Source organism: Cucurbita pepo, chromosome LG05, assembly GCF_002806865.2.
Source record: "Cucurbita pepo subsp. pepo cultivar mu-cu-16 chromosome LG05, ASM280686v2, whole genome shotgun sequence".
NCBI lineage: Eukaryota > Viridiplantae > Streptophyta > Magnoliopsida > Cucurbitales > Cucurbitaceae > Cucurbita > Cucurbita pepo.
In genome coordinates, this window is record NC_036642.1 from 6,855,999 (window position 1) to 6,923,545 (window position 67,547).

At 34.0% G+C, this 67,547-nt stretch overlaps 10 protein-coding genes across 26 annotated transcripts in view; 6 read left to right on the forward strand and 4 right to left on the reverse strand.

Moving 5' to 3' along the window:
- LOC111795384 overlaps positions 1 to 6,795 on the forward strand; it is a 21,814-nt gene extending 15,019 nt beyond the window's left edge. Inside the window, exons 17-22 of one of the 8 annotated variants that reach the window (XM_023677775.1) lie at positions 484 to 554; positions 720 to 839; positions 3,631 to 3,731; positions 4,443 to 4,488; positions 5,681 to 5,727; positions 6,338 to 6,794. In XM_023677775.1, the coding sequence (XP_023533543.1) occupies positions 484 to 554; positions 720 to 839; positions 3,631 to 3,731; positions 4,443 to 4,488; positions 5,681 to 5,727; positions 6,338 to 6,431 (479 nt within the window). In that variant the 3' untranslated portion in view covers positions 6,432 to 6,794. Of the gene's footprint in view, positions 1 to 483; positions 555 to 719; positions 840 to 3,630; positions 3,732 to 4,442; positions 4,489 to 5,680; positions 5,728 to 5,967; positions 6,107 to 6,337 lie in introns of those variants that run through there. The other 7 variants (XM_023677774.1, XM_023677779.1, XM_023677773.1 and 4 more) reach the window with 7 other exon arrangements.
- A 1,176-nt stretch (positions 6,796 to 7,971) lies between these two features.
- On the forward strand, positions 7,972 to 12,048 carry LOC111795386 (eukaryotic translation initiation factor 6-2-like). 3 transcript variants are annotated; one of them, XM_023677783.1, is made up of 9 exons: positions 7,986 to 8,098; positions 8,547 to 8,688; positions 9,632 to 9,713; positions 9,851 to 9,947; positions 10,088 to 10,173; positions 10,307 to 10,351; positions 11,052 to 11,182; positions 11,375 to 11,485; positions 11,593 to 12,048. In XM_023677783.1, exons 3-9 carry the CDS (start codon positions 9,704 to 9,706, stop codon positions 11,848 to 11,850), a joined length of 738 nt encoding a protein of 245 aa, XP_023533551.1. In that variant the 5' UTR covers positions 7,986 to 8,098; positions 8,547 to 8,688; positions 9,632 to 9,703; the 3' UTR covers positions 11,851 to 12,048. The 3 variants fall into 3 exon arrangements, with proteins under 3 accessions (XP_023533549.1, XP_023533551.1, XP_023533550.1); XM_023677781.1 differs by lacking the exon at positions 8,547 to 8,688 and having other exon boundaries at positions 7,972 to 8,098; XM_023677782.1 differs by lacking the exons at positions 7,986 to 8,098; positions 8,547 to 8,688 and adding an exon at positions 9,122 to 9,186.
- A 1,625-nt stretch (positions 12,049 to 13,673) lies between these two features.
- LOC111795387 (T-complex protein 1 subunit gamma-like) lies at positions 13,674 to 18,366 on the reverse strand. The gene is made up of 13 exons (XM_023677784.1): positions 18,203 to 18,366; positions 17,919 to 17,980; positions 17,766 to 17,838; positions 17,484 to 17,551; positions 17,235 to 17,304; positions 16,903 to 16,971; positions 16,748 to 16,819; positions 16,440 to 16,513; positions 15,353 to 16,033; positions 15,141 to 15,266; positions 14,709 to 14,813; positions 14,536 to 14,610; positions 13,674 to 14,135 (listed from the first exon to the last, which is right to left on the reverse strand). The coding sequence occupies exons 1-13, from the start codon at positions 18,225 to 18,227 to the stop codon at positions 13,950 to 13,952; spliced, it is 1,686 nt and encodes a 561-aa protein (XP_023533552.1). The 5' UTR covers positions 18,228 to 18,366; the 3' UTR covers positions 13,674 to 13,949.
- A 1,004-nt stretch (positions 18,367 to 19,370) lies between these two features.
- LOC111795388 (RNA polymerase I-specific transcription initiation factor RRN3-like) lies at positions 19,371 to 25,595 on the reverse strand. Its single transcript, XM_023677786.1, has 17 exons — positions 25,372 to 25,595; positions 25,086 to 25,268; positions 24,862 to 24,945; positions 24,698 to 24,769; positions 24,557 to 24,628; positions 24,225 to 24,461; positions 23,143 to 23,253; positions 22,932 to 23,045; positions 22,436 to 22,558; positions 22,260 to 22,328; positions 22,024 to 22,130; positions 21,779 to 21,862; positions 21,574 to 21,661; positions 20,828 to 20,947; positions 20,181 to 20,365; positions 19,697 to 20,005; positions 19,371 to 19,660 (listed from the first exon to the last, which is right to left on the reverse strand). Exons 2-17 carry the CDS (start codon positions 25,197 to 25,199, stop codon positions 19,657 to 19,659), a joined length of 1,893 nt encoding a protein of 630 aa, XP_023533554.1. The 5' UTR covers positions 25,200 to 25,268; positions 25,372 to 25,595; the 3' UTR covers positions 19,371 to 19,656.
- A 525-nt stretch (positions 25,596 to 26,120) lies between these two features.
- On the forward strand, positions 26,121 to 30,156 carry LOC111794699 (psbP domain-containing protein 2, chloroplastic). Of its 4 annotated transcripts, none has more exons than XM_023676809.1 (6): positions 26,121 to 26,269; positions 27,074 to 27,097; positions 27,241 to 27,466; positions 28,389 to 28,611; positions 28,703 to 28,858; positions 29,762 to 30,156. In XM_023676809.1, the coding sequence occupies exons 1-6, from the start codon at positions 26,200 to 26,202 to the stop codon at positions 30,020 to 30,022; spliced, it is 960 nt and encodes a 319-aa protein (XP_023532577.1). In that variant the 5' UTR covers positions 26,121 to 26,199; the 3' UTR covers positions 30,023 to 30,156. The 4 variants fall into 4 exon arrangements, with proteins under 4 accessions (XP_023532577.1, XP_023532578.1, XP_023532579.1 ...); XM_023676810.1 differs by having other exon boundaries at positions 26,121 to 26,244; positions 27,076 to 27,097; XM_023676811.1 differs by lacking the exon at positions 27,074 to 27,097 and having other exon boundaries at positions 26,121 to 26,244; positions 27,327 to 27,466.
- An 881-nt stretch (positions 30,157 to 31,037) lies between these two features.
- Positions 31,038 to 38,328, forward strand: LOC111795902 (NAD-dependent protein deacylase SRT2). Of its 3 annotated transcripts, none has more exons than XM_023678534.1 (12): positions 31,038 to 31,384; positions 31,850 to 31,892; positions 31,984 to 32,218; positions 32,337 to 32,402; positions 33,128 to 33,173; positions 35,128 to 35,288; positions 35,379 to 35,508; positions 35,635 to 35,799; positions 36,718 to 36,845; positions 37,434 to 37,533; positions 37,619 to 37,683; positions 38,085 to 38,328. In XM_023678534.1, exons 1-11 carry the CDS (start codon positions 31,349 to 31,351, stop codon positions 37,670 to 37,672), a joined length of 1,164 nt encoding a protein of 387 aa, XP_023534302.1. In that variant the 5' UTR covers positions 31,038 to 31,348; the 3' UTR covers positions 37,673 to 37,683; positions 38,085 to 38,328. The 3 variants fall into 3 exon arrangements, with proteins under 3 accessions (XP_023534302.1, XP_023534303.1, XP_023534301.1); XM_023678535.1 differs by lacking the exon at positions 38,085 to 38,328 and adding an exon at positions 31,523 to 31,601 and having other exon boundaries at positions 37,619 to 37,921; XM_023678533.1 differs by lacking the exon at positions 38,085 to 38,328 and having other exon boundaries at positions 37,619 to 37,921.
- Positions 38,329 to 51,232: 12,904 nt separating this feature from the next.
- Positions 51,233 to 54,862, forward strand: LOC111795546 (probable serine/threonine-protein kinase PIX7). Of its 2 annotated transcripts, XM_023678036.1 has the most exons (11): positions 51,233 to 51,522; positions 51,637 to 51,725; positions 51,816 to 52,065; positions 52,178 to 52,819; positions 52,909 to 53,157; positions 53,245 to 53,408; positions 53,492 to 53,568; positions 53,666 to 53,813; positions 53,943 to 54,092; positions 54,199 to 54,444; positions 54,533 to 54,862. In XM_023678036.1, exons 1-10 carry the CDS (start codon positions 51,360 to 51,362, stop codon positions 54,436 to 54,438), a joined length of 2,172 nt encoding a protein of 723 aa, XP_023533804.1. In that variant the 5' UTR covers positions 51,233 to 51,359; the 3' UTR covers positions 54,439 to 54,444; positions 54,533 to 54,862. The 2 variants fall into 2 exon arrangements, with proteins under 2 accessions (XP_023533804.1, XP_023533803.1); XM_023678035.1 differs by having other exon boundaries at positions 54,199 to 54,860.
- Positions 54,863 to 57,704: 2,842 nt separating this feature from the next.
- Positions 57,705 to 60,963, reverse strand: LOC111796195. Of its 2 annotated transcripts, none has more exons than XM_023678936.1 (4): positions 60,759 to 60,963; positions 59,409 to 60,477; positions 59,128 to 59,213; positions 57,705 to 58,538 (listed from the first exon to the last, which is right to left on the reverse strand). In XM_023678936.1, the coding sequence occupies exon 2, from the start codon at positions 60,416 to 60,418 to the stop codon at positions 60,083 to 60,085; it is 336 nt and encodes a 111-aa protein (XP_023534704.1). In that variant the 5' UTR covers positions 60,419 to 60,477; positions 60,759 to 60,963; the 3' UTR covers positions 57,705 to 58,538; positions 59,128 to 59,213; positions 59,409 to 60,082. The 2 variants fall into 2 exon arrangements, with proteins under 2 accessions (XP_023534704.1, XP_023534706.1); XM_023678938.1 differs by lacking the exon at positions 57,705 to 58,538 and adding an exon at positions 58,662 to 58,878 and having other exon boundaries at positions 59,128 to 59,229.
- Positions 58,055 to 58,495, forward strand: LOC111795084. The gene has a single exon (XM_023677324.1). It carries the CDS (start codon positions 58,055 to 58,057, stop codon positions 58,493 to 58,495), a length of 441 nt encoding a protein of 146 aa, XP_023533092.1.
- A 1,448-nt stretch (positions 60,964 to 62,411) lies between the features above and the next one.
- On the reverse strand, positions 62,412 to 66,483 carry LOC111796257 (glutathione S-transferase zeta class-like). The gene is made up of 10 exons (XM_023679019.1): positions 66,373 to 66,483; positions 66,176 to 66,266; positions 65,921 to 65,977; positions 65,654 to 65,739; positions 65,494 to 65,565; positions 65,161 to 65,214; positions 64,905 to 64,980; positions 64,238 to 64,299; positions 63,639 to 63,698; positions 62,412 to 62,747 (listed from the first exon to the last, which is right to left on the reverse strand). The coding sequence occupies exons 1-10, from the start codon at positions 66,373 to 66,375 to the stop codon at positions 62,640 to 62,642; spliced, it is 669 nt and encodes a 222-aa protein (XP_023534787.1). The 5' UTR covers positions 66,376 to 66,483; the 3' UTR covers positions 62,412 to 62,639.
- Between the last annotated feature and the right edge of the window lie 1,064 nt (positions 66,484 to 67,547).

A 67,547-nucleotide genomic window follows, 5' to 3' on the forward strand; every position in this document is an offset into this window, starting at 1 on the left:
GATTATGAGAAGTTATAACTAGTTCTCTGTATGTTGAAGCATTGAGATAAAGATTATTTACCATAATCCATAGGTGATTTAACATGGTACCATAGCTGGAGGCCTAGTGTTAAGTTTTCTGTCATTTCCTCCCCCATTAATATTGATTTTCAGGCCTTCTTTCAATTTTCAAGATCACAAGTGAGGGGAGTGTTAAAGTGATGATAAGATTAAATACAAGAGGAAGTGTTAAAATATTGATGATAAGATTAAGATTAAACTTACCATAACCCATTAACTTAAGCTTTTGGATTGATTGGTGACTCAACAATATGATTTTTTTTCTATCATTAATATTTGTCTTTTTTGGGCAACCATTAAATTTGCCTTTTTTGTTGAACATAAAGATTGTTGAGAACCTCTTGTGATTCTCGTAAGAAGTCATAAGTTTGCTTTAGGCACCATTTACAGCAAGATAACTGACAACTCCTTTTGTCTCAACAGATCCCGAAATGCAGAACCACATAGAGAAGACTCTTTCTAGTGGTCATGCTTCATATAAAGTATCCATGGGGGTATGACTTAAATGATCAAAAAATTTTGGACATTTTTATTTACCCTACTTATCTAATTTCTGTTTGTAGATACATGTCTGCTTGCACGCTCATGCATTTGGCCCCAAATTAATAATAGAATCTTAGGTGCCCTGATTGTTTTCTTTATGTTTACTCCAATGACAGGCCGGATATCCAGATACATGGGAAGTGGCTACACTATCCATCAAAAGGGAAGGATACAGTATAAAATGTAGCAGGCCTGGTGGTGATGTCATCACTGAAAAGTTTTCTCCAAATACAACTGTACGATCTCCTTAGTTTCCTCTTCATTTTCATAGACCATAAAGAAAAGCTAAGCTATCTTCAGTTGTCTAAAACGTTTCTGATGAAGTAATTCTGGATCCTTGTCAATGATAAAGGCATCTTATAAGATTACAGTAAGATTTTTTTAATTATTATTTTAATAAAGGAAACATCAAAAGATATAGATTCCCAAAACAAGAAACAAGAACAGCCTAAGGGGGTAGAGGGCATCCCGCCTAAAAACTGCATAATGAGAGTTTTCCAATCATTGATAATCAACAAGAGGCTCTAATTACAAAAGAATTTAGTAGATTATTGGTGGAATAGTAGTGTGCCTGTCATATGAGATTAGCGGATTATAATTCCCCCAAAAATTTTCATTTGCATTTGGATGGAACTGTTCGATGAAAGTGTTTTCGTCTGGTAACGTGCATGTGCTATCAAATTATTTTACTTGTCTGAAAGAACTTTTAAGTTCATGACATCTGAACTTAATTTTTTCATTTTGAGGCTGGCCAACATTAACTTTTTTCTAGATTACACTTTGTTCAAATATGTTTGTGCATTACCACAAACATGTGCCATATGCGAGTGAACATATTTGATGAAAACACAATGAGTTTAGAAATGAGCTAACTTCACTGTCTAGTTGCATCTTGTTTTTCTCTTTCTTTTCTCTCATTCTGAGTTTTTAGTTTTCCATCCGAGGTATAAAACATTTCAAGTAAACATACGGAAGCCCGACACAAAATATGACTACAAAACACCTTTTGTTGGCCACAATTATTGCGGGGTAATAAGTACGAAAAGAGTTAGTGACATCACTCCTGGAGGCGAGAAAGGCTGTACTATCCCATAGATCAAGCCAATCTTTTTTCTCCCGAGAAAACTCTCCTTAACGAAACAAATATGAAAAGAGCTGTAACCCCATTTAACTACAAAAGTCCCTTGTTGAAGGGTGATTGGCGAACGCTGTTCAAACTTAGAAACTCTTCTAGGCCTATGGTGCTCAAAGATTCTTTCACAAGATCCGAACAGCTTAGGAACAATGAATCACTATCCTTTCCACTAGCTTGACACAGAGTACCAACTAAGGGAGAGAGAATAATGACTAGTCATTATTAGTTTTGAGACCTACACTTCTTATATTGAGACAACTGCGGAGAATTTTCTTCATGAAGATTTTGATTATCGGGGGTATTTGTCCTTCAAAATAACAGCTAGAACAAAGGGGGAAAGATAGCTGAACAAACTGCTGTGAGCTATCTGCAATGAGGAAATGCAGGAAGAAGGCTCTTGAAGAATCAAGAGAATACTCTCTTACATCATGGAGAATAAAACTTGCTCACTTTCTGCAAGAAACCCAGCCTATCCATCTTGACATTATTAAAGTTCCATAGAAAAAGATTACTGTGCGCTAAAGTGACCTATTGACGTGTATTCTCAATCTAGAGGTTAAAAGATATTAGTGGTGCATTCCCAACTCCTTTTAACAAAAAGGGATGTTTTAGCTTCATTATGAAAAGATGTTGATGAAGTGGGTTGGAGTTTTCTTGATGTTAGAAGTACAGGAAAGGGTGAGGGCCTTTGCTTGTGCCTCCAGAGCAAATTATTCCAAAATTATTAATAAAAAACCTAGGAAATCATTTCTGCAAAAGAATTGAGAAACGGAGGCCCTTCTCCTTTTCTTACTAATTTTGGTTGTTGACAGCACTTCTATCTAGAGGTCTAACTTCAGTTGTTGAAGCTTTCTACTAGCACTGCAGATATCTCTACAGAACAATACATTGATGATACCTTTCTATTCTCTTTGTTGAATATTGGAGAAAGTGGGAAATTGGATCAAATTTATTACAATTTCTTGATGAGGCCTCTAGTGTAAATACTAAGCCTTGCAAAGCACTTTTACTGGTTTCAATTCAGAAAATGTTTAAGTTCAAACCCTAGCCTTCTTTTTCTTGCAAGGCAGTCTTTGCTGCTTTTTTCTTAGCATACCTCTCAATTTTCTCCCAAGGTATCCCACTCCTTGAGAAAATATCAGTGAAAGAATCTCTCGCAAGCTTGCTAATGGATAAGTCCTTGGGCATTACAGGAGGCTGCCTCACTTTCATTCAATAATGTGTTTCTAGCTTCCCTACTTTCTATATTACTCCTTTCATGATGCTTTCCAATATTGCAAATGGAATGGAGGCCTTTTAATTTTTTTGGAGGGCTCTAATCTAGAGGGTGGCTTCCATATAAAAAATTTGGTGGTCAAGCTATCTCCATCATATTGGCTCAGTTATGTTAATCCTAAGGAGGGGAATGCGTCTATTTTGGTTTAATGAATTTTTTTTTTTTTATCTTTTTCGTTGAGAAAATAGCCTTTTTTCTGGGCTTAAAATCTTAATTTTTATCGTACGGATTTGGGAGTTGCACCTCTGAATACAATTCCCTTGATGCCCTTGGAGGACCACCTTCAATCTTGTATATATTTAAGTAAATATGATCTAGTGCATTGTTAATCAGGAGGGTCTCTCTCTCTCTCTCTCTCTCATTTTATTTATTGTAAAAAGTTGACTACTTGTACCTTCCAAATTTCGAAGATAGTTTTTGTTTCATGTCATAGAAGAAGAAAAAGCCCAAGAACCCATAGTATATTCTCCCGACTAAAAGTTTACACACCTGTGTATACTTTCCATACATACAATTACTTTTTGTAGACAATTATTTTTCTGATCTCAAAAGATATACTTCTTCACATTGATTATTCTTTCCATACAAATTTTTATGTCTATTCTCATCCTTGTAGATTTCAATTCCATTTGGAGATCCCTCTGAGTTTGTAATAACTGGTTCAAACAAAGTTGAGCATCACTTGCGTGCTGACAACAGTTCTGCAGATATTAGCTGGTAAGTAGGGAATTGGAATTTATATTATCATAGATTAATTTCTTCCTCTGTTTCCATATTCACACCCCTCCCCCATGGAAGGAACAAAAGAAAAGAAAAGAAAAGAAACAAACTTTGCATTAATATTTAAGAAGCAAATTTTAAGTTGCTGAGTTTCTTTAGAAGTGAAGCCATGCATTATGCTCTTTTCATGATCATTACACTTATATGTGGTATAAATACACAAATTCTAAGGACCTTAGATTTGTGATGATAGCAGATGCAAAGTCCTAGGCTGCTATAATTCATTCTAGTTGGAGTGTTTTTTGGGAGCTGCTAGGGGTTGATAAGAACTTCTGCTACTTTTTACCGAATCAGGGAAAAAAGAAATCTGTTTCATTGAAAAAAGAAATACTTAACACATGTAGGCTCACATGGGATTCATGATATTACAAAATCTCGAACTCATGACCGGCTACAGTTCCAAGACATGTTTAACTGTGCCTAGTGACCCGAAGTTTTTTGGGTAAAGAAAATTTGTACCTCGATTTGACATTAATTAATTAGCAACTCACTTACAATTCATAGATGTAATTAGGGAATTTATTATCTTGGCTACATAAAATCAAGTTCTGATTCTGATGATAGATTGTAATTCGTTTCTATAATGTAATATTTTCAACTGCATTGTCTTCAGTGATTTATTATTTTGTTCTGTTTTCTTTTTTGCAGTTTAAGAGATACCATTGTGCTAACCTTGAGACTATTCGTTATTAGGGTACGGCCACTTTTTTTATCTTTTATTTTTACTTACCAATTCTATGCAACTTATATTTTTTGTATTTTCCTTTTGTAGGAGAATCTTTTATTAAAGGAAATCCATTTATCATTATATTTGGAAGTATTAAGAACTGCAAAAGTGTATAAAAGACTTGGTCTTAGAAATATATTTTATTAAACAAATAAAACTATCGGCCTTTAGCAGTGAATTCTTTATAAGCCAAACGTTCTTATAGGAAGTTGATTGAACCTCAAGAAAGATCAATTGCTTTCTCTGTCCTCTGCCCTGAATCAACTTCTCCAAGTGCAACTAAGCTTAGAAACTTGATCTAGCCAAAGGGAGCTATTTACGCCTTTTATTTTAGTTTAGAGAGCCTAGATTGCCCTTTTCTTGTATGATTGATGTTTAACCTTCTTTTTTGACTCACATTCCTTTCTTACATGAGGTTTAGAGTTTAGAAACAGCCAAGACCTTTATCTTAGCTTCTCTCCATTCCACTCTTTTCTAAGGAGGTATCCAATCAACTGACGTCACTGTGTCCATTACTGGGAATGCCAGTTTACCTCCAATATGTTTGACTGATTTAGTCGATGTAAGATCTCACATTGGTTGAGAGGGGAATGAAACATTCTTTATAAGGGTGTGAAACCTCTAGCAGACGCATTCTAAAAACCTCGAGGGGAAGCCCAAACGAGAAAGTCCAAAGAGGACAATATATGCTAGCGGTGAGTTTGGGCTGTTACAAATAGTATCAGAGCCAACCACCGGGAGGTGTGCCAACGAGGACTTTGAGCTCCGAAGAAGGGTGGACACCGGGCGGTGTGTCAGCGAGGACGTTGAGCCTCGGAAGGGGGTGGATTGTGAGATCCCACATCGGTTAGAGAGGGGAACAAAACATTCTTTATAAGGGTGTGGAAACCTCTCCCTAGCAGACGCGTTTTAAAAATCTTGAGGGAAAGTCCAAAGAGGACAGCATCTATACTAGCGATGACTTTGAGCTGTTACAGTCAGGCTTTCATAATGGCCGAAGGGCAATCTCAACTAAGCTTGAGAGTGAGGTACCAACAATGCAAAATGTTGCTTAGAAAGCTGTATATGTTTTGAAGCTAAAAGTTTAGGATGCTTTCTTATGAGCAAACATTATCCTTTTGTTTTTTCGAATCTGATGAAGGTCTACTGTGCTTTGCAGGCAGGTGAGAGAAGAAAAGGGAAAAGGCGAGTTTTGTTCTTTCACAAGTAAGAGAAAATTTGTAATTGCAAAGTTTTCCATGTATTTTTACTCCCTTTTTGTGTCATTTATGTTGAATTAGCTTGTTATTTTTTTCATTTTCTTTTCCCACCAGCCTTTATGTAGATAATGTATGTGGGTAACGAGCATGTATGGTGTGGAAGTGTTAAAAGGCCACTTTTAATTATTAGGTTCACTTTTGTTGAGCTTCAGTTATTAATGCGCTGAATAATGTTACGTTTCTGCAGAATTCTAGTTCATACCTCAATTTAGAAGTGTTAAAAGAAAGGAAGTAGATTCCAATTGACTCAAATGAATCAGTTGAAATGTATTTGTTATAGGTAACATCAGCTGCATTCTAATTAACTTAGCTCATATTCCATTTGAGATGCATAAATTTGATTGTTTTTTACACAAATTTACATCGGACAGTTGTTTGCTAATAAATTTCAATTAGAGAGACACTAATAATGGGAAAAAGAAGGAAAAGTTAGTGAGAGAATATGTATATAAACGTTAGTTGATTTGTAGGGAGAGAATTATGTATCCAACTTTTGACACGTGGGTTGAGGTCCAATAGAGACACTCGTCTTGTAATGTTTGCTCTCATTGTAACAGACATGTGCCGCCACATGTAGCTCACTTAGGTCGCAGGGTTCGTGGTGTAGAGGTGAGACCATGCCTCTCCTACGACATTTTGAGACATTTCTAATCTGATTGGTGTAGACATGATTTTGGCAAGCAGACATATGGTGTCGTGGAATATCCCTTTGGTGTCTGACTTATACCAAATTTGGCGAGTTTTCATATTTCATATGGCTGTGCTTGATTCTAAAATCGCATTTTTAAATTTTCTTTAGAACCTGACTTTTCAGGTTAAGGCTCGAGACCTTATCCTGCCCTTCAACAAGTCTTTTTGTGACACTCAAGTCTACTCAATGTCCATATCTTACTTGTGTTTCGTCTTCTCTTCAATGCTTACTCTGTGTGGTGTGTTGGATGATGCATCGTCCTCTGTGTCACATTATAGTACTCGTCTAGACCCTCGTATGGCCGGATGGACGCTACTTGATGGTCGCTTTACTTATTGTAGTTTGAGAGTCACAATCTACTCTATATTATGATTGTGTCATAAGTGGCGAATGTGCATAGATAAGCCTCTCTCCTATTCTAGGTTAAATAGACATCTAATTACAATTTTTACTTCAATTAAATTTTTATTTATCTACAAAATAAAATGTAAAAAACCCTCAAATTTATTGCGTTTAATAATATCAAATTTTATAATAATTTGAACTAAAAATAACTTTAAATTGGATTAATAAACAAATTGAATAGTTTGTCAACATATTTTAATAATAATAATAATAATAATAATAATCATAATAATCATTGTTACAACGCATTTTTCTTTAAAATTTTAACAATTTTATTTGATGGGAATGTTTCATAATTCATTAGAAAATTATAATAATGTTTTTATAACATATTTCAAATGAAAACTTGTACCAATTATAACATAAAGAGAAATGTGACATGTTTTATGTAACATTATCAATATATTTTAAAAGCTATAGTATAATTATTTTGTAATATTTCACTTTAAATCTTTGTAATAAAATTGTAATAAAATTTCGTCTATATCAAGATCATCACAACATGTATTATTTAATCATCTTTTAAAACCTACATTTAATTTTATTGAAATGATTTAACTGCATAGTTTTTATATATATTCTTAAGCAAAAATAAGAAATTTGAACTTAAATGGAAGAAAAAAAAAATCCATATAAACAAATAATGGATAGGTATTATTAATAATAATTAGATTCTTCTATTTCATTAATATGATAATAAATATAGCATCTTAGTTACTAAAAATTATTATTATTAGTCAAAGTTATTATAATGATAATTATTATTATGATAATGTAAATATTATTTTAAAAATGATTGGTCCATAGTTTTATTTATTGTAAGCTTAAATTTTTTTAAATTAATAACAATTCAAATTTAAAATAAGGACTAATTTAGCGAAAGCAAATTTATAATTAAAGTAATAAATTAAGATAATGTTAGAAATTGGTTGGAAGTATATTATATTATATTTATATTTAAATGTTTTATAAATAAATAATGAAAATAAAATGATAATAAAAGTTTTGCTTGGTCCCAAAGAAATAGAAAACGCAGCCTTTGGAGTCAACCGGCCAACCCTAAGCACTCTTTCTGCCGCCACACTCACTAATTTTCACTATAAAACCGCTCTCTCTTTCTCTCTCTCTCTCTCTCTCTCTCTCCCTCCCCCTTCGGTTATTGTCAATCTCTCTTCGCTTTTCCGTCGCCGCCGTTGCCGTCGCAGCCGAGCCGCCACGCCAGGTCAGTCTTTCTTCTTCTTCTTCTTTCGTTAAGGCGTTGTATTTTAATGGATTCATCGCTCTTTCGTTTTGTTTTTGTTCCTGTTTTTTTGTAAGTATGGTTGTTGGAACTGGTTACATTGATGTTGTTCGAGGGGATTGAACTGAACTGAACTGTTGTTTGTTAGCCATTCCTTCAGAAATTTGATTTAATACAAAACTGGTTTTTAAGGGAATGTTCATGTTTTAAATGTGAGGGAAGAGAGGCGGATTTGGGGCAGAAATTGAAATGCATTTGAGTAACCGCTTCTTCTAGGGTTTAATGTTTAATGTTTAATGTTTATTATGCATGTTTAAACTATGATTAGAATAAATGACCACAAAAATGAAGAAAAACGTGATTAAATCAAACTAATTTTACTTTTATATAATAACTTTAATTATAGAAGTTTATCATATCTTTCTTGGAGGAGGCACAAGTAGAGAGAGAGGGAGATCAATTGACCACGAGTGCAACGAGAGGAAAATTGAAAAGATAAACGAGAGAATTGGAAATTATACTGTGTGCTAACTCAAGACTCTGAGAGATAGGGTGTGTCGGTTTTGGCAAAGGTAAACTATAAGGACTAACCGAACAATTTTGGTTCTGTTTGTTTGATTTGAGATGAATTCAGGTTGGCAACCGAACAATTTTGGTTTGCTTTGATTTAAGATAAATTCATGTGGACAACCGAATGATTGTGGTTCAGTTCGATTTCTTGGGTTCGACTAGGTTTTTTTAATCCTTTACCGAAGTTCTTCACAAAGTTCTTCAACAGAATAATTGTGGTTCAATTCGGTTTTTATGCCACCAAGTTTGTAGAGAACTTGTTTTCCCACAAACGTTTTTGTAGGAAGATTTGCCGATGTTATTGCTTTTATATTTAAATAAGTTTAATGAATTAAATAATTAATAATTTTATAAGTATCTCTAATAATTATTCACAAAACAAAAAGGTTCCTTTTCACCCCGCAAGCCCTAGCTGATTTTTTCTCTCGTCGCGATATATCTCTCTCTCTCCATTGGCAGCCGGCACCTCTGATTTTCGCCATCGGCTAAGAATTTCTCCTGTAAGCTCTCTCTCACTCGCTTCTGTCTCATTCTCACTCTGTTTTAGCCCATCTCTCCCTCTCCATCTCACTGTCCTTCCGTCTCTCTCCATCGCTTTGCGCCCTCAATTACCACACACTGTCTCTGTAGTCTGAAAAAAAGAAAAAGAAAAATTAGTATGCAATAAACCATCAGGATTGTGAGGGCTGTTTTTATATTTTTATTTATTTTTTTTTTTTTTTTGGAGTTTGGAATCTTTGTGTAAGCATAAGATATATCATTGGTTATGAATAATGGAAAACTGATATTGACTTTGGTTTTTATGAACACACGGTCTAGCCAATGTTTTTTTTTTTCTAGCTCAACTAGTCAATTGCGCAGAGAAAGTGATTCCAGCATTACTGGTCTTCTGTTATCTTGTCATAATCGAGAGAGGGTCACATCTAACTGCCTTTTACTATGCAGGGGTAGCAAGGGACTCCTAATTTGTCATCAAGGGAGGTTGTTGTTGATTGATCAAGGTTGTCTTTTGCAATCATGGCGAACAGTAAGTCTCACCAATTTTTTGTTCCTTATTTTACTCATGTTCATGTTTCCTTCTCTAGCTACTTTTATTGTATCTTTAAATAATTTTCGTTGGGCTTGAGTCAACTAGTACGTTTCTCACTTGCTGTTGTTCTTCAGGGCTTATGTTTGAGAACTCATGTGAAATTGGGGTTTTCTCCAAACTCACTAATGCGTACTGTTTGGTTGCAATTGGTGGCTCTGAGAACTTCTACAGGTTTTTTTCTTTTTCCTCTCATGTTTCCTGATCATGCTTCTGTATCTTTTGCTTAAGAGAACAAAATAGGCAATAATCTCGCTTTAAGTTGTCTACTTTGAATGGGAACCGATTTCTCACGCATTGTTTGCATGGTTTAGTTCCTTCGAAGCTGAATTAGCTGTTGTCATTCCGGTTGTTAAAACATCCATTGACGGCACTCGCATTATTGGCCGTCTATGTGCTGGTTTGTGAAATTTTTTTGTCGCATTATTTTCAGCATCTTAGGTTCCCATAATGATATGAGGCCCATACTACTTATTTGCACTGCATGTTGATATAATATATCAGTTATTCATTTTTTATATTCCTTACTGCAGGAAACAAAAATGGGCTCCTTGTACCCCACACCACTACTGACCAAGGCAAGCTTTTTTCTATATTCTTGTCATGTTACGCCTTTCATTAGTAATTAGGGGTATATTACCTGCAGTCTTATGCCTCTTTGAACATCTTTGTCTCTCTTTTAACAAGCCAGAGAGATTGAAGTGAAGTTAATGGAACTAAAATTAATTTATCCTCCCCTGCTAAAACTTTGACAGGAGGATCATTCATACTATTGTTTTAGCATAGATTCTGACTGGCCGTTTACATGATAAAATTGTAAATGGTTACCTCCTTGATCAATAAGAGTCTAATTATTCTCATTTATGAACGTGTTCTGAGTTTGAAACTTTAAATTCTGTACGTCTGTTTTGATTCTGTTTTTGTGGTGTCAGTGAAGCCTAAACATTTCTTACGTAATTTTAGCAGCCACTAACAAATTGATATGCATTTTCATCTTTCTACATCTGTAAATTAACACTTCTGCTGTTGTTTTTCACTGCTACCTTTTATTTCCTTCATGTCTTGCACATGATACCTGAAACTGTAGGCGTAGGCATTATTAAGTTTGTTTCAATACAATTTCCTATAGTGAGGATGCTTTATGAAATTAAGTTCGTTCCGACTTCCCTAAAACTCGTCTGGATGTTCTTTGATTTATGTTAAAATGTGATGATGATGTGTAATGTGTAATGCCAAATACGAAATTGACGTTATGCTTGTATTCTTTTCATTTTGAAGAACTTCAGCACTTGAGAAACAGCCTACCTGACCAAGTTGTTGTTCAACGTATACAAGAGAGACTGTCTGCTCTGGGGAATACAATTGCTTGTAATGATCATGTTGCTCTCACACATACTGATCTTGACCGGGTATTTTTTCTTATCCTTCCTTAAAATTACTTCTAGTTGGGCTTTGTCAATTGTCAATGTTGAGCACATATCTAAATAAAGACGGGACACTGAGTGGATCGTCTTTTTATAAATAAAAAATAAAAAAATTATATATAACGTAACTCAAGACTGATTTAGCTCTTAGTAACATGTTCTCCTATCCCTTGTTAGGAAACTGAAGAGCTCATTGCTGATGTTCTTGGAGTAGAGGTGTTTAGGCAGACAGTTGCTGGTAATGTTCTCGTGGGAAGCTACTGTAGCTTCACGAATAGGGGTGGCTTGGTAATTTTCACCCTTCCTATGCTTTTTTAACAAGGTGTTGTCTCATATTTTTTTCAACTTCATGTTAAAAATTCTCTGTAACTTTGAATTGTGCAAACATTCTGCAGGTTCATCCACATACGTCTATTGAAGATTTGGACGAACTATCGACTCTTCTTCAGGTCCCGTTGGTTGCTGGAACTGTGAATCGTGGAAGTGAAGTGATTGCTGCTGGATTGATTGTCAATGACTGGACTGCATTCTGTGGTTCAGACACAACTGCCACAGAATTATCGGTCGTCGAAAGCGTTTTCAAATTGAGAGAGGCTCAACCAAGCTCCATTGTTGACGAGATGAGGAAGTCGCTAATAGACAGTTATGTGTGAAAGTTAGTTATATCTTCTGCTACACCTGAGATGTTGCAGAAGCACGTAAGTTATTAATTGTTATTACTATTATCTCTTTTCCTTCTGTCATATTTAACAACTTTGTAATTATGAAATTTGACTCTGCATTTATAGCTTGTTTTATTCGAAATTGGGAAACCATATTTTGCTATTATGAACGTGTTACTTTTTTGTATATGTTTCAGTATGGTCAATTGGATTTGGAACAAAGGAATTTGAATATTTGACTTCATCATACCAAATTAAGTTTTTTTTGGGTACTTTTTAGTTGTGACTGCATGCTTAGTTATATTCATGTTGGCGACCTTTCCTCTTTTCTAATTGAATTACATTACCTATAAAATAGTCTTTTTTGGATATTTTTTCTTGAATCAATTGATTTTATCAATTAAAAAAAAAATATTTCTCAGTATTTTTGCTTTTATATTTTATTTGAAATGGATCCATTTCTTTGAAAATTTGGTGTTATTTTTATCGGATGAATGCGAGAAAATATTCCAATTTAATTTATGTTATCTATTAATGTTAACCAAAAGGTGAAAAATCTTATTTTTACATGTTTTTTTCTACGAGATATCTTATATTTTTCTAAAAGCGATTCAAATAACAAATTTTTTTTGTTGCACCATATTCAAAAGTAATTCTATTATTTATTATTATATTTTCACTACATATTTTTTAAGATATTAATTACTTTTTATTCATTTAAATTCATTCAAAATTTTGAAGTTACTTTTTATTTATTAAAATTAAAGAAGCACTTTTGATCATTGTTAAACACATTAAATTGTCAAATTGTTATTTATTTATTTATTATTATTACTTTTTTTTTAAAAAATTACTTCAAAATTTGTTTTGATTATCTATTTTAAGTCCAAGCACACTAAGAAAATAATTACAACCTGGATATTAAAAAAAAAATTATCCTTTTACATAGATGTTACTCATTGAATCAAGTTTTTAGAAATGCAATAATAGNGCAGCATATGCAAGTAGATATTTAAATTTTTGACCTTTAGGTCAATAAAAAATTGCTTACTTGTTGGGAATTAACACTCAACTTAAACATGGAAAAAGATTTGATGAGTTCTTAATCAACTTACTCGACCACACGAATTCTTCCCCTCAAAGGATGATAATGCGTGGAAATATCTTTTAGCTCAACCCAATAGTGATTTTGGAAGAAATTTTTTCAAATAGTATAATTAAATATCTAATATAATATCTTAGTTGAGACACATTTAAATATCATAAAATATCCACATTTATATTTAACTATTTTATGTCATAAGATCCACATTGAGCAATATGCAACCGCCGTAGCTTTGGGGAGAAACAAAAATGCTACAAAACAAGATATACAGCTACAAAGATGACTTTAAATTCTTTGAGAATGAAAGAATGATGTGCAATAGTAGAGGAGACTGATGTGCAATAGAATGAAAGATGACTTTAAAGTCTTAATTCAGAGTGAAGTAATCATCTCTTCTGTCTACGAAATCATATCCCATAATTTACAGAAGAGTTAAGGTTAGAGAGCAAATTCCAAATTCCAAGTTCCAAAGTCTATCATAGCACAAGAGGGAGGGGAAAAGAGAAACAAATTATGCCACCAATCCCAAATTCAACCATAGTACAGAGACCATGTTGACAAGCCGTTCAAAACTATTATGTTTCTAAACAAGACACTTGCCACTGTGCGTCCAAGTAAACAAGTTCCTCACGTCCAACTTCTCAAACTCTGTTTTGTACATAACAGTACTCACACTTCTAGACGAATTTAAGAGAGTTTTTTTTGTCGCGAAACATAAAATTCCATGTGTAAATTGAAATATTAAATAACTATCTCAAACATCAACCCAAAAACAAAACGGTGGTAACAAAATTGTATTCATACGCTAACCATATATCTAAGAAGTCCCAACCTAAGAAAACACAAGGAACCTTTTAAAGTTCTGAAGAATCGGACCCACCCCAATTGCTCGCCAGCTCGATAACACCATTGGAAGGCTACGAAAACTACCCCCAAAATATATGGAAGAACTCAAATAAGTTAAAGTGCAGTTTGAACAAAAAATTTACTCGGGGAGAATTTGCTCATTATCTGCATCAGCTTCCGTCTCAATTTGTGGCTTTGATGGACCTGCACCTGGTGCCTGTTTCTTCTTAATGCCGCTAACAATATCGTCAATTCTCAGCAGCATGCAGGAAGCTTCTATCGCAGTCTTAAATGTTTGCGACTTGACATTATACACATCCCAAATCTGAATAAGGCCATGATAAAGTGCAAAACTTAGTTCAGTCCCAAGGAAAAATAGTAATTCAAAACCCACAATCACCAGAACAGCACGGATGTAAGAGGAAAATAGAACTCTTATGTCATTGTCATCTTCTGAATTTACTATTGAATTCAAGCAAGATATTGGTTACAGTACTCAACATCATAAATTGTCGGGCATGTACAAGTTAGTAATCTCTTAAGGACCAAAGAGGCATTAAATTTCCATTCAAACTAGTTCAAATGACAACAGTCCCTATATTTACAATTTTCAAACCTCATGAATCGTTTTTCAATTTTTGGACATAGGACGTAAAGAGGCCTAATTTATTATAAAAGTTACCCTTGGTAGAGGGAAGATTATGGCTAGGAAAAGGAAATCATACCTTACGCTCTTTCATGTCAGTGATTTCACCAGTGTTTCCATCTATGCCTGTCCATGCGTTTTCACCATTGGCATGCTAAAAAGTGGCAGAAAATCAGACAAAATCAACACATAATAGTTGTCAGAAATGAAGCCTGGCTACAACATATCATGTGTTACAACAAAGTTCAATACCTTTCCTTGCAACGCTGTCATAGTTCTTATTACATTCACCCCACAATTCTGTGCCAAAGTTCGCGGTATGGCTTCAAAAGCTAAGGCAGCAGCTTCATAAGGCCACTGTTTCAATCACACATGGGAAACAAATTGCAATTTAACCACAAAAGCTAGGGCAGCAATCCACAAAATAAAGCTTCCAAGCAAATCATGTGAAGGGCTTGATATAAATCATGTGAAAGAACAATGACTCCCATAAATTTGGCAAAGTAATGGGCGGCCCACTAGATACAAGGTCGGTCCAAAATACTTATCGACATCGAAAAATCAAGACAGTTTTCTATTAAATCGGTAATACCCAATAATATGCATGCTAAACATGTAGATTATGAGCATTCCACATTTCAAGAAAAGAGAGGATAACACACTCCACGAAGGATTAAGGATTACCTTTTCTATGCCTTCAATAGAAGAACTCTTCTGCTTCAGTGTAGCAGATACAGTCAACTCAGTAGCACCGCCACCAGGAACAAGTTTTGGATTTTTTATTATGTTCCTTGCTACAGACATGGCATCCTGAATCAAGAAAATGACAGATGTGCTAAGTATGGGAAAGAACATCAAAAAGATCCTCCCAACATTGCAACGAAAGATTAAATTACCTGCAAATTTCTTTCTACTTCATTCAAAAGATCTTTACTAGCACCTCTCAGGAGCACAGTACAAGCTTTGGGATCCTTGCATTCCACTATAAATGCAAAAAATTCATCCCCTATCTTCTTAACTTCAAACAATCCAGCACCAGTCCCAACATCTGATTCCTGTAACTCATCAGGTCTATTCACAATTACAGCACCACATGCCTTGGCTATTCTATTATTGTCAGTCTTTCTCAACCTTCTAATTGCACTGATACCAGCTTTACTCAGATAATGGCAAGCCAAATCACTGAGGCCCTTCTCCGTAATAACCAGATCAGGTTTGAATCTGATTATCTGTGCACATATGTTTTCTATGTACTCTTCTTCCATTTTCAGCAGGATTCCCCAATCTTCTTCTTTGACCAACTCAGCATTAGTCTGGTTTTCACCTTTTTTGTATTCTAGGGGGCAGTCGAGAAGAATAATACGTGGATTGACGATCTTTCTTCTCATTTTTCCAGGGGCAACAACATCCTTGTTAAACATCACTCCTTTAAGAACCCTTGAATCTTCTAACTGTCCACCTGNTTCTAACTGACCACCTGGAACTTTCTCAACCTTTATGTACTTCTTGATGTCTACTTCACGTAAGCCTTGGCCAAGATCAACACCGACAATTGCAGTGGCATCAATTGCTAAGTCCTGGAAAATGACCAATAACATAGCTAAATATACAAAACCTCAACATTCCACAAGTTATATGAAAATTTTAGATGTTTTAGAAAACTTGCACGATCTACCAATAAGATTCTCACTGTGTATACACACTGATATGTGTTGCAAAATGAAAACAAATCTAGCAACAGATCTAGACAAGTCCCTCTTAAAAATTTAACAATGAATCTAAAGATCCGGCATCCTCATCAAACAAGAAGATCAAGGAACAGCCAAACAATCAACATTTTAAGTTTTTCTTCCCCAACAAATTCATAAAGCTCTATTATAGAGATGGAGCATATTACAACTTATCATGATCCACACAGAAGATTAGAAAAATATGTAAACAGAAATTGCACAACAATATGAGGCAGAAGAATTAGGATCTTACAGCGATCAAATTTCCAAATTGACTTGTGAACTTAGTGCCTATGCAGCTTTTGACCAGTCCCAACATAGCAGTGCCTGCCACATGATAGTCTCATTAGTAAGGTAGAGATTTTACAATTAGTGTCACATAAGCTTAGATGGAAAGAAAAAAACAGAAATTGTTTGAGAGGAAATATATTGAAGTATCAGTATTTTCTCTGATTATGATATTGAGTAATTACAGCATCTGGCATCTAAATTAGAAAACATGATATGCGGTAGCCATTTCACTCGACAGCTGAAATGTATAAGGACATTCAAGTAACTTACGATCCTTCACATCGATGTCCATTGCTATTTTATCAAGCACAGCAAGTGCATCCTCCAGTGCTTTATTGTAGGCTATAGCAAAGAAAATAAGTTGGTAAGGACCACATTATGATCAATATCCAAGAAGAAACCAACAGCTGGAAAATGAAAATTACCCCGGCAAATAACTGTTGGGTGATAATTTTTCTCAATGAAGGCCTCAGCAACATGAAGCATCTCACCAGCTTCAACATTCAAAATTAAAAGTTAGAATAAGACAGAAAAAAAAAAAAGAGATTGAATCAAGTCAACGAGTATCGTCATTAATGTATAGATTAAATCACCAAAAGGGAGAGAGAATGAGAGAGAGAGAGATTGAAGTCCCCACCAAACATCCCAAAATACTCCCCCATACAAGAAAAACAAAATTGAAAACCCACTCAGAATATATCAATGGTTAATTGCTCTCTCGCAAAAATAAAGCATTATACACTGATCCAATACATACCAAGCACAATAACCGATGTAGTTCCATCTCCTACTTCCTCATCTTGTGTGCGGCTAAGTTCAATCATCGACTGTCAGCAGCAAAAAGCCAGGTCATGCCAAATTGGTAAAGCAACAAACAGAAAAGTAAAAAAAGAAGGGAAGTAACAGGTACAAGCCCTAATTTGGTAAGATAAAAAAAGGAACATAGCAAACAATACAAGGGTACAAGGCTAGAAATATAGCAAAAGAAAATTGGTAGAAAACATACTTTTGCTGCAGGATGTGCAATATCTAACTCCCGGAGAATGGCATTTCCATCATTGGTGACAACGATTCCTGTTGAATCCAGAGAGAGTAGTCAGGAAGACAAACTAACAAAACCATGTTCGTTTCAATTTTCATAAGATGGGAATAACTGGATGCTAATTGAAACAATTAAACATTGACAGAATAATATCAAACTTATGATAGCAATATCAAAATAGTTTCATTTTCCATCTGACCATTAAGTTCTTTTTTTCGAAAGAAAAGGGGGAAAAAATGGAAACACCTCCACTAGCATCAAGTAACATCTTCAACATAGATCTCGGCCCCAACGTGGTACGAATGATATCAGCAACAGCCTGCAAGACAAATGAAAATGCTACAAAATGGTACGAACTTGAGAAATAAGTAAATGTAAGAAGAAGCAAATTACACAAACCTTAGAAGCCTGAATGTTAGCATGGTGAACCTTGGTTCCAGACTCACGTTTTAAAGAATCTTCTGCTCAATTCACCAACACACAAAACAGTTCAAAAGTCTTAACACAGAGAATGAGAAACAACAAGGAGATGCAGATGAATCAAGAAGTCGAAATGTTCGGAAAACATTCAAAATAGCTAATAAAATCAACACAGTCCCCATTCGATTTGAGATCGAAGAAACAGAAAACGAAATCATGGAAGAAAACAAAACGAAAAATAAAAAAGAGAGAAAGAGGCGCACTGAGAACGAGAACTGGAGCGTGCATCGTCGCTGACTTCGATGGAGATACGGACGTCGAAAACCCTACGCCAAAACCCTAGAAAGAAAAATGGAGAAAGGTGGAAGAAGAAGAAAGGCTTAGGCTTCTAAGTTCGGGACTGAGAGCAACAAACACACTCTCTCTCTCTCTCTCGAACTCTCTTCAATTTTTCGGTTCCCTCTCTAACCTCGTCCTCTCTCTATTTCACATTTTCTTTTTTTTTTTTATTTGATAAAAATAAAATAAATAAAATAAAATAAAATGCTATAAATGTGAGTGAAATTTTAAACAATAAAAATAAATAATAAATAAATTAAGTTGAAAATATGGCAATGCAAATATGAGTTTTTTTTTTTTTAAAAAAAATTAAGAATTGAAGTAACAATCCAACCCATTGAATTGGGTTTAAATAAATAAAAATTTTATGATTGTGTTCTTATTTATAAATTATTTTAAAATTAAGAATTCATCCAAATTTATTGTTAATTAAAAAAAAAACATACAATTATATATACATATATTTATTTTATTTCATAATTAATTTTTCGAATATTTTAGTTTTATCTAAAGGTCTTTTAGTGATTATATTGGGTCATCTAAAATAAAACTTTTGAATATTAAATATATATTTTTTATTTACAATACATTTTAAATGTCATACAATCTCATAATAAATAAATAAATATTATATATATATATATACTAATTTTGATATCATTTAAATTTAAATTTAAATATAAAGCATATACTAATGTTAATAGACCTAATACCTGACTCATTATTCAAGTAATAAAAACGTGTTTGAACTTACTGATCTACCTATCATTAACGTCGTGCAACATTACATTTATCGCTTACTATTTGATTTGTGAAATCTACCTACCTTTAATGTTGTGAAACATTATATTTATAACTTCTTATTCATTGAATCAACTACAAAAATCATTTTCACCTCGGATATCACTAATTAACTAAATAAATATATTAAATAATATGATCTCATTAAAAACCAATCATCAATAATTAACTAAATAAATATATTGAATATTATGATCTCATTTAAAACCTATCATTCATAATATAAGAGTGAAAAACAAGGCTAAATTGCGTTATAAGCTAAGTTCAGTAACTAATAAGAGATATCATTTAGACATGAACAAAATGATAGCTGTATTTGATGACTTGCTGCACAGCTATTACAAGCGTGGAGCGTAAAGAAAAGCAAGGGCAATTAATTACTACTCATAAAAGCGATGCAAAGCTAGAAAAAGGACTGAGAAAACAAAACTGAACCCCAACATCACTCGCCCTATCATACACATTTTATAAAATAAACACGAACCCCAATAACCCAACCTAGATTTGCATTCAGCCAAGCCAAGCCATTCTCATTTGCATTCCACATACCTATATTTATTCCAAATGAGATTCTTGCTTACCACAATGATCCTGGACTTGTGGAGGGTAGGATTTACCACAATGATCCTGGACTTGTGGAGGGTAGGATTCGTGAGGGCATTTGAACCGAATCTCGCCTGTACAGAATAGAATTTCTTGGTGTGATGGACATTTTGTTTAATGCAGAATCAAATTCATCGAGATCGAATTCCCTATCATCGTAGCTTCTTGCCATTGCTTCGCCGTCCATAAGGTTTTCCTCGATTCTATCTGGAAAAACTTCAGCAACATCTTCGTCACTGCTACCTTCGTCGTCGTCGTCGTCTTCTTCTTCATCGTATGAAGGTCTAACCATCGACCAATACACAAAATATGGTCGAAGATATCTTCATAGACGAAGGGGAACAACAAACTATCAGTCACTTTTGAGCATGGTTCACAATAAGCAAAATGATTTTAACTTATATTCTACTGTATGTTATTTGTAATGTGATGCTTTTATCAACTCTGTTGTCTTAAAAGGCTAATAAAGAAGTATCAATAAATATTAAAGAGTATAACCTGTCACATCTTTTCAATAGGCAAGGATCAAATGGGAAAAACATGTCAAGCCTTTCCATTCCACCAAAAGTCTTTGAATATTCAGACTCCAGTAAACCATTGAATATAAAAGTCTCTGATGGTGTGAATAAATTGGCATCATTTGCTTTCCGAAGAAATTCCTCGACAATAGAAGGTAGGCAAACCTGTTGAATAAAAATGCTTTAAATAACATTTGTAGAAGAAAATTGTACAGAACAAAGTTTCAGGCAGCAGTTCAAATCTATTTGGAGGTTCATGACAACATCACACTGCTATAGCAGAGAGTCCCGATATGTAGAGTTCATATTGAGGCACTGGACAGGAGTGACAATTATAATTAAAGATGTCAAGCTCCAAAGCCAAAATATGAACTTCTAAACATTTGTACCTTAGTGCATAGGTACGATATCTATGAGGGCGATTATTGTTTTATTGCATCAATCGAAAAGTAATGACGTTTTAAATTTGATGCTTCAGGCTGCAGAGTCCATATGCTTACTCGGGATACAGAAAATATTTACCTCGTTTAACATTGATTTTAGGTACAAGGAACATCAAACAGACAAATCCAAGAAAAATAAATAAATGAAGACAATCAAAGATCAAGGGATCAACAAATTACATACCTTCAGTGGGCCCAATCTGTGTGTCAAGATTGGACCTATAGGCATAAGCAGAAGTTGTGACTTAAGCCGTGGAATCTCCAAAATCGATCTCATCCGGAAGCAAAGCACATACATTATGGCCTGTGGAAAATAAATTATTAGATAAAAAGCCATTAAATCAGAGTGTAAACAGAAAACTGCTAGTACGCCAGCTTTCCTTCTTGACCAAAACATCCATGAAGTTCATCCTCCAAGGAAGCAATTCAAAATGTTGGTCTTCGAGCCATTTTCACCCGATCTATTCTTTTGACATAATTTAAGTCATATTGAGGAATTTTGGAGACTTTGAAATTCTTAAAGACCCAAACCAAGCTCGAGATGTTGACAAACAAATATGTAACCACATTGCCTAAATTTAAAGAAATACTTGTAGGCAACATTAAGACACTGGACAAATGAGTAGATATCGTGTTTAGAAGCCTAGTTAAGCTAGTTTGCTAAGCCTATGAAACTTGTTTATGGTTTAGCACGATACTTAGTTTCGTAACTTTCCACAGTGCAAAATTGTGAACTCTTATAGAGTTAATATGTTTATAAGTTTTCCAGCATACCCTAGTTGATATACTATCCCTTGTTTGAGCATGAGGTATGTTTATAAATGTATGATTTAGAATTTGGGAACCCGTATATGTTCATTTATGCTATTGGATAATGCTATGTGCTTTAGGATACGTGCATCTAGCAAAACGAGTCCAAACATTGCATACCTGGCAACCAGAATAAAATACTTTATGAGCCTTTGGGTTTAGGTCAACATGCTGCGTTTTGCCATACTCTAAACACCAATCCACCAGTCTGAAAAAATTAGAGGCAAAATTAGACTTAAAGCCACAATAATTAAACCTCCCCATTTTAATTCTATCAGTTTCACGTTTTTCATCACAGAAACATAGTTAATATTGACAAGTGAACCTTTTCAATATAGTGGTAACCAAAGAGGTTGACAGAAACTTCCCACGAGACAAATAGCTCGCAAGATATGAAACAGCACTCATCCTGCACAATACCACAAAAATATATTCCTTAATTTCATTCATATAAAAAATGAAAATGTGTCCAAGACAGGGCAAAATTAACTACGTTGGCGCACCACTATCAGATCTTTTCTGAATCTCACAAACGCTAGAGAACATAGCTTTCACAAGATTTTTTAATACCTGGTAAGTGGAGGATCATTGCATGAAATAAACATATCTGCTAGCGTAACGGCAAATCTTGCACCACAAACTTCAGGATCTAATGCACAAGCATAGAATATGACAAACTGCCAAGAAAAAACATCAAAAGTGTGATTCAGTTTCCACCTTTTTAAAAAAATATATAAAATGAAGGCTCACTGAGCCAGAGTAAATAAGCAACGACACAGAATAAGGGGCAAGGGCATGTTAATTACCTGGGCGAATTTAGACTTGTAAGCAGTCAGAACAGTTCTTTGAAAAGATAGGAGTAAAATTTCAAAAACCTAACCACCACATTAAAGAAACAATGAAAAATTACTCATTTGCAATATAAATAAAAAAAATTGAGAACAAATAAAAAGGAAAATGAAATAAACTACACAGAACGTACCTCATTCAATCGTCCATCACGTTCACATGATTCAAGATGTTCAAATGTTAGAACGATCAAACTATCTAAAGTTTCAGCAATCACATTTCCAGTTAAGCTCTTACGACTTAGTTCGCTAGGAAGCTGGCAAAATAAGCTCAAATTCAACCCAGCAAATAACAACATGAATAAAAGAAATATAATCAAAACATATAGCAGAAGGAAAACATGTAAGTAATTTTTCAATCAAAATGGAATAATGTTTGAAAAAACATGACTTTGATAAAATATTTAAGTATTGCAGACCCCAAAGATATTTAGCTTTTACTTCAGATCCGTTAATACATATACTAGAAGATTATAATTTGTATGTAAAGAGAATAATGAAACAAATGCCAACCACAACAAACAAACGAGACAAAACAACGAAGAAGGGAAGCTAAAAAAGGGATCGAGTGCCATTACAACTTAGTTGAAGAAATATATTTCTTTATCCAGCCTAGACGTTGTATCTTACCTCAATAAAATCCTCATTAATATCATCGGTAATTTCATCATCATCTTCGAGTTCAATCTCAAAGATTCCTTTACTGAAATCATCTTGTAAGATATCATCCCACCCAATCTCCACCTGCCAGAGGGTTAAAATTCATTATAATTCTTCAGTGATCACATAAACAAATGTGAATTCAAACAACTTATTCACTGAAATATTTGTTTCGACTTACATCCAAATCTAAAAGCTTATCTACCAGCGCTGTTAAGATCTTTCTCCCAACAAATTCGCTCAATGAACCTTTTTCCAACCTCAACATGTTCTCCACATATACTGAGGTCAACTACATTAAGGTTAAACAGATGTAAGTGGAGGACAACCACAAAACAAATTTCTAACTAAGGGTGCAAATGTTTTGAAGGTGAAATAAAAAGTAAGTTTTTAGAAAATATTCCAGAAAGAAATCAAAGCAATCTCTATCTTATGCAAGCAAGAAGCATCTGACCAGAGCCTTTGAATATGTAACCATCTTTATGATATCTGACTTTTTTATGGTTTATGCCATCCAGTTCATATTTACACATTTATTCGTAAAAATAGGAAGAGGATTTTGTAGGTTCAAAGATTAAATAAATTTAGCATTTAGTAAATATATTTCAACTACAAATCATACAGGTATTGTTCCAGTTCAAACTATATATTTTGAAGGGTCCTTTAAAGAAATAAATCTAGGAATAAAAAATTTCAGTCTGCCAAAGCATAGAAACAAAAAAAGGGCATTCAGCTTCACACAAAATTTCCAAGTCATTCAATGGTCATGAAAAAGTCAAATTTGGGTAGAAAAATAACTATAATTAGCAATACTTTCTTTACAAAACATGCAATCATAAAACTAATTATTCATAGATTTTTCAAAAAATATTTAGTCACACAAAATTTCCAAGTCATTCAATGGTCATGAAAAAGTCAAATTTGGGCAGAAAAATAACTATAATTAGCAATACTTTCTTTACAAAACATGCAATCATAAAACTAATTATTCATAGATTTTTCAAAAAATATTTAGTATCTATTGTACTATTATTATTTAACCAATTAATAAAAATTGAACATTGAATGACTGATTTTAAGATTTTTTCTTTTTGAAAACGTAGGGGCTAAAATTTGACATTTGTAAATACAAGGACTAAAATTGAAGGAAACCAAAGTACGAAAACCAAAATGATAATTTAAACTGAAGATAACTAGTTAGAAAAAAGCACAATTTTCAATTAGATTCCTCTTGGGCAACTTTAAGCTATAAATTCAACTCACAGATTCTTTGAAAAAGACTCTCTGCATTTTATTGACAACTATTTGCTCTAATCTCAAGGGTGCAAGAGGCACCAAGTCCGAGATGTCTTTTAAAGCTGTGTGCACTCGAGAAAAAACTTCATCCTTTCTGATAAGACCATGTGGTTTCTTCAGTAAATCCTTGTAGTAATGGGGCGGCATGAAATTATTAACAAGCATATCCAAGCATGAATCCACATATTTTCCACTTGAAACAGCCTGAAATATTAAAAAGACAAAAAGCCTTGAGATCATGGAACTATTAAGGAAACCTCAAGAAAGAGTGAGAGTTATAGTATCATAAATGCTTGTACCAGGGATGTTATAAGTTCAACCAGGGCATCCATCACGTTAGGTCCATAATCCCATAAGCTCATTTTAAAAATCTGAAACAGAATTTCCATTACAACAAGAAAATTGCAGGATACAGACACGGAGTTTAGTGATAAACTTACTCCTGCAAGCAAAGATTCATGGAGAGCGTTGTCTATAAAAGAAACTGCTCCACATAGTGCCTTCAAACATGTCTGTTAGTGCATCAGGTGAATTAAAAGCTAGTTAGTATGGAATTAAATCTCGCATCATTGGTCAAAAACAGCAGTGATCTTAAAGTTCATACCACGAGCAAGGCAACCTCATCAGGGGATAGTCGTTCCCTATGGTGTATAACACCAACAAGCTGGTTATATCCATCAGTATTTCCCTATACCAATTGAAAAGCTACTGTAAGTAATTCATAAATTGATTAGCAGTGAGAACTTGGAAGCATATCGTGCAACTCAAAGATTTAAAAACCATTCTTTTTAAGTAAAGAACAAAAAAACGGTGTTAATGGAACAATACCAGTGACACTGAACCAAGAAACCCCCTGATGAAATCAACTAACTGAGAATCTGTGAAGTTAACGCCCTCCATATCCTGGAACTGAGCTTGGCCATTTTCCAATTCCATCCCCATGATTATTACCCAAACCCTACTGAGATCCTACTGCCACAGTGGGGCCTGGGAATAGGGCGAGGTTCAAGCCTGAAACAAAAGAACAACTGAATAAAAGATTCAAACAAAAATAATTGGAGAAAATAAAAACGTAAAGAACAAACAAGTTTGGTATGAAGGTAAATAAACATACCACGAGAATTAGAACACAATCAAACGAAACCGAAATACTTGTTTCGACTAGCGTGCTGACGTGTGGTTGCAGCAGAGAGAGAGAAGAAGATAAGTGGGTGGCGGCGGCGGCGGCGGCGACGGCAACTGCAACGTCGACGTCTGTGGAACTAGGCAGCTAAAGTCCGGCAGGTGGAGGGCGTCGGCGGCTGTTATGGAAAGCGAGGGAGTCTGGAAGTCTGGAAGTCTGAAAGCCAACCCTAAACCTAAACTGAGAAGAACCAGAAGCTCTAAAAAGAAAATTATAAATTATTAAAAATAAAAATTAAATAATAAAAAATAGCGGCACGTGCGTTAGCACGAGCCGAAACTGGGACGGAAACAGGAAAAACATTTAAAATAATAATAATAACTGTAATGAAAGTAGAGCGGTTTGGTTCTTTGTTCGTTTCCGGTTAATTCTTGCCGAACCGGGCCGGCCCAACCCGACCCAATTAACTCTCTCCAAAGTAATATTAATATTAATTTTAAAAGAATAAGAATCTATTTTTTTTAAATACAAATTTGATGTTATTATTATTATTATTTAATTTTTTAATAAAGTTAATATTAATGAATATTTTAAAAATAAATTACTAATTTCTATTAAAAATTAGAAATTAAAAAATTAAAAAATAATAAAAAAAAAAGTATTTTTGAGATAAATAAAAGTAATTATATTAATTTAAGGAAAACAATAATAAACGTGGACGTCAGACGGAGCATCCATTACAAGTCTATCCAGACCATACGCACAGAGGCAGAGTTCGAAGAGAAAGCAGCGCGGAGGTGGAACCAATCGTCTTGGGCTATGGCGACACTCCTCCAGTTTCCATCCAACATACTCTTCTTCCATGTATGCTCCATTTTTTCAACCTCTCAGATTCATATTTATCGACAATGTTCATGATTCTTCGTGTTTTCTAATCTCTACTAGTGGCGATGTTCTTTGAATTGTCCTGATTAGCGCTTATGATGTAATTGATGTATTCTCGGCTGGATTTCAATGACACGATTTTCGAATTGAACATTGAATCATTAGTAGAAATCAAGAAACTGGTCTTTGTATGGACAACATTCTCCGTTCAGAGATTTGTTCTGTATATACAGACTTTTGGATGCAAGAATTGCAAAATCGACTTGAACATGTATCCTATAAAATCCATTGCATCATCTTTTCACTGATGTAGTGTAATATAAAAATCATTGTGAAAGGCAAAGAATGCCCCTCTAATTTTCACTACATTGTTGAAACTTGTTGGCCCAATGTATAATATAACATGTTTAACATTTTTATGTGAAGGTCATGGCTGAAGTAGGTGAATTGAGTTAAATTCTTTTATTATGCTATAGTCAACCGAAAGTCCTAAGTCATGTTTTGTGAGATCCCACATCGGTTGGGGAGGAGAACGAAACATTTTTTATAAGGGTGTGGAAACCTCTCCTTAGCGGATGTGTTTTAAAACTTTGAGGGGAAGCCCGAAAGGGAAAGCCCAAAAAGGATAATATCTACTAGCGGTGGGCTTAGATTGTTACATGTTTGTTGTGTAGTATACCTCTTCGTTCGAATTCATTACTGAGTTTTCTAGCAATTTTCTTTGTCTTTTTATCCCCTATGTTCATAACCTCTTCATCCCCACCCCATTCCCTTCCTCCCCAACTAACTTTTATTATTTATAATGTGTAGACTCTCCAAACCCAAAGGGAAGGTACTTGGAAACATCTTGTGAGGCAAGCATGCTTTTATTTAATTGGGGGTTTTTCTTGTATTTTTCCCTAATGTTTTAAATTTAACTATATGAAGTATCAAATGAGTGATGAATAATGTTTTATTGTGTACTGTGATGAATAGATATTGTTCAATCCAGACAAAGTTGGCCTGTAGATGCAAAAGGAGGACGGCTGATTTCTTTTTATTGCTCCTCAATGAATTTTCAGGCACCATATAAATTTTCAAACGGTTCCTCGTCAAAACAAAAGCTTCCTACAAGGTTTTTGAGGGATAAGAAGTTGGCTTTTGATGCAGATCCCCCTGCCCAAAAGGACATTGATCATTCATACCATATTTTGGAACAAAGGTTCAATTACATACTTCCTATGGACATTTCATTAATTTTTTCCATTTTTAAGAGATCATTTTGCTTCAATATGAAGTTATCTGTTTTATTAATTTTTCGGTACGTACTGGATAGGTAGAACATGATATGAACGGCATATAGACTTCAAATTATGATTCTTTTTCTTTTTTATTTATTTAGGATTTGATGTCGTCTTTAATGTTTTTCAATTATCCTTTTAGGACATATTAAGCAAGAGTATTTTTGTCATTTTTCCATGATCAATAATATGTCATTTTGGTTCGTTGGAAGGTCATCTAGAGCCTGACCGTTTGATTTTTCGAACAGTTGACCATGAATAAATTTTAGCTGAGATTTTTTTTGTCAAGTTTAGCTAAGAGTTTCTTGATCCTTTTGCAATTCATGACTTGAGTTACTTGCAAAAAAGATATTCAAATAGGATTGATCATCCTATCGTGGGCCAAAGAACTTGAGGCAATCCGTGTTTAACCTAAACTTTAGAGTTGAAATTGATAGATTTGAGGGTTTTGTGTTTGTGAACTCGGGGTTCACATACACAAGGGGTTAACTTGAAACTTCCATATATGGCTATGGTGAAGAAAAGAACGATCTTTGTACATGGTATGTTACAGTTCAAAGATTCCATTGGGTATGCTGCAGCTACAGTTTTCTAGTTGATTGTTGGTCTCAGCAACAGTTTTGTTGTCTTTCCATTATGTTTTTATTTATTTATACTGAGTGAATTCTCCTTTATTCTTCCCACTTTGTGAAACTAGCTGTTCTTTTATCTTTTTGTTTTCGCGTATCTATGTTTTCATCATTCAAATTCTTTTTGTTCAATAAAAATCTAGCCCACGTTTTCTCTTTAAGAAAAAATCACATTATCTTCACCAAGAATCTAATTCTGAATTTTGCAGCACAGTGCTCATGTGACCCAAAAACACATACTAGGAAGCAGCCACTTGTGCACAAGTCCGGTCCTTTACCCAAGCAGGAGAGCTCTGAATGTTTCTGTTATCTCATTGTTCTTGTATGGATTTTCACCAAGCATTTGTGAGGCCGTTTTTGCTGAAGAGTTGGAGCTTGAGAGATACACAGATTCAAAGGAGGGCTTTACTCTTCTTCGACCATCTTCTTGGGTTAAGGTTTTTGGCCATCTCTCTCTGAACTAACAGTGATGCATTCTTAGGCTTTTCCTTTGAGTAGACTTTGTCTGAAACTGTGTGCTTGGTAAAGGTTGATAAAGCAGGGGCAACAGTTTTATTTGAAGAGGAGAATAAAGGAAGCAACAATGTTGGTGTTGTAGTAAACCCGGTTCGTCTTACAAGTCTTGGGGAGTTTGGAACTCCTCAGTTCGTGGCTGACAAACTTATACAGGCTGAAAAGCGAAAGGTAATTTATCTTTTGAGATTTTGGCATTTCCTACTGATTGGAACATAGACTTGCTTGGCTGTGATTTTTGTTGGATGCTTTTAAGTGCTATGAAAAATAATATATTTGAGTGTTTTCTTTTTTCTTTGGGATGATATAACATTCGAGTTTAACTAGTATGATTGTCGTTTTGATTCGTGATCTTTTTTCTGTTGGATTGTATGATTTGCCCCGTAAGAATGTACGGTCACACTGATGCTTCAAATACTAAATTTGTAATCTATGTCTAACGGCCCAAACTCACCGCTAGCAGATATTGTCCTTTTTGGGCTTTCCCTTTCGGCCTTCCCCTCAAGGTCTTTAAAATGTGTCTGCTAGGAAGAGGTTTCCACGCCCTTATAAAGAATGTTTCATTCTCCTCCCCAACCGACGTGGGATCTCATAATACACCCCCCTTCAGAGCCCAGCTTCCTCACTGACACTCGTTCCCTTCTCCAATCGATGTGGGACTCCCAATCCACCCTCCTTTCGAGGCCCAACGTCCTTTCTGGCACACGGCCTCGTGTTTGCCCTTCTTCGGAGCTTAGTCTCCTCGTTGGCACATCGCTCGATGTCTGACTCTGATACCATTTGTAACAGCCCAAGCCCACCGCTAGTAGATATTGTCCTATTTGGGCTTTCCCTCCAGGTTTTTAAAACTCGTCTGCTAGGAAGAGGTTTCCACACCCTTATGAAGAATGTTTCGTTCTCCTCCTCAACCGTTGTGGGATATCCCATACTGTCGGACTAGCCTTGTTGAGTCCAAGTTATTAACTCTTCTATTTCTACCCCTAAAATGGAAGGAACACTATTGTTATCCAAATCCAACATTCTAAAATGGGATTAACTGATTCCATATCTTAGTTACTTATTCTATGAATACAGGAAAGTACAAAGGATGCAGCAGTGGTTGGTGCTGCAGAGAGATCCGGTAAGGGAGGTCTACAAGTATACGAGTTCGAGTACACGGTCGACAGCACTAGAGGGGGGATGAAGCGGGTTTTCTCCGCTGCTTTTGTGGCTTCTAAGAAGCTTTACATCCTTAACATATCCCACTCTGACAAACCAGAGAGCCCTCTTGATTCACAGAGAAGAAAGATGTTGGAGAAGGTTCTTCATTCCTTTGATGCAGCTCCTTCCTCCTGAAAGATTATCATCAGTTCATGCTCTCCCTCCAAACTAACTCATTCCCATTCTGTCTCTGCTTTGCTTTCCATGCCACCATGGGGCTTCCATTTTTCTCTCTAATTAATATATATCAAGTTTGTTTCTTTCTATTCTTTCCCCACCTTCTCTAAGTTTCAGTTCTTTCTCTTATCGTTTACTTGTTGGGCTTTTTTTTTTTTTTTAATATTTATAATTATTAAAGAAGTTTGATAAATTGGTAGTCAATTTTAAATTTTATTAACCAATTAAATATTAATTTTAAGCTTTAGGGACTCAATTATAAATCAAATTCTCTCGGGTGATGGAATAAGGCGACCAAAAGCGACGAGCATTCACGGTCGAAGCTTGGCTCTAGTCGTTAGGCTAGTAGTAAGCGTGGCTAAAGCGAAGCTGGAAGGAAAGGGTCTTCGCCACTTGAGCCGTATACGGAAAAGAAAAGAGGGTGGCCCTCTTTTTCTTGTCTATTTTATTACAGCAAGTTTAAATTTGAGACTAAAAATATATTTTATCAAAATTTTAATTTTTGTTACGCGAAAAAGACAATAGTTGGAATAAAATATGGATCTAATTGATATAATTAATTTTGTTTAATGTATATGAATATTAAAGAAGTGAAATTAAATCATTAATTAAATATAAGAGAATAAACTAAAATTATTTCCATTTACTATTTTGGTACATTAGTTAATTAATTAATAAAAAAATAAATATTTTACATAATATTGGAAATTAAATAACTTAATCTAATAAAAAAATTATGTAAGTATTGTTTCTTAAAAATATTAATAATAAATAATTTAAGCAATAATAAAACTAATTACAATTTATTAATTTTTAACAATATGCTAACATCAATAGTTAATTAAACTTAATTAATTAATTAATTAATTAATTAGATTATTTTACCATTATCTATTACATAAATAATCTTAAAATTCTGATAATAATATTCTCGACTCTAAATTGGATGAACACAAATAAACAAAGATACTACAATTAAAATTTGGTTGTAAATTAGGTCAAATTACAAGTTCTGAAGTTCTTCCGGAAACAATTTGAAGTTCCAAAATTCAAATGAAATGTTTAAAAATCCATGGAAAAAGTGATGTAGTTTATATAATTGATTGCATCCTAATTCCCAGGAGAAGCAGAACAACCGGTGGAAAGCTATGCAACGTGGAAGTATGGCGGATGCCGCAAACTTGATCGACTGGTACGTCAGCTGAATAATCTACCACAACTCACCTCTCGAATATCTTCTTGATTTCTCCCCAGAAAAGAAAATTTGAATTCTCAACGGTGCCAATGTTCGTCCGCTTGCTGTTTTATCAACCCTTCTGTGTATGTTCTATTCTCCCTCCATTTCATGCTGTTATTGTTCATTTTCGGATTCTTTTGGATTGAATTGTTTATTTTTCGTTGCGTTCCTCGTGAATCTGTGATGCGTTTATGCCTTTTATTTGTTCTTATCATCCAAAGATATAGGAGAGATTGTATCTTCTATTGTTTGTAGAATTGAAGAACAAGTGTAGAAGAAATGGATAGCATTCACTTGGAGGTAGGATAAATTGCTAGCGCTGTAGAAATAGGTTCTTAGTGCTGTAAACACTAAATTCAGTTAACATATTTGAAGAATTTGTGTTAGATTAGCATCTTGCTGAAGCTAAATTCCTTGTCTTTGGCTGGTGCCTCTTCTTGTTCTTACTCATGTTGTCAACTGTATAGGAGAGATTTTACTCCACACTGCTGAAGTTTCCTTATGCTTTGTTTTTTGATTGATTTTTTTTCCATTTTTTGAACTTGTAGTCTTCCTCAACCACAAGGAAGTTACTTGGAAACATCATGGGAGGCAAGCGAGCTTCTATTCCATTAGAAATTTTTAATATCTAATAGTATCCAATAAATGACTTGATCATTTATTTTGTCCTAAACAATAATAGATATTGTTCAACCTAGAGGACAAAGTGGGCGATTTCTTAGAAAGGGAAGATGGTTGGCATCTCTTTATTACTTCTCGAGGAATTTCCAAACAACACGTAAATTTTCAGTTAGTTCCTCATCAATCAGTGTAGAAAAATCTCACCAAAACTTGCTGAGGGACAAGAAGCTCGTTCCTGATTCTGATCCTCCTAGCATGAAAGATGTTGATCTCTTATATAATTTTCTTGATCAAAGGTCAGTTTACATAACTTTATTGGTTTCTTAATATTTTTGAATCAACAACTATTCTTTTGTGACGTTACATCATTGACATCACATTTTCCTTTGATTTGTGCTATTATGCATCCTGCAGTTCCAACCTTGTAGTATTGACAGGAGCTGGAATTAGTACAGAATGTGGAATTCCTGATTATAGAAGGTTCTATCTTCCCTTCCTTTCTCATACCTATATTCCACCTTTATTTGTTCCTCATCTGTATTTGTTTTAACGTTGAGATGATTACGAACATCAAACGTAGAGAGGTTAGATTTGTATACAAATTCTGCCAAGTTCACTTTGATTTAGAGAGTTAGCCGAACTCTCAAGTCTCATGTTTGTTCATACACAGTTTTGGGGCGTAGAATGAAAACTTTCATGCATGGTATATTACAGTCAGATTGTATACTGTCCTACCCTATATGGTTTGAAGTTTTCCAGTTGATCCAAGCAAACCTTTTTATGTTTTTAAATTTGATTACTATCTGTTTTCCCTCCATTCAGAACATCAACACCCCACTTACTACTTATCCAATGAGAAAAGTCTCTCTAGTTTTGAGCACCCTTTATGAATCTACATACTGGCGAGTAAGTTCAAGTGTACACGTGCATGCATGTTCTGTTGTAATCAAACTAAAATTTTGTATACATAGATTATCAATATCCAATATTATATTTGCTGTCTTCAAAACTTCTGTTAATTTGGTTCTGCCTTCTTAAACTAACCTTACCTTGATTTGAAGACCTCAGTTTGTTTCTTTGCTGATGACACACTTTCTATTATTTGGCTTAACACGTTTTGGTCATACTTTGATTATGTAACCTTTCATTTTCTTTAATACGCCCACACTTATCTTTTCTAATGCAAAAGTTTCTCTATGCGGCAGCCCGAATGGAGCTTATAGTTCTGGTTTCAAACCAATTACACATCAGGTGATCTGAAGGCATGTGTGGTACCTTCTTTTTGCACTGTTATGATGATATTGCTTGGACATTTTGAAACAAAAGTATTGATAATAGCACAGCACGTACTTTATCTGCATTTTTAAATAAAAGAATCAATATTGCAATGGAAGCGATTGTTAATTTTGGAAGTAACCATACTGAATAGTGGGTATTTATAACCTTAGTTTATGTTTGATGCTGATAATATATATATTTCTACTTAAAAAACTAAGCTGAAATCCTCCAAAACGTAGCCATAACATTTGCCCTCTAGGCTAGAATAACTCTCTTTGGAGACTATCTGATTTCTCCCCAACTAAATCCTCCAAAACGTAGCCATAACATTTGCCCCTTAACTAGCTTGCCTTTTGAATTGGGGTCCATAAATTAGCTGAATGGTAGCCTCATCAATTCTATTCGAGCAACACCAAAGGATGCCAAAGATCTCAAATAATCTGGCCCAAGTGTCCTGGGCAAGGGCACAGTGAAGAAAGAGATGTGCATCCTATTTCAACCCTTCCTTACAAGTAACACACCAGCTGGGAGATAAGCAAAGGCGCAGATTATTGGTGTTCAACTTTCCTTGGATGCACACCCAAAGAAAAACTCTCACCTACTTAGGCACAGGCTTTCCTTTACTTTGTAAACAACCTTCCTAATTTCAAATGTGAACAACACTTCTGAATTTCTCGAAGGAGATCCTCTCCTCTTTCAATTGGTTGATGACCCTTCCAAGTGATTCTAATGTCTCCTTCACTACACACTATCTGACCACCCTTTCTCAAAAGATAAAACAGTTCTCTGGATGCATTTGTTTGGCTTTTTTTTGGGCTTTATGATCGAGCAAAACGATAGGATTTCCAATGGTAAGGAAAGATCTTTTGATAATGTTTTTGAATATGTTAGCTTCTTAACATTATCTTGGTGTAAACATTTTTATCCTTTCGATTCTTATAGCTTTTATACACTTTTATTCATTTGGGGATTTTAGTGCTAGTCCTTTGGCTTTTGACTCTCTTTTCTTTTGTATATTTCATAAATAATGAAATTTATTTCTCATAATTTTTTTTATTTATTTTTTATTTTTTTTATTTTAGGTTTTACTACGTGATTATGATTTTGAGAGTGTTTCTAAAATGAAAGTGTTCAAACAAAGAAATAAATTATGAACAGCCTAGTTTTTGAAACTTGAAAATGGAAACAAAAACTTTATTTGATGGGGCCTTAGTTTTTATAAAATTTAATTGATATACTCGGCACTTAGCAAGAAAAACTTGGCGAGTGCACTGTACATTAGCTTGAAAAGGATCCTTACCAACCTTGAATCACTCCAGAAAGCCGTGATCCAAACTTTTAGGTATGATTATGAGCTTGCTTAAAAATCAGCCACCACCATGGAAAATGAGAAAACTGAATAGGATTGCCTTCTGATGGCCTCTAGTAGCTAGGTACTTCTAGGCTTAACTTTAATCGTGCATTAATGATAAAATAGTCAAAGAAAGGCATCCCCGAATGCAATTCCACCTATCTGTCTGGCCTTTCTTCTTTGCACCAGTCTGTTGAGATTCTAATCTATTTTCAAATGAGCTTTCTCAAAGTCTTGCGCCATTACCAAATTCTTTTTGATCCAATTATCGACCATTTCGTTATCAACTAGCATCTAATCAATTATTTATTCACTCACAAATACAAGGTGAAGAGTTATAGTAGATCGTAGATGTGAGTAATCAAGCAGCGAAATATCACCCATATTGTTTTGTTTTGGGAGACAATTAGATGATGAGGATACATTTTAAAGAAAGTCATCTTTGAGCATCCTCATTTATTTTAGTCTATAACTAATCATGAGAAGAGTTTTAGTTTGGATTTATGATAAAGTTCACCATATTTTGACATTTGTTATGCTTTCATAAGTTTAAAGGTTGGATTTTCTTGGAAGCAGGAGTTTGTTCGTTCAATCCGGAGTCGTCGTCGATATTGGGCAAGGAGTTATGCAGGGTGGAGACGATTTACAGCTGCACAGCCTGGCCCTGCACATTTTTCTCTAGCATCTCTTGAAAAAGTAGGCCGAATTAATTTACTGATCACACAAAACGTTGATAGGTAACGAGAAAGCAACCACTCTTCACACGATGAGCTCTAGTTGTATGTTGAAGAAGTTTTGTGGGACTGAAAGTTTTACTCTTATTCCAGGTTGCACCATCGTGCTGGTAGTAATCCACTTGAATTACATGGAACTGTGTATTCAGTAATATGTTTAGATTGCGGCTTTTCCATTTGTAGGAATTCATTTCAGGATCAAGTGAAAGCTCTCAACCCAAAGGTTTTTGTTGTTGTTTTATTTGTTGTTCTTGGAGACAGCTGATTTACTTTTATTTCCAACTCGTAAGTATGGAATTAAATGTATGCAAACCGATTTAGATATTTCTGCAAATATATTTTGCTACAGTGGGCAGAAGCAATTGAAAGTTTGCATGATGGAGGCTCAGGGTCAGACAAAAGCTTTGGTATGAAGCAAAGGCCAGATGGTGATATTGAAATTGATGAAAAGTTTTGGGAGCAGGACTTTTGTATTCCGACCTGCCAAGAGTGCAATGGAGTGCTCAAGCCTGATGTAAGATCATTTCTTTCATTAACTAAATGAGTACGTACTATAAGCATCTGAACTATTTATTGTGGTTTTGAGGATCAAGGAAACTCAGTTGACAGTATTGGACAATATGTTGTGTTCGTGGGTAGTTAATGATTATGCGGCCAGAGATGTTGTGGAGTAATGATTACTAGGACTTTGTTATCTTCTAGAGATAGCTTGGTGGATGGAGCCTCTCATCCACCCCGGATTAGTGGGAGTGGGTCATGAATATAATGCAAGGAGGGAGACCATCATGAGTCAGCCTAGTGGTCAATAAAGACGGTAAATAATAGAGGGCTTAGAGGGAATGAGTTTAAGCCATGGTATCTACTTAACTAGGATTTATTATCCTGCGAGTTTCCTTGACAACCAAATGTAATAGGGTCAAGGGTTGGCTCGTGAGAATAGTTGAAGTGTACGCAAGCTCTATAAGTAAATGGTTGAAGACATGTCATTTTATTGGAAACTGGAACTTTAAATGAACTTCAAGGTATCAATCTCATCGTAGCAGTGTGATACTATGGCCAGTTCCCTCTTCTACACTTCTCGATGTAATGAGAGAAAAAGAAAAAAGAAAAAAGAAAAAAGAAAAAAAAAAAGAAAATTATCTTTCATACTAAATTCACTGGAATGTAGTGTCAACTGTTATGAGTTTATGGCCTGGTTAAGTGTTTTGGGGTGACAAATATTTCTCATCTGTCAATGTCCCTTGATTATTGTTTCATGGAGAAATATCTATTTGCGTTTCTTGCTTATTAAGATTTTCTTTACGATAATACATTGTTTGCTTGCTTATATAAGTGCATAGATTTGAACAGTGAAACTTTTATTTTTATAATTTCATATTATTCAATTACTTGCTAACGTTTTGTGTTCATTTTTTTCCCGATTAACTTGAAGGTCGTATTCTTTGGCGATAATGTTCCGAAGGATAGAGCTAATAAGGCGATGGAAGCTGCTAGAAATTGTGATGCTTTACTCGTATTAGGGTCATCTGTAATGACCATGTCTGCTTTTCGGCTTGTGAGGTGCTCTCTTTGCTTCTCTATCTTGAAAATTTTGATAACCGTTTGAGTTTTGTTTTTTTTTAGTTGTTTATTTTTCTACCAATTTTTTTAATCATAGTTTTCACTTTCTTAGAGAAAGATTTAAATTCTTACTCAAATTCCAAAATAAAAAACAACTTATTAATATATATAGCTTGCCTTTGTTTTTGAAAACATGGGTAAAAAGTAATAACATAACAAAACAACTCAGAGGTAAAAGTAATATTTATAAGCTTAATATTTTAAACCAAATGATTATCAAACAGGTACTACTCATTGAAAATTTTGAATACTAGGAGTAAGATCCAAAATTGAGACTAAAACACTCATTATGGGAATTAAATTGTAACTTTTAAAACCATCGACCCGAATTGAAACCTTGTCTAAAGCATAGGGACAAATTCATAATTTAACCATCAAACTAATATCTAAACTTGCACGTAAGCAAGAATGTTTAGAATACATTAAAAAACTAAATGGTCGTAATCCTTTGGATCTAGACAATTCTAGGGGAGATTCATCATGTTTCATGTAAAGAGAGACTCTAACTTGTGGTATCGAATCTCGCAGAGCGGCTCACGAGGCAGGTGCTGCTACAGGAATTGTAAATGTTGGTGTTACAAGAGCTGATGACTTTGTATCACTGAAAATAAATGCTAGGTTGGGTGAGGTACAATTCTCCCGCCCTCTCTTTTTCTCTGAAAAATGCATCTCTCTGTGCTTGTATTCCTTCATTGTTTGGCCATTTGTTACAGATCATGCCTAGAGTGCTTCAAATGGGGTCCCTTAGCATTCCTGCCCTTCAATGATATCACTTCAGGTCTCTGTTTCAATTACAACTTCGTAGTTATCAGTAGAGAATCTATGATCTATTTTGCCAAATTACATTTGGGAAATGGATACCTTGATTGTTGTATTATTAATAGCACAAGATTGCTGAGCTGGTCACAGAGTTAGATCATCTTCTTCTCAGTTTACTTAAATAAATCTCAATATTTTCATTGTATTTAAAATTTACTAAATTTATCAATATATATATTCGATTTGGTTTAGGCTTTTCCATTTCTTCTTCTTCTCCATGTTATTGTGTTTCACTTCATTTTTTTTCTTTGACATTTCAGCTATGGATACATATTTTCTCTCGGATTCTTGTGTTTTATTTTGTTTGTTTTTAATCTTTCCATTTAGATACTAACACAATATATTTATTTGTTTTTTCAGCTCATCATTGTAGAAGGAGAAATAAGTATATTTCTTCAACTTTTTACCATTTAAATTTTAATCCTCTATGTTTCCATCTCATGCTACAGAAGTTCAAAAGATGACAAAGCATCAAATGCATGTTTAGTTAATCCCAAAACTATCACTTGGTTACCTCGTGAGTCCATTTGAAATTAAGTTTAGCTTAACTTGAGGAAACCATATTTGCTTATGAAATTTAGTTTTTGAGAATTTACGGATTTTAGATCAAGAAATTTCTTCTATTGTGATGCATAGGATCATTTGCCCATAGGACAGTATAGGAGTTGGAACATGCTGACATTAGTTATCAATGAAATTAAGCAAGTTAAAATTCATGAACTAGAAATGAAACAATAGTTTGTTCACCTTTGTTATGCTTTCTTAGGAGATTCTTCATGTTATCCTATCATTATATCACTGCTTTGAGTCGGTAGAATAAGAAAAATTGCTTAGTCTTGTAAGTATGCCTGGAATTGGTCTCGTAGTGACAATAAAGGTATAAGCCTATCTATTGTCTTGCATAAGATTTTAATGGAGAACACCTTTAGTCCACCAGCTGAGTACCAAAGGAGATTGAATCCATCAACGAAGTGGTAATGTCCGAGGTATTGAAACTTAGAGTGATCTCCCCTTTGAGTGTTCCTCTGTTTCTACTTAGATGCTTTGTCTTTGTTGTTTTTCCTATATTGTTTTTGTTATTACTTTCGTTCTTGTAATCATGTCAATTTATTCTATGAAGTTCTTTGTTTTATCCATTTCATTATGAGCTAAATTCTATTTTGGGATCTAATTTTGTTGAGCTTATTCTTCTTTTATCACCAATTTTTCTTGAGCTTATTCTTCTTTTACAAAATTTAGACTCTTAAATGTTAGTTTAACTTGTTTAGGCATAAGACACGTATATAAGATCTAAGAGTTCTATGCAAATTGCTTATAGAAACATAGGAGCAATTACTTATACTCATAAGGGTGCATGAAATTATCGCGAAATAAGAGATGAATATGATTCTTAACACGGGATAAAATGCGGTGACTATGTGGGTGTAATTTGTTAGTATCGATACTTTGGGTTGGAACTTAACCCTTAATTGAGTCCCATTTTTTTTATTAAGTATCATCGACGTCCTTGAATATTCTATTGATTACCTCTAGAACTAGAGCACTTTTTGTAACTCTGAATTTTGTTAATAGACATTGTGATCGATATTTAAAATATTTTCATTTTATACTCTTTGTGAGCAATGTACAGTGGGTTTTGCGTTGGTTTAATGCTCTAATCAATGCTATATCCTAGCTAGTTGGCATATGTGGTAGCTAGTTGGCTATTGACTAGAAAATTAGTTTCATTAGTTCTTATCACCAATTTTGTTCTAAAATTGAGATAGATAATTTTAAGTTCTAACTTATTTATTATCAATTTGTTATCATAATAATTGTTATATGCAATTTATATTTTTATTTTTGTTAAGCATAATTTCTCTTAAACTAACTATTTTTATTATTTTTGAATTTGAGGATCTATTCTTGTTTTAGGTAACTAATCATTTATTTGTTTGGATGATTATGACCTGATTTGTGTTTGTTTGTGAACTTTTAATATATATTTTTATGTACGGTATATAAATAAAAGTTCTTTTAAAATAATGTTTTTTAAAAACCCGACAATTCAACTCGAAAATAAAGGGTTAGATTGGATTGTGAAACAATTTCAAGTTGGGTTGGGTCCCCAATCCAACCAACCCGAACTTTTGGGTTGGTTCAAAAAATTCTCTCAACCCAATCTAACCGGACCCATGTACACCCCTAATCGAAGTATCCTTGCCTATCCAGTTGATGAGCCAATTTTCAGTTCAATCCACCTAGGAATCTAGTTATTGTTTTCTCTTCGTTTTCATCAATGCATGCTCTATTCATAAGAGTCTCCATTTATTTGTAATAATCTTTTACACTTTTGGATCCGTGTGGGAAAGTATAGAGTTTTTGCTTGAGTACTAGATTAGAAATGTACTTTTTTCTCATTAATGTCTTCAATTCCTTCAACGATACAACCACCATATAATTGCATAATCACAAAATTTAGCCACGACAAGCTTCAACTTTCTTTTTTTTCACAAAAATTGTTGCAATTAAAAACATGTTCAATTTTGCAATCAAACCCGTCCTCATAATGATAAATTCTTTTAAAGTGGGGAAGAACGTGGTCTGCAAAAGAAGAAGAGCGTGCATACAATGTGATGCTTGTTCCATTAGCTTTGATGCTCAAGTTATCTAGGAGAATTTTGAGTGTAATACGTTCTCCAAGTTGAGAACCCTTGAAAGTTTCTTACCTTTCTCCATGTAAATTAGGTTAAAGATGAATCATACCATGGTACTACGAGCCCAGGGTTGCATGGCGCCATGCACCCCTCTTGTCAGACCAATCAAGGAGTTGGCCTTAGTGTCACGATAAGTTTAACCACAGAGTCGACCTCAACCTCATAGGCACCGTGTTTGGATTTCAGCCAAAATTCTTCTCTTATCCGTCGCCTCATAGTCTAATCTTTTTGGATTAGTTCAAGAAGTTGTCTCGAACGTATAATAAGTGAAAATACTAATGAGGCTAAAATTAGGACGTTGGTATAGCGGGTCCAGTGGTATAGAAAAATGAAGTTCATAAACTCAAACATAGGTTTCATTTGTGGATTGATAATAGGTAAAAATCCATGTATTTAGACTTAGTTGAAAGGGAATTGAGATTGACAAACTTGTTTTTTATCATAAGTAAATCGCTAGACAAAAGAATTTATGATTTTTGGATACGACTTATATGAAATTTTGCAAGTGAGCGTTCTTCGTTCAATAATGTATAAATAAAGCTTTGCTGATTAATACAATGTTAAAAACATCGATCAATTCATCAATAAAACTTTTAATCTGGACGATTGAAATGAATCTTAAAAGATTATTATTATGGGTAGATAAAGACCTTTTTTTTTTTTTTCTTTTTGAATTCATCATATCCGGGGCTAAGGATTCTATTATTAATGTTGAAATTTTTCGACCAGAATTTTGGGAACAAAATATCCGTTTATTACCCGGTCGAAATTCAAATGATAGTAACCTAAAAATTAGAGGGTCGAAATTCAAATGATAGTAACCTAAAAATTAGAGAGCGATTAACCATGAGATAAGTGTAATTAATGTGTTAGGGATGCATTAAATTCATCCCTTCATGAAAATATAAGGACATAATGGTGGAGCACATGGTGGGTCTTTCTCAAATTAAATGGATATGAATATGCATCTACTTCATATTTATTTATTATTTGATATACGATCATCAATACAATCTCGTCTCGTTTATGTTCTACCACTTTTAATCGAGAGATTAGAAGTTCAAATCTAAAATTATTAAATTAAAACAAACGAAATGACCTTATTTAAAATATCCGTGCTTCATGAGCTTTTAATTTTTGCTAAGCTAATTTATATAACAAATTATTTATTTGTTTGCTATTATTTTGAAATACTTGAGTCTTACTAATATGGCTTATAGCCGTGTTCAAGAAATTTAATGACTTAAAAAATTGAATAAATTCAATACAATCTGTATTGAAATGGGTTACGAACTTATTTAAGTTGGGTTGAGTTCAAATAAATAAAAAGTGTATGAGTTTATTATTAATTTTAAAAAAAAAATACGTTTTTGTTTATGATACAATTTTTTTTTTTTTATTTACTTTTATGTCTGAAATAACTCTTTAAAATAATTTCTAACGAGTAATTTTTTTTTTAAATATATATTTAAATTGAATGGCTTGAAATAAATAAATAGATATTTTACACACTAACACTTTATTTTTATTAACAACAAAAAAATTAAATAAACAATAATAATAATAAAAAAAATTATGAATACGTTGGGATTAGTTCATTATTTAATAAGAGTTATTTAGATTGAGAAAATTTAAAGTAAATAATTGGGCTGAGTCTATAAAATGTCTCAATCTAATTCAACCCAACTCACGAACACTCCTATAAATTTATAGAACCAGCTCTGTAGTACACGCCATGGAAATTGTTCACAATTTCATAATTTTGATGGGTTTATGATCATCCAAAAATCTAGAAAGAAGAAACGTGATTCTAACTTTAAAATGGATCATTATTTGGACATGATATTACTAAACTTTTACGGAGAACAACCTAGAAGGTACAAGAAAACTCACATTCAAAACAACTTTAGGAAGCTTACGTCCTTGTTTAGTAGAGAAATATCGTTTTCCATGGTGAGGGAGGGAAAGGTTAATATTAAATGCAATACCTATCGTGTAAAGAGATGGCTATCAAGGACGGGTTTGGTTCGAGCAAATTTGAGCCTATAACTCAATTCAACCGACATTTACGATCTATTTGATAACATTTTTGTTTTTCTTCGTTCTTATTTGTTTTTATAATTTTATAAAAATTATAAAAATAGGTTCCATTTTCACATAAAGATTTTTTTTTTCTTTTTTTAGAAATTAAAATATGTTTTTGTTTTTTTCCTCACATTTATTTTTATAATTAAAAAAATGTTTGAAACCAAGAACTAGAAATAAGAAACAGAACAATTATCATCAGCACGGTATTAAAAAAAATTAGATGATCCAAAAATCTGATCAAGTTGAATCGAACCAACTAAAATTTATTATTAATTCTAAGAAATATATTTTTGGCTTGCCATAAACTTTATTACTTTTAGTTCATAATCATTTATTTATTTATTTATTCTTTAATTAGTAGAAAAAATAATTTTTAATTATTTGAGAATTAGTTAATTTTTTAAAATATATATTGAAACTAAGTTAAATGTTTAGAAATAAATAAATAGATGTTTTATAAATTTTCATTTTAATTTTATTAAGAACAAAAGTTTGAATAGTCTTGAACGACGGTAACGAACCGAACCGAAAAATTTTATGATTTGGTTGGGCTAGGTTGGATTGTTTATTTTGTTTAATAAGAGTTGTTTGAGTTGAAAAAAAATTTACAACCCAAATAACTCGGTTGGATCTAAAAAAATGTTCGAATCAGACCCAACCTAATCCACGAACACTCCTAATTATCTAGCGTTTATATAAAAAATAACATTAACCAACAATCCAAGAGTGTATTATTGGAAGGGAAAAAAGGATAAATTCGGTCACATATCTATATTTATTCAATAAATTTTATAATAAGATTACAAAAGAAATGGAAATAATAGTAAATGGATACAAGATATTGACCTACCGTTAAATATGATACCTATGATAAGCAAGCCATAATAGAAAGCTAGTATTCTCAACGATACAAGATGTTAGTCTATAATCAAGGGTCAGATATGATACATATGGTAAACCGTAATGGAATGTTAAGTATCCTCAACATCCCTACAAGTTGCGCGTCGAATTTGAACGAAAGTGAAGCATGGATCTGAAAAAATTCGAAGAGAGGTCAAGAAACACTATTGGTATGTTAGCAACTTGGAGATGGGAGGGTACATATTGTGTGCAAAGTTTGCCCGTGACAACAAATTCTCTAAGGAAACGATAATCTTATTCAACATGTTTGGCCTGCTTGTGAAAAATGAGATTGGAGCTAAAAAAAGAGCATTTTTGTTGTCACATGAGAGCAATGGTTGCTGTGGAATGGGGACCTTGAGGTCATGCAGAAGATGCATGAGCCAAAGAAGTTCAGTAGCATTATTGGCAAGAGCATGATACTCAGATTCACAGCTGGAGCGTAAGACAGTAGGTTGCTTCTTGACGCTCCAAGAAATGAGATTGGTACCAAGATAAATCGAATAGTTAGATATAGAGCGACGAGTATCGAGACAACCAACCCAATCATTATTTGAATAAGCTACTAGTGCACTAGGAACAATGTATCGACGAAACATAAGGCCAAAATTGAGTGTGCCCTTAACATAGTAAAGAATACACTTTAACAACAGAAAAAATGAGAGCACGTAAATTGACAATAACGAGAAAGGTTCAGCTAAGAGAGATTAAATAGATAAATTGTTGAACTTTGTGATGAATTTTTAACTACTTTTAACAGATTCCGAAACCCATGTGATGGTTATGCAGATTGGTTACTTCCATAATCATTTTGTAATTTCTATTAACGAAGCTCCCGAAGATTTCATTGATCACACTGTTAGTATGTTTAAACTATATAAAAATCTTCTGACTCTCCTATAAGATTTAGCTCTCGATACAAACTGAATTGAACGGAGGAATCCACTTCTTAATAATGTAAAATTGATAGAATAAGAAAAGAGAGCAAAGAATTAGAGAGTTATCGAGCTTTGTTGTTGTACTTCAATGGAAGTTCCCCTCCTACGAACTCTCTCGTTCACCTCTTTACCTTAATCTATCCTTCTTGATCTTTTTTTCTTTCTGCGGTCAATAACGGCTGAATTAAGGTTATTCTTCTTCCTTTCTGGTCTCACAACCCTTATTATTTCATGCTTACTACTTTTGAAGAGTTATCATACGAACACAAAGTTTAGAATCTCTTAACATTGTCTTTTCACATGTTTACACTATACTTCAACCATCTCTTTACTTAGCCCCCTTCATGTGGTAACCGCTGCACTGACGCTTAGTCTTGATGCAACTTCATTCTTCTATGTGTTTTACATCGAGATTGGTAATCTTTCTCGAGCGAATATTGGTCTTGACATTCCTTGTGAAACCACCCACCTTAGACACAGTGTGGTGGCTCAAGAAATGCATATGTGCTCACTTCTTGGAGCACTCTTATGAGTGTCGCTTGCCTCTTTCGTGCTCACTTTGCACTTTCACATACTTTACTTGCCTCTCTCATTTTCACTACGCTTGGAGTATTTCCACTGTTGTTGCTTGTCACTTTCGTGCCCGCTCCACTCAGAACAGGGAAATTAAAAATATAGTAGAAAAGATAGTGCAAAACACAAAACACATAACATAACATAACATACAGATCAAGATAACATTTAAGGTAAATGCTCAAAGGGTACAGCATTACGTAGCACATAACATATCTTCCAATGTTTGACTTAGATGTTCGGTTTGTTCATTTCTTTTATGGTGAAAAGAACTATTTAAGTCCAATTAGGTGCCCAACACTATCTCTACTGAGACTACGTTGGATATTGGATGTGAAGCATGAGTCCCGTCCAACACGATTAATATTGGCACTCCATGCAATCTAGCAATAATCATGTCTAATTTTTTACAGGTTAGACGTCTTTTCCCGGCAAATGTGTGGACTTGTTAAGTTTGTCAAAGATCACCATATTACCATACATCATTTTCAAAGTTCTTAATAAGGTCCGTAGCTATATTTTCCTATTTCCATTCTGTAACACTCAAACGTGGCACCAACTCTGTCGTCCTTGGGTCATCATAATCCATCAAGCATTTGTCGTGTAACTTTGACTGGTTGACTTATTAGTATCTAACATTGTGTGATATCTCGTCTCCCCCTTTTCTTTGTCAAACGCCACCATTGCACTCATTAAAACTATCATATTTCTTAGTACTAACGGGATGCACTCACATTTCAGTACTTCCAAAGCTCAAATTTCATTTTAGGGACTCACAATGCTTACAAATCCGTTCGTGTTAGCTTGTAAACTTTCTATTTGGTAACCCTAAAACACTCTTTTTTATGTTCATACCAAACACTTTGATTTTATACTTACGTATTTTGTAGTGACAAAATTTTCCTTCGACACTGTCCATTCTATATACCTATAAGCTGCTTATAGGATATTACTATACATCAAGCATTACTCACTAGTGTACTTGAGAATAAATAGCACATGTGGTCTAACCGAGCCAAATCGAACCCGAAGACTATGTCATATAATTTTGAAAATCTTGTACACTAAAATTGAGGAGAAAGAAAGGGAACTTTTGGGTCCACCATCAATCCATAATGGCAGACATACTCACATGTTCTTCCATTTATTACACGTAAATACAGACATCAAAAATCCTCAAACTCTTCTGGTTTTTATGTTATCAACCTCATGTCCCAATTTGTCTACTTTATTCTTAAAGGACATGTTATGTCATGTTTTAATCATCTCGAGCCTCGGAAAATGACCGATTGTTGAGAAATAATTAGTACTCTAATTATTTATGCAATGTAACAAGGTGAACAACTTTAGATGCACTCGTATGGCTGTGTTAAATTTAAATTTGATTTAGTTATTTGAATTAGATTTGATTTAGTCATACCAGAGTCATTTGTTTTTCGATGTACAACTTTAAATGCACTCGTATAGATTTGATTTAGTCATACCAGAGTCAGAGTCATACCACAAGGTGAACAACTTTAGATGCACTCGTATGACTGTGTTAGGTTTAAATTTGATTTAGTTATTTGAATTAGATTTGATTTAGTCATACCAGAGTCATTTGTTTTTCGATGTATTCTGTACCTAAATAATAGTCAATTTCATTCCTCAATAGAACGTGAGATTGATCCAATTCTTCTTATCTTTCTAGTTTTCTCTCTGTTGTTCCTATCATCGAGGATTTGATCAATCTCATAAACGTTGAGTTGTGTTACATCATTTTTTATTTGTTTGTAGGTTGACATTTTTTAGTCCGTAAACCAAATCAATCCTAAAATAGAGTTACAACTCAATCTTACCTTATCCAAATTTTAAGATTATTATGATTCAGAATACTGCTGTTTATAGACAATATCTATCTAATTCTTAAATTTTGTATTTTATGTCTAATAAGCCTTTAAAATTAATTTTTTTTTTAATAAATCTTAAAATTTTAATTTAATATCTAATAAAATGTCATAAATATTTTTAAAAAAATTTAAATCAACTAATTGATTTTTTTTTTTTTTTTAAAAAATTTGTATCCATTAATTAGACATAAATTAAAAATTGGAGACACTTTTTTAAAGTTTTATGGATGTATTACTGGAAAAGAATAATAATAATAATAATAATAATAAAAAGGTATTAAACGATAAAAATATTGTAAAGTGATGAATATTTTAAATAAGGAAACTATATTTAATCTTTAAAAATTTTAAAAACATTTTTAATGTGTGATTCCAAAAAAGATTCTCAGTCAATTCCAACTCTCTTTTCCCACTTTTGACGGCTGAAATTTTGGGAACAGAAAATTAAATTTTTTTAAAAAATTAAAAATTAGTAATTAGAAAAAAGGTCGGTCGGTCGGTCAATATATTACTAAAATAAATAAAAAAATCCACTAATATCTTCCAAAATCTTTACTTTTTTTTAAAAAAAAGCAAATTGCCATATTATACCTTTCATGATGTAATAATTTTTAAGAAGACTGCTCATTCCCGGTAGATATTATTCTCTTTGAACTTTCTCTTTCGAGTTTACCTTCAAAATTTTTGAAACGCGTTTGGTAGGAAAAGATTTCTACACTCTTATAAAGAATGTTTCGTTCTCCTCTACGATTCTCATAATAAGGCTAAAGAGGATAATATCTGCTAGCAGTGGGTTTTGGCGGTTAAAAATGGTGTCAAAGTCAGACACCGAACGATGTCTTAGCGATAAGAATGTTCCTCGAAAGAGGTGGATTTGGTGTGGGTCCCACATCAATTGGAGAAAAGAACGAGTGTCAGCGAAGACACTGGGCCCAAAGGGAAGTGGATGGTGAGAATCTCATGTTGGTTGAGGAAGAGAACTAAACACTCTGTGGAAACCTTTCCTTAGAAGACAAGTTTTAAAGACGTTGAGGGTAAACTCGAAAAGGAAAGTCCAAATAGGATAATATCTGCTAGTAGTGGGCTTGATCATTATATATATATATATATATATATATATATTAAAAAAATTAATAATTTAAAATATTTTAAAATGTATTTTCTCAATTTATTATTATTAATTTTCGAATAACTTTTTAAAAATAATATTTTTAACTATTTAGACAGTAAATTTGTAATATATTTATTAATTTGAGTTATAAATAGTATAAATAATTGATTAAATCTAAAAAAAAAAATATGTGAATAACCAGGAATACCTTTAAAAATTTTGTGATTGGTCGAAGGGGTGAAAAATGGTATTGAGAAAAAGAAGGAAAAATAAATAAAAATATTGGGACAAATTCTGCCACGTACACGTTCCATTTTTATTAAACAAATAATATAATATTTAGAGGTCCGGAAATGGGGAGTGCAGTCATGTTCATAATTACATGCGAACAAGAGGAATGTTGATCATATTCTCTGCCTAAACAAACAAATAATATATATATATATATATATATATTTAATTTATACTATGATTATATATTTTATTTTCATAATATAAGTTAATAGCTTCCCAACTAAATACTTCAATATAATTTAACATCTTGGTTAATATTGTTGTAATACCATCCAAAGGAGTAATAAGTAAATAAAAAAAATGACAGATGCGTTTGCATAGCCGTATGCTGCTCGATGGGGGCTCATATAGAGGGCACGCGGGGAAAGACCTTCGTCCCATTTCTCATCGAGCCCATGCGAGAATAGAGGAGGTGAGAGTTGATTTAAGGCGGCTTGCCCGCTGAGAAAGGAAGAAGGGACTTGAATTGTTGAAGGGAGAAAGCACTAGAGGTTTAAGACCAAAATCCACGCTCACTCGCTGGAGGAACTTGAGCTCTAGATCCACGGGTGATATGAATCAAAAGACATCAATCATACAATATGCTTCAATGAAAATGGGAAGAGAACATTGTTGAAATTATCAAAACATATTTAATTCATGCTGTTATAAATTTTGGGTGGATTATAATTTGGAGTAATTTAGAGATATTTTATTTCATTATTGTATTTTAAAACTATTTATTTACTTTAGGTTATAATTACAGAATGGTTAATTATGGCCATTAAGTATGAATGTTACAACTATTGGAATGCGTTAAATAGTTTCATTTTTAGGATATATAAAGTCATGTACGTTGTATTTGTAAGTAGACTTGAAAATAGAGTAAAAGAGCATTTGTGCTTTCTTTAACCAATGACTAAGTTTGTTTGCAATTCTATGTAGTTTAGGTTGCATATAGAATCATTCAAGCTCGACATGATCAATCTTGCTTGTGGAGTGATTCGAATCTCAATCAAGTGTTTGAGATATTTGATCAACAAGAATCATTCAAGCTAGACATGATCGATCTTGCTTGTGGAGTGATTCGAATCTCAAACAATGTTCTTGCCTTGAGATATTCGATCACACAAGGTAATCCGAATCTTACTCCCCTTGGGTTGATTTCCACATATCAACAGGTGTTCGACGATCAGTTTTGGACGAAAACAAACCAAAGGTACGTTCATGGGTTTTGAGAGCTTCTACTATCTGATTTGTCCCCTACCCTTCATGGTTTAACCTGATTTCAGTTGCTATAAGTTCGCAAGGGGATGATCTACTAATTGACGAAGAAAACAATCAGAGTTACGACCTGTACGACAAAAATCGAGCCCAAGAAGGGAGGGAGGAAATCCGACGAGCACAAAGGCGAGGGAAAGAGAAAGAAAAAATTAGGAGAGGCGAGAAATTCCCGCAACCCACGAGACCTAACCTCGATAATTTTTGAGTTGGTCGAGTTGACTTGATAAAAAAAATGTCAATCCATGAATTAATCTAAATTTTTTATTTTTCAAAATTCAACTCAATCCAAATTAAAAAAATAAAATTTAACCGAACTCAATCGTTATGGTTTGAATTAGATAGTCTGAATTATTCCGAATAATTTCATTTTAATTTTTAAATTCCTTTGGTCAAAATTACATTTTGTTTAATACATGATAGATCTTTAACATGTGCTTTGAACGTGACACCGTTAGTTTATTATTTATTAAAACATAATTTTAAAAGAATTTGGGTATATGCAATAAATGGTGAATTATAAGAATATATATCTTTTATAAAATCATAAATAAATACTAATATTTTATTCAGCAAACTACGGTAAGCCACGTGTCATCAATCATAGTTTCTTTTTAATTTGAACCCCATAATTATAAAACATTAATATATGAAATCATCAATTTTTAATCATATTTTATACATAAGATAATTAAATATTGATATAAATATAATACATTTAACGGCAATTTTCTTTTTATTTTTATCTCTAGAAACGACAACTAATACAAGGAAATAAGTAAAATCCTTTTAAGAAATAATAATTACTACGATTTACTATAATTAACATTAACCATAATTTTTAAAGATATTTTTAAATTAAAAATGGTAAACATTATTATTTGCCTCCCATTTTTAACTAAAATTCTAAATAAGAAGGGAACGTTTTAGTTTGATCAATCTAACTCGGATTCAATTGGACTAATTTGGTCCACTCTGACCAATTGGGCTACGTTGGCCATTGATTGTGTTGTCTAATTAATCGTTGATCATTGACTGATTTAGTTAAACGAGTCAGTCTTATCCAATTGGACTCAATTTGGTCATTTCAATTCGCTTTTATTTGTGTGTTTTAAGCTCATTTCGACTGATATTGACTATGATTTTAGGGTTTGATGAGACGAGCTAAACTATCTGGACAAAAAATAAGACGACTAAATAAGTTGAGGAGATTAGATAGAGTTCAGAATTTTATTAAACATAAATTTTATTTTTATTTTTAATTAGTCCGCTGAAATTTATTAATAAATATAAAAGTAAGTTTAAAGAATTTTCTTTTTAAAATAAATAATAAATAAATTTATCAGAAAGCATAAACTTTTTTCTTTTGGATAAAATTGTCGGTTTAAAAAATATTGAATAAGTTACGACCCTATTAAATATAAAATTAAAAATATAATAATAATTTAAATACAAAATTAAATTTTTAAAGAAATATTAGATATAAAGATTAAACGTTTAAAATGATTTAAATATTAAAAAAATGATATCTATTAAACACAAAAATAAATAAGATGATAAATAATAATAATAATAATAATAATAAAATGGTATTTTAAGTAAACTATATTAAAATATATATATATATATAATATGATGAAGAATTAAAGTAGATGGATCAGACGGTCAGAGAATGAAAGAGGAGGGAACAATATTATATATTGCGAAGCAGAGGAACAAAACCTTCCAATACAGTTACCCCTAACCTCGAATTCTCTTCCCCATGATTCGCTACTTTCCTTTTCCACTACATATGCTTCTGCTCTTTTTATCCTCTAATGGCTTCTCTCGCGCCTGAACTATTTCCCTCCCTCTGAAACCCCCATATCCCTTGCTAAGCGGCGCCGATGATGCTCCTCGGTGACCCTACCGCCGTCTATGGCGGCTCTGTGGTCGTCGTTGGGGTTAAAATGGATTCTCAGAGTCGGGAACTGCTTACTTGGGCGCTCGTTAAAGTTGCGCAGCCTGGAGATTGTGTCATTGCTCTTCATGTTCTTGATTCTGCCGTTGGTATTTGTCTTTTTTTTTTTTTTTAACCTCGTTTATCGCGCTTGATTCGGTGGTTTTCTTTTGCCTTCTGCTGACTGTGGACTTTTTGGTGGTTTCTTGTTTGTTTTGTTTTTGTTGCAGAGGGAAATTCGACTTTGCTCTCTCTTGTGAAGTCGTTTGACTCTGTATTGTCCGCCTATGACGGATTCTGCAACCTGAAGCAGGTTAAAATGATTGTGAATCGAGAGTGATTTTTTGTTTTTTTTTTTTCTTTGGTTATGAGAATTTTAGTTCGGAATTGTTGTTTGTTTTAGGTTGAATTGAAGCTCAAGGTCTGCCGAGGCTCGCCGGTCCGGAAAATTATTAGACGGGAAGTTGATTCTTACGGCGAGGCTTCGCTAATTCTCGGTACTTCTAAAACTCACCATAGAATCCGTTCGTCGGTATCGGTTGCGAAGTACTGCGCTAGAAAATTGTCGAACAGATTCAGCGTTTTAGCCGTCAATAATGGCAAAGTTATTTTCCAGAGATTAGCGACTTTCCCAATTAAAGACCAGTCTCGAGGTTGGAATTATTTCACTTTTTTTTTCTTCTTTTTCATTTTCTTTTAGGCTGTAAATTCTTGTTTTGCGCTTAGTTCATGATTTCCCCTTTTTTCTTTTGCCTATTTGAGCAGACAAGGGTGGGGACAAGAACTATGCGACCATTGTAGAAGAAATTAATGAATCAAAATCTGTTGGGTTGGCTGCAAACTTTATCAATGGTCACCGGTTACACAAATCTGACTCTGGTTGTAATGATAAAACGGAGAGGGACTCTGTTCAGAGTGCTCTGTCTTTGCTTGAACGAAATGATTCCGCAACTGATTTGGTGGACCAGTTACAGGACAATGGTGTTTGGAATTCATTGGCTTTGGTACCATTTCAAAAGCCTCAAGAAATTTCGAAGTCGAATTCCATTGTCAAGCGAGGATCGTTGCAATGGAAATCGAGTTGGTCACTTCTGCGTCGGATATTTTTATCCAAGCAGCATGTAGACAAATCATCAAAGAAGTTTCCTATGTTCCAAGGTGTATTACACATACCAAACTTCCAGTCATCGTCGGCCTTGGTTTATCCAGACCAGAAACAAAACAGTTCTGATCAAGATCAGAGCTCCACAATTGATGGGGAAAATGGTGCAATTGTGCCATATGTGTCCAGCCATGTTTTGGAAAGCCTTCCTAAAGAGGTATTGGATTTAAAGGATAAATACTCGTCCACTTGCAGATTGTTTACTTATGAGGAACTTTTGTTGGCAACTTCTAATTTTATGCCTGGTATGTACCTATCTTTAAAGATATATGTTCATCCTTGTTTTCTTGGACTGGATGTTTCTCTAATAAGTATTTCTGTTTGTGTCTTTTAGAGAATATGGTTGGTAAAGGAGGGAGTAGCTATGTTTACCGAGGGCGTCTTCCCGATGGCAAGGAAATTGCTGTCAAAATTTTGAAGCCATCTGAGACTGTTCTAAAGGAGTTTGTTCAGGAAGTTGAGATCATTGCAACTTCAGCTCATAAGAATATTATATCTTTATTGGGTTTTTGTTTGGAGGACAATAATTTAGTTTTGGTCTATGATTTTCTTTCAAGAGGAAGTATGGAAGAGAATCTTCATGGTAAAGAACTGTGTCTATGTTTGAATAACACTTGTTTGATTTCTGTTAACCGTGTTTTCTCACTGTCAACTGGTTGTTTTCTTTAAGGTTGTAAGAAGGATGTGAATTCATTTGGTTGGCAAGAGAGGTTTAAGGTTGCTGTTGGTGTTGCTGAGGCACTTGACTATCTACACAATTGCAGGGAAGAAGCTGTGATACACAGGGATGTGAAATCCTCTAACATTCTTCTTTCGGAGAATTTCGAACCGCAGGTTTCGTGATATGTTACTTTCTCAAACATATTATCTTTCAAAGGGTTCCTCTATCTGATTATAGGTTATGTTTACCCGTTCAGCTTTCGGATTTTGGCCTTGCTAGTTGGGCATCGTCGTGCTTACAAATCACTTGTACTGATGTAGCTGGAACATTTGGGTATGCCTACGTAACTGTTGCATATTTTATGTTTTGATTCATTTTCTTGAAGCTTTTGACATGTTCTTGAGCATGCTTGTAAATTCCTTTATGATAGTTATTTGGCTCCTGAGTATTTCATGCACGGCAAAGTGAGCGACAAAATCGATGTCTATGCATTCGGCGTGGTACTCCTTGAGCTACTCTCAGGTAGAAAACCAATCAGCGACAATTGTCCCAAGGGGGAGGAGAGTCTCGTAATGTGGGTAAGTTTCAATTTTCTTGGTATGACCTCTACCATCCATATGTTGGGACAATGTGTTCAAGTTGCCATGCATTTGATTGTCTGAACTTTGCTCAAATTTGTTCATGGAACTGATGGATGTGTAATACAGGCAAAGCCAATTCTGATGGAAGGCAAAGTTTCACAATTGCTAGATCCAAGCCTAGGCAGTGACTACAACCACGATCAAATAGGTCGAATGATTTTGGCTGCTACCCTTTGTATTAGACGAGCACCGAGACAACGCCCTCAAATCAGCCTGGTAAGCAACCTCTTTGGCCTCTTCTACTTGTCATTGTTTGTCAATGTCATCAGTGTTGTTGTTGTTTTCCCTTCCTCCCTTTCATTTGTTTTATTCAAAACTTCAGGTATTGAAACTTCTCCAAGGTGATGAGGAAATAACAACATGGGCAAGACAACAAATCGACGAATCAAACGAATTCGATGCGAGTGACGAAGAACCTCTACCTACTAACATCCAATCACACCTTAACCTAGCGTTGCTTGGCTTGGAAGATGACTTACTTTCTGTTAGCAGTGGAATACAAAGCATTTCCATAGAGGACTACTTGCAAGGTAGATGCAGCCGCTCTTCAAGCTTCAACTAGTAAGTGTTTAGTATCAATCAAACAAATCCAATAGAATTTTCAGCCAAAGTTTAGGTATTATAGTATAAACGTCTTCCACTGTTCTTTGTACAAGAAACTACCGTGTCGATGTGCCCCCGAAAACCGTTCTTTTTGTTTTCTTGGTGGGATTTCTGAATCTGAGTCTTGGTAGAGAGGTTGTCCAAGGAGAAAGCCGAAAGCCCCCTCCTTGACTTGGTAAGGATGCCATATTTTGAAAGGCCATTGTTTTTAATGTTCATAGTCGTTGAAATTGAATTAAAGGAGATGATGTGAAAGACATCTACTGCTTATTTGTGAATTTATTGTGAAATACTGTGCTCTGCTGATCTAGTTTGAAAAGTTCATGTGCTGTATTTGCTATTTAGCTATTTAGTCCAAAAAGGCAGCCCATTTGTTGAGGATACTGTTGTCCAATTGTTGGCCTCTTCTATTTTTCCTCCTCCACGTGATATTTGATGTTAGATGAACATGCAATGATTCGTTTTTTCTAAGTTCAATCAAATATGAGAATGATAATAAAATAATTATCAATTTACTTTAAAAGAAAAATTAAAATAAATTATAAGTCGGTAAGTTATCTATATATGAATATTTGTTGGTGCTTTCTTTTATGCAAGTACTCATTAGATGTATACTCTATTCACAAAAGAAAATTGAGAAGCATAGGGCTTAAGGTTCTTTTGTTTTAAGACTCTCTCCCCTCGACTTGTTTCTTCATTTATTTGTTTCAACATATTCTGATTGTGGGCCCTATCCAACCTTTGATATTAGAGCTAGGATGCCAAAACAAATGCGGTCACCTTACAAAGTCACCGAGGGAGATATGACAATGATAAAGAGCGAAAAGGAGGAGAGTGTAATGCTTCAGTATCTGTTACTCACAAAGAGTAATTATGCAACATGGTTGATAAAGATGTGTGTTAACTTACCGTCACAATGTGTGTGGGATGCTATCGAGCATGGTAATGACGTTGAGAAGCGTAAGGATAGGATGACTCTTTCTGTCATCTTTCAAGTAGCGTGGGAGATGCTGCAAATAATGCATGTGGATACGGAATGTGTCAAGGAAGCAAAGGTGCAGACCTTGAAGAGTGAATTTGAGGCTATCCGCATGAAGGATGGTGAGTCAATAGACGACTTTGCTATGAAGTTGACGATAATCATTAGCGACATCCATTCCATAGGCGAAAAACTGGAGGAGATCTCTATCGTCAAGAAGTTTCTTTGAGCTGTTCTCCCGAGATTCATACATATGGTTACCTCCATCAAGTAGTTTGATGACCTCAATAACATATTGGTTGATGAGGTTGTTGGTCTTTTTAAAGTCCATGAGTAGAGACTTCGTGGCTACAACCACAGAGAGGAGAAGAAACATCTCTTACTCACACAAGGAATGACTTGCATAGTCAAAAAGGAAAGATGGGGCTGATTCTCTCTTTTCAGGTACAAAAGGATATGATAGCCACAACAATTAAAGTAGAGGTCGTGGGCGTGGTTGCGGTCGTGGCCACGAACATCGCAACAAAGAAGATTGTGACGATACTTCACAAACCCATGATAATGTCAACCCTTGGAAGGATAAGAGAAGAAATCGGTGGGTCGGGAGAAAAAGGAACCAAAGAACAGAGCCAAGAAGAAACCATAGGCTACTTAAATAAGCAAAAAGCAACGTACAAGTCGGTTTATTTTATCGGACTTATCATCTCAACCAAGGAGACCTAGAGAAAGGTCACCGGAGCGTAAGAAAAATGGGATATCAAACTTGTCATCTCAACCAAATAAGCCTAGAGACAGACCTAAAAAGAAGGTTGAAAAAAGGGAGGAGTATTTAACAAGATGATGATGTTCCACGGCAGAAGAGAGAAGTAAAAGAAATTGCGGAATTAAATTTTCTTACGAAGAAGATGAACAAAAGTAGGAATAAAGCATGGAAGGGCGGTGAGCGGGAGGAATAAAGCAGACAGACGTTCACTTGAAGACGGGTGTAGGAAGCCCATGTAGCGGTATTCACTAAAGAAAGCGGAAACTAGGCTTTCGTATCCTCAGGAAGTTAATCAGAGAACAAGGAATGTTGACACTACAGAGACCAAGATGGAGTTATCTATCTTAAATTTTCTCATCTTGGATCGGCCACTTTATTTCCCTTGCAAGTCATGATTGATTTAATTTTATACTGCATTCAGTTCATTGTAAGTCGTGGTTGCATTTTGTTTGCTGCAAGTCACACCTATGTCCTGTTCGTTGTAAGAATATTCGTTACAGTTTCGTGCATTACAGTTTGGCATTTACAACTCGATCTAGTAGGTTACTACATTTCAAGTTCGTGTTTATCCTGCTCTTTGAGTTTGGTTGGATAAATCGTATGTCCAATAACTAACATGTGTCATCATGACGAGTTTGTTGGATGTTGTGTAATTAAGATATGCCACTATGATAATTAATCATAGATTTATAAGAATCATCGACGTAAAAAAAAAAATAACAGATCATATAAATGTCAGTCACATAAGTTACGAGTTATGATTATGCATAAATACATGCTACCGTACCATATCACTGAACAACTATTTTCTCTTGCATTGTGAGATCTCATGCATGTTATGTGTTCAATTCAACATAGATTGTCGTGTATTATGTGTACGCATAAAATTACGATTCTTTACTACGCGTTTTTTTTTTTTTTTTTTTTTTTTTTTTTTTTTTTTTTTTTTTTTNATGCCAATAATCAGACCTAGGAAAGTTCGATACTCACTTAATGGGTTTGTGTCCATGTACATAGACCATGTATAATGAAATAAATGCACGTCCAATTTTACCTTGAAAATAAAGTAAAATTAGGTTTTAGGTCCCACGAGTCAGATAGTAATAGACATTGTGTATATATTTTCATCCCCTAGCTCCAAAAGCAGGTTAATTATATTTTCATCTCCTAGCTCCAAAAGCACGTTAATTATAGGGTGTTTTAAATACTCAACTTATCCATTTTTATTCAAATAAAGAAACGGAAACCCTATAAAGTTTATGCGTGCGTCTATTATGGAAGACATGAGATAGTTCATCATAGTTAGCGTAACCGCTTCGTTTGTGTCATAACCATTTTAGGTTTTTTTTAGATGTTCGTTTGAATTTAAAGTTAGGTATATTATTAAAGTCGTGATTGGTATATTATAAAGAAAATTTTGAAGTAATTTAATTTATAAAAATTAAAAAAAAAATTAAAAAAGAAAAAGAAAAAAATTGGCTAATTTTGAGAGAGCTGAAATTGCGTAACACCATTAGAAAAAAACATGACCAAAATTTTTGTAGATATTGTTCCTCCAAACCGAACCTCATGAGGATCTCTCCACAAAGTTTTCAAACCAATCCTTTACGTGCAAGACCCCTCATGATCATCCACCCTCTCACTTCTTCAAACTTTTTCGATTGATCACAAAACAATCTCGATCGCCTTCGGTTCAACTCTATCACGAGCTTTTGATTCATAACGTGTCTAAATGAGGAAGATGGAAGATGGTCACACGAAGAAGATCATCTTTCTAACTCAGGTTTTGAAGCTTTCATCCCTCTTTTGATCCATTGAGAGGTCTAAAACCAAATGTCTTTGGTCGATCCATCAGTTGGACGTGTATTAATATGGATCGTTACTTTCGTTCTCTTCTTCTCGGTTCTCAGCGGCGGTGGATGTCTTTTGATGTATATTACCCTACCTGAGACCGAAAACACCGCATGGCTACCGGTCGCAGGCTTGTCATTGGTCTGCCTCCCTTGGTTCTTTTGGTTCTTAACTTTCTTGTATAGAATCATCTCACGTGCATGTGGTTTTAGAGTCTCTCTTGGCTTAGTTGTGAACGAAGATGCAGCGGCAACAAATAACGAAAATGCCGATAATAATACTCACAATGAATCCCCTCAAAGTGATGCAGGGTGTCAGGCTAATAAGGAGGACGTCAATCAAAGGCAAAGCAATTCATCGTCAAACGGCTCGGGAGCGTCTCGTGAAAGTGAAAAGCCATTAGCCATAACGATGGCGTCGTAAAGCTAGGCATTCCAAAAATTGAGCTCCATTGCAAGCTTGGCTACTATGGAGGAAGAATTAGACCATGAATCAGGAAAGTTGAATGAATGTCTTATAGAATTTGACTTTGCTTGAAATAGAAAACACAACACGAACACATTAGCACATAGTAGCAAAACCAGGGAAAGAAAAACTAAAAATTGATCTTTGTTCATGTTTCATGAGTGTGTATATATGATAGTCATGCTGTTCATGTATGTCGATCTGAATCTTAATTCTGTCATTAGTTAAACAAGATACATCCTCAATCGAGCATCAATGATGGTCGAAAAGTGTCTTTTCGTCCATGGCAGGATAGGATATAGATAGCTCTTCAATGATTTTAATTTGATGTCTTGAACTCCCTGTAATAGTTGGAATTTTTACATCTTAATTTATAGTGAATGCATATTTTCTAACCCAGATAGTTGTTTCTACTTTTAATTATGACCTTTAGGCATCAAAACATTTCTCTTTTCGAGTATAAGTTCAGTAATTTTCTAGTCGAATCAAAACTAAACCCAATTAAATATCAGGAGATATGCATAATCGAGTTACCTCAAACAATTGGTCAAAGAAAAACGACCAAAATCTAATATGCATAATCGAGTTACCTCAAACAATTGGTCACAGAAAAACGACCAAATCTATCGGATAAGCCACCAATTACCACTTGAACGACCAATGGTTAGATCCCCACCTGTGCAAATGTCGAACTAAGAAAAAGTTGAATGAAGAATTCGATCACAAAATCACTTTGGCAACAAAATAAAAACAGGGAGCAAAGGAAATAAAGCAACTTCAGAGGCAAACTGAAGAACTGGTAGTTAGAGATTTGAAATTGTCATAATGAGAAGTAAAAGTGCCTAAACTCTCAAATTACAATCAGTCTTACCTAAAGGTTCCTTGTGTTGAAGCACGTCGATGGGAAACGATGTGCAGTAGCTAGCATACCACTTTATTTCAACACAACCAAAAACGGGTCAGGAAATCTTCCAATTCTTGTAATAGTATCTTCGACAAAGAGGTCAAAAGCTCGAATCCTGTGAACACAGTAATACTCCCTCCAACAAAGGTCATTATGTGTTAGAAGTAAATTGTTCTTCTGACTCCTTAATTTACATTGCACAATTGATCTTTAACTAGAACAGAGCTCTCTCTGTTTTGCCAACAAGCTTTTCATTGATGTGATGAAAAATATGGAATGAGAAGGATAAAGGGAAATCCCCTGTGAAAGGAGCTAAAAAACAGAGCTCCATAAGTGATCTTGAACTTATTATCTCTTCCAGCATACAAAACAATATCAAAAGTGCCCCTCTAATTGAGTTATAAGAAGTCTCACATGTTCAACATTTCAAAAAATGCTCTACCTGAACAAAAATTACCAGTCAGAAGAAAAAGAGGCATCAAAAATCAAACTATTCTCCAAAATTTCCACACATTGGAACTCTTCTCAATTGCCCATGTGATATATATATATATATATATATATATATATATATATATCCAACCAATAGCTTATTTTCTGGGTGGGGGTGAGGAACAACATGAAACTAGTTCAAAACCTGGTTACTGATTGGAAGGAGGCTGTTTAACAGATTGTGAGACTTTTTCAACTGATGCCACTGAATTGGCCGATTGTTTGGCAGACTGTTCGGCTTCGTAACGTTGTCGAAGCTTCTCCTGTAGCGCACGCACTCGATCCTCGGTCTTCCGAAGCTTTCTCCATCTATAGCCAGTCCAAAGAGCAAAACCACCATAGACAACAATGTATGAGCCCCACACATAAGGATATGTTTCTGCATTCTCTTTGAGTTCCTTATACTTCTCTTCCAATTTACCCAAAAACCCAGAGGAACTAGCAGGAGCAGTTAAATTATCTTCTTCCTTTTTCTGAGTTTCCATTGCCCCCCTCTATTCCCGAGCAATCAATAAAATGAAGATCTTACTAGTAGTTCAGTTATCTGAAATTTGTAATAGAAGGAACATAGTATAACAATCAAAAGCCAAACAATTGAAGTTCATAACAAAAGTTCAGAAAGAGAATTATCCGCATGTCTGTTTGAAGTTACAAACTGAACTAGATCTGAAATCTTTACCGAAATTGGAAGTGATCAGAGTATAAGGAGAAATCAATAGGAGCTAATTAACGGGGAATTCTAGAAATGAAATTGTAGATACTTCAGTTGAAGGTTGACGTACTTTAATTTGATCAATTGAAAAGTAAGGAAAAGAGAAAAAATACCGTAAGAGGGGAAGAAAGTAGTCGAGAGCACGACAGCGGGTTCAAGGCTGCAAGCTGCAACAGCGGTCAGTCGCCGGTCGCCGGAAGGAGGGCTCCGGCGGATTCGGGAGAGCTGAAGAAAGAATCTATTTATGAAGGAGGAGCCGATCGACAGAGAGTTCGAGAGGGCTGAATTGAAACGGAAAAAAATTAGGGCACACCAGAGACCAAACCAATATTGAATTTTGAAAATAAATTTAATTACAATATTAGATTTGAGTAAGTGTTCTTTATATTTATTTATTAAGAAAAAAATATCTATTTATTTACATTTAAATATTTAATTAAAATTGTAACTTAATTTTAATATATATTTTTTAAAAAATTAAAATTCTTTTTAAGAGTTAATATATATATATATATATATATATATATATATATATATATATATATATATATATTTATTTATTTATTTATTTATAATTGTATGTATTTTATAAAAGTAATAATAAATTCAGGTTAATTGGTTTTACTTGAGTTGATTATACATTTTTTATTTTTGAAATATCTAATAAATTAGTTACGTATTCAAAATATCTAAAATTAATAAATTTATTTTATATAAATTTTCGTTTTAATAGAAATAATTTAAAGGACTTTTTTTTGGTAAACAATCTGAATTCTATTTTATTATATCTAATAAAAACACTTTTTAAAGGGAAGGAAAACAATATATTTATTGATTTAATTTTTATTCATTAATATTTATATTATAAATAATAGGCATTAAGTTTTATACTTTTTAATTTATTTAACAGTTAATATTAAAAAACTAAAATATTTTTATACATGAACAATAAACATTTTTAGCACACAAATTTCAAATTAAAATTAAGGTGTTTTAAAAATAAAGTAAAAACGGTTACTATAGCGTTACAGTCCTTTCATTTCCGTTCTTTATCATCGTCATATATCATCCGACGACTTTATATGATCATGACATTTGTTTTAGTATCCTAGCTTTGATACTAAATGATGGCTTTGACCCATGATTAAAATATACCGAAACAAATAAACGAACAAAAAGAACAACTTGAGGGGAGAATTTCCACTATGTTTTTCAAATTTTTTTTGTTCAGGGATTAAAATATAGAGAAAACATTAACAAATTTCTAACTCACTTCACAATTTGGCAAATAATAACAATTCTCCTATTTAAGTCACTCTTAGATCTTAGTTAATCAATTTAAAATTGTCAGTTTCAATAATAGAATAGATGTCGAAATTGTCAGTTTCAATAATAGAATAAATGCTCCACGCTAGACAAGTCACTCTTAGATCTTAGTTAATCAATTCAAAATTGTCAGTTTCAATAATAGAATAGATGCTCGACACTAATCAAGGCCTTAGATGCTCGACGCTAAACAAGCCTAAGGACTGTCTTTACTAGCAAAAACACACCAAAGTTGCAGTAGTCTTGATCTTCGAGGTGTATTTCAAACGAAAGAAATAGTTGTTGAACTCCAAATCAACTTCCATTTAGAAAAATCTAAAAATATAACATTATGGCATTTTAAACTTAAACCAAAAATCCTAACTTCAAATAAACTCTCAAAACAATGAATCTGAGAACTAATTAATAAATCTGTCATTCTTACTTTCAAGTAAAACGCGTGTATAATGTGTGTATAGTTGCATATGATCTTAGAAAGTCAACATTGTTTCTTTATTACTACATCATCAAATCTAAATCTAATTTGGGGAAATAACAAAAAACATGAAAGAACCAAAAGAGTTGAAAGTGATCCAGAAATGGAAAATGAAAGCAGCATATTGATATTCACAATCCATAAACTTGTGTTCTAAAATTCATACTTCAAACACATGAAATTTACCGTTGATTTAGCTAGAGCTTTGAGGAGCATCAGGCTGCTTTGATGGCTCTGCATCTTGAAATGCTGCTATGGCATTGTATTCCTCATTCAACCTGGATAAAAGTGGAAATTTGGACTGCAAAGAATGTTCAAGATAAAAACTGGTCAGCTGGAGCAGAGAGAAAGGAATTGATAGAAATGATTGACACTACATTGGCAATCACATACAAATCATGACTACAGTAATCTAAGTGCATTAAAAGTACTAGCTTCTAACGGTTCGTGAAGAGCCTTTCGAGTACTCTTTCGATACGAATAGATTAATAAATCGTCATCTGCTAATAATTTAAACTCGACCACAGACAGATGATTAATAAGAATGATATGATCCGAACTTTGCAATGGAAATTGAAATGATAAAAGAAAATTCAACATCTAAGCATTTCAAAAGCTTAAACTTTCCCAAAATAACTGCATTCCAAATTCTTCCCATCCCAACAATCCTACCATATCAGTATTTAAAAGTTAAATTACAAGTTTAGTTCTTAAGGGACTGACTAATAGGACCCAAACTTAAAATTCATCCTATTTACGAACACTTTCTTAAAAACTTTTTATTCAATGAGAATTATGCCCTGTTTACAGTCCTAATAATATATCTAATAATTCCCTTAATATTCCTAGCAAAGCGATCTTCGTTTCCTCGGTAATCAGGGAAGTAACCATACTATAGGCTGATAGGCTAATCAGTCTCCATTCAAATAATAGCAATATAGTACTTCCTAGTTCCGACTGCTCTCCTCCTTTCACTTCTTAATAAGGTTTTAAAATATAAATATGTGAAAGACAGCTAACGAAGGTGCAAATTGAAGGCCAATAGACGTGCTCTTAAAAAATATTGAACCAATGAAAAACAGAGTGATACAAGGTGTATTAGTACTTCATCGTTAACAAAGCTATGCGGAGAGATGGGACAAGTAAGCTCTATTTTAAAACCAGTACATGAAATTTTAAGAACCAGTAATACCATGTCAACACTGAATCTATTAATGGCGCCATGAATTTGAGGAGCCAAAAACACGTCCGCCTGCAAATGATAAGAAATGACTGATCTCAATAGATGCATAAATGAATTTCAATATATACTATAGTTCTGTAAACTTAAGAAATCTATTGTTTTTTTAGGGAAAAAAACAACTTTCATTAATAATGAAGTCACCAAAGGGAGGATAGGGCATATTGAAGGACGCCTAAGAACTTACATAAATTCACTCCAATTGGCACCAATGTCTAAAAGAGAATAATTATAGAAAGGTTTGCAAATGAGAACTCCATTTGAAGACTGTACTAATCATCACCCTTCCGAAAAGATATTAACTTTTAACACAAGTATTTTTCACCAAACACGCCAAAAAATCTATTTTATTATTGCAATGCTGCCTGAATTGTAAAATAGGTTGGGTTCTATCAATACAGTTTCACAATAGACCACAATAAAAATCTTAGCCACCATTCGACCTGAGGGCAAACCGCAAGATGATATGCAGATGAGATAATCACTTAGAATTTCTATAAACTGCTACCACCTGTATCATGGATAACTCTTGAGCACAAACTTAAACTAACCAGAAAGATTTCATCTCCAGTAGCAAATTTTCCAGCATGAGCTTTTAGCAGCTTTTCAAGTGCTGAAACACATAGAAATGCAGAAAAAATTAATGATAGTAAAAAATATATAACTCATTCAGCTATATACATATTAAGATTTGAGAGAGCATGAGCTTTTAGTAGATTTTCAAGCGCTGAAACTGAGTGAAACACACGTCAATGGAAGAAAAAATAATTCTTTCAGAAATTGTACAAATTAAGAGGTGAGGCAGCTGCGGTTTTAGCAGATTTTCTTTTTCCTTCTCAAGTTGAGGGAGGGTTAATTGAAGCTGACTGATGACAATTAACACAACTAGACGTCAGTTATGTAAATTAAGACTGGACACAATCATTGCATATGTCCTACATCTATTCCATGTGCTAAGTTTGTCTTCCGTAGGAAATTTTTTTGAACTGGTACAATGTAAGCTCGTCTAAATTCAGTCTAAGTTGTCTAATTTATCATGCACCATGTCCTTACCTGGTCTGATTATATAAAAGAGATTGATGTATATAAATGATTACTTATCAATTATGAGGACAGAATCAACAGCTACTAATCAGCAACCATTTGTTTTTCAACCTTTGTACCTTACTTGTCCAAATAAGTTCTTAATTCTTATGTTTCATCGCAACTCAAGCTTACCTGCAAAACCTTTTTCAATGACACGTTGAACCCAATGAAGTTTTTCCTCTGGACCAGATTTTTCCTCAATGTACTTCTGTAAATTGAGAAAACAGTTCATTAGTAAATAAGATTAAAAACTGAAAAATACCAAGCAGAAGGAGGAAACAAACAAGTGAATGGAAAACATCATATATATAAGATTAAGACATAATGAGGGTAAAAACATTAAAAGAGCATCAAATCAACTAAATGCCAAGAGAATGCATGTGCTCACCAGAACAACTAGATTTTGAAGAGGCTGTATGCTAGAAGAAACAATGTTTGCAGCCTGAGAAAAAACTTCGAGAAGTTACTTTAATGTTACATACAACAACGGGTAAAATGGTTCTCAGTTTTGATCACAACCCTGCATCAGTTATACTATGAGTAAGGAAGAATCATTAGGCTCCCTCCATTGTTATTATAAAATTGCAATTTCCACAAATAGAAATTAGTCCCCAGCCCCCATACAAACTAGTCCCTCCCTTGTTATTTTGGCGCATTTCTTGCACATTTGCAGGTACCAAATGTACATTAATCCCAGACATGATTAACAAATGCAACATACCTGATAATTAACAGCTCTTTTACTCAGATCACTTGGCAACAGAGGATGCTGAGGATATTTCTCCTCTAAATACTGTATGTTTAAAACAAATACAAGCGATCAGTTGCAGCTACACAACTGAAAACTTATCATAGATAATTTGGAAATGAAAAGAACAAACCATTAATATAGCAAAAGAGTCGGCAATAACGATATCCCCATCCACGAGAGTAGGTACATAACCGATAGGATTGAGTTTTTCATACTCTAAACATCAGGAAAACAAGGACAAAAACAAAGTAAACGGAGAAAATCAGCTTCAACTTCCTTGAGAATGAAATTAAAAAGCAGAAGACGATGATAGAAGAATACAAGCTTCCTCAGAAACAAATGAGTAAACGTAGAAAAACTTAAATCCAAAATACAGAGAAGATAGCATAATCATTACCGGGAGTGAATTGCTCTCCCTTCAGTAGGTTAACGGCTTTGTACTCAAAATTTAGCCCTGAAAACAGTAACAACAACAACAACAAGAACAAAAGAAGGAAAAGAAAATAAAAAATAAAGGAAAAATGAAAACATGGAGAGCAGTAAGCACCAGACGTGCAGAGATGTNAACAACGAACTGCGAACAATCGATTACCAGACAGAAATTAAAACCATGAGATGAAAAGAGAAGAAAAATGGAGAAGAGATGAAAGACCTTTCAAGTTTAGGGCAATTCGAACACGTTGAGAACAAGAGCTCCTCCAGGACGAGTAAAGCTTCAACGGAGGCGACGCCACATTTTCAGCCTTGAGAAACAGAAGATGAAATCAAGTTAGCTGAGGAAATCAGAACCGAAACAAAGCAAAATCAAATGGAATGAACAGTAGATGGTGAGAGAAAGTAAGGATCAACCATGATGATTTGATCGATGGAGAGTCCGAAGAATCAGAGATGGATGAGGTGTTGATTGAGAAGATATCTTTCTAATTCTTTGAATAGATTGACATCTCATCCCAATGCCTAGTTATTGACGGAAGAAACTTATTTAAATGTTTGTGACATTTTTATTTAATAAATGGCTAATCATTGTGCTCCAATATGTTCGTATTTATAATCGCATGAAATATTAATCTTTTCCATTAACGAATTTAGAAGGAGTAGAAATTACAAATTTTGTAGTTTAATTTTATACAAATTAATTGTATAGGATACCCCACTCACATATGAACCATTTGATCAAATTATTTGTAACAATTGGAGGACCACTCACATATCTCTACATAAAACATTTGATCAAATCGTTTGTAACAATTACGGGACCACTCACATATCTCTACATGAACCATTTGAAATCAAATCATTTGTAACAATTACAGGACCGTATCACTAATGTTACTGAGATAAAACACCCGACTTATCCATATACTATAAACCTTTGAGGTTATTACTTGAACATGATCATTTTGATTATTTTGTACGTTAAACCACGTACTATGTAAGTTTACATTAAAAATCTTAGACTTAAGCATCTAGAGGTTGGATTAGCCATGAGGAGTTAATCTCGAACGTCTTGGAAATGAGAGACAAGTATACCACCTAGACGTCCAAATGACCTAGTAGACTTCCACGATAAATATGACCAAGAAAGTCCAATCGGCTTGATAGTAGGGTGAATGATGTCACTAGAACCCCTAAGACCATTGAGTACAGAAACAGGGTGGAAGCTACGATTCTGTAAACGAGTATCTCTATTATGTGCAGAAACAAGTCAAGGTTGACGCTGCGACTTCGTAAACCAGTTCTAAAGAGGGACTAGGGACTACACAAGTAGATATGTTTACGTGTTTATTGAATGTAGGAATGGGTTAAGGGTGACGCCACGACTCCTTAAATCAGACTTGAAAGAGATTAGGGACTACATGGTTAGACATCACGAGGGAGTGTTCCTATTGAATGTGAAAATGGGACAAGGCGGAGTCGTAGTTTTGTAAACCAGCCCTGATAGGTGACCAGGGACTACATAGGTAGTCGACTCACGATGGATGACTAAAATCTGCTTAGGGTTTCGAGGAATTTTCTAGAGCACA

Excerpts from the sequence above, each read along its gene's own strand:
- LOC111795388 (XM_023677786.1), bottom strand. The coding sequence starts at position 25,199 with ATGGGGATGGAATTGGAAAATGGCCAAGCTCAGTTCCAGGATATGGAG. Across the intron at positions 23,254-24,224 it reads GAGTCTTTTTCAAAGAATCT|TTGACCTCAGTATATGTGGA; the intron begins GTGAGTTGAATT and ends ACCTTAATGTAG. Across the intron at positions 22,329-22,435 it reads GTGATGGACGATTGAATGAG|GTTTTTGAAATTTTACTCCT; the intron begins GTACGTTCTGTG and ends TGTGGTGGTTAG.
- LOC111795386 (XM_023677781.1), top strand. Across the intron at positions 10,352-11,051 it reads CCACACCACTACTGACCAAG|AACTTCAGCACTTGAGAAAC; the intron begins GCAAGCTTTTTT and ends TTCATTTTGAAG. Across the intron at positions 11,486-11,592 it reads TCACGAATAGGGGTGGCTTG|GTTCATCCACATACGTCTAT; the intron begins GTAATTTTCACC and ends AACATTCTGCAG.
- LOC111795546 (XM_023678036.1), top strand. The coding sequence starts at position 51,360 with ATGATGCTCCTCGGTGACCCTACCGCCGTCTATGGCGGCTCTGTGGTC. Across the intron at positions 52,066-52,177 it reads AATTAAAGACCAGTCTCGAG|ACAAGGGTGGGGACAAGAAC; the intron begins GTTGGAATTATT and ends CTATTTGAGCAG. Across the intron at positions 53,409-53,491 it reads CGGAGAATTTCGAACCGCAG|CTTTCGGATTTTGGCCTTGC; the intron begins GTTTCGTGATAT and ends TTACCCGTTCAG.
- LOC111794699 (XM_023676809.1), top strand. The coding sequence starts at position 26,200 with ATGGCGACACTCCTCCAGTTTCCATCCAACATACTCTTCTTCCATGTA. Across the intron at positions 27,098-27,240 it reads TCTCCAAACCCAAAGGGAAG|ATATTGTTCAATCCAGACAA; the intron begins GTACTTGGAAAC and ends TGTGATGAATAG. Across the intron at positions 27,467-28,388 it reads TACCATATTTTGGAACAAAG|TGCTCATGTGACCCAAAAAC; the intron begins GTTCAATTACAT and ends TTTGCAGCACAG.
- LOC111795084 (XM_023677324.1), top strand. The coding sequence starts at position 58,055 with ATGTCTTTGGTCGATCCATCAGTTGGACGTGTATTAATATGGATCGTT.
- LOC111796257 (XM_023679019.1), bottom strand. Across the intron at positions 65,215-65,493 it reads AAAGAGCTGTTAATTATCAG|GCTGCAAACATTGTTTCTTC; the intron begins GTATGTTGCATT and ends GTTTTTTCTCAG. Across the intron at positions 63,699-64,237 it reads CTGGAGATGAAATCTTTCTG|GCGGACGTGTTTTTGGCTCC; the intron begins GTTAGTTTAAGT and ends TATCATTTGCAG.
- LOC111795902 (XM_023678534.1), top strand. The coding sequence starts at position 31,349 with ATGTTCGTCCGCTTGCTGTTTTATCAACCCTTCTGT. Across the intron at positions 31,893-31,983 it reads ACTTGGAAACATCATGGGAG|ATATTGTTCAACCTAGAGGA; the intron begins GCAAGCGAGCTT and ends AAACAATAATAG. Across the intron at positions 35,289-35,378 it reads ATCACACAAAACGTTGATAG|GTTGCACCATCGTGCTGGTA; the intron begins GTAACGAGAAAG and ends CTCTTATTCCAG.
- LOC111796195 (XM_023678936.1), bottom strand. The coding sequence starts at position 60,418 with ATGGAAACTCAGAAAAAGGAAGAAGATAATTTAACTGCTCCTGCTAGT.